The sequence below is a fragment of the Polistes dominula genome, unplaced genomic scaffold, assembly GCF_049000335.1.
Source record: "Polistes dominula isolate Pdom_NZ unplaced genomic scaffold, Pdom_raw_medaka scaffold_35, whole genome shotgun sequence".
NCBI lineage: Eukaryota > Metazoa > Arthropoda > Insecta > Hymenoptera > Vespidae > Polistes > Polistes dominula.
Genome location: NW_028300968.1, coordinates 4,187,649 through 4,259,737, shown reverse-complemented (window position 1 = coordinate 4,259,737; position 72,089 = coordinate 4,187,649). Strand labels below are relative to the sequence as shown.

Here is a 72,089-nt window from a genome sequence, read left to right as displayed (position 1 = left end):
GCTCCATCATGCTACTCTTGTCCTGTCCCCCCGTGTTTTTAGAGAGCAAGCAGCTTACAAGGCCTGAGTGATGGAAAAGGAGAGTTAGCTAGCTCGTTCCTCAATCAGACCCTCAGTACTTAGCCCTCCGCTTATTCCCCCGAGCCTGCCTTCAAGGTCCCTCTTGTAGAGATCCCAGTCAGTGGAACTTGGGTCTCAGTAGGTCCTGACAACGGGCTGTGCTGTCTCTGTCCTGAGCTTGAAGAGGATGCGGCGGTAATCGGAGAGTGAATCCTCATCGTCTACTCGCCACTCCTCAAGCCACCGAGCAACCCTTGGGCTGCCCAGTGTAAAGTCGATCACCTCTTGTCTCCTCGAGGTGACGAAGGTTTGTCTGGATCCCCTGTTAAGGATCTCCAGATTCGACGACGAGAGTTATTGCTGCAAAGCCGTTTCTCTCTTTTTTGTATTTGAGCTGCCCCAGGCGACGTGGTGCGAGTTGGCGTCGCACCCTATCACAAGGTTAAGCTCTTTTCTGCCGCAGTGTTCAACCACGGCCCTTAGTTCCTCTGTAGGCGGATGTTCGGCTGAGTCGTAGCAGAAGTACGCTGAACAGACGATAAGGTCGGTCAGCCCACCTTTTAACCTTAACCTAACCGAGGCTATCGCAAGATCCCTGCTGCATAATCTACTTAGCTTCAGGTCGTGGTGCCTTTTGGATACAATGACACACGCCCTTTTGCTGGGCTCGCATGGGTCACATACAAATGTCCTCAAGCTGCGATCTATCCCTTTATCAAGTCCTCCATAGATCCAGGGTTCCTGTATGAGGGATATGTTTGTCTGCTATATTGCTAGGTACTGGCTGAAAACCGCTGAGGCCGCTATGTAGTGTTGCAGATTGATTTGTGAGAGGACCCCCCCCCCACTGCGCGCTTACTCCTGGACCACTCTTGGTCTTCACAGGAGCTAGTGTTCGCCCACCCGCCTTCGCTCCAGGCACTGCACAGAACGAAGTGAGGGGCTAGTTTTAGCTTTTTCAACTAGCCTAGAAAGACTGCATCCCCGCCTAACACAGCGTGGACCTTGCCCTGGACAGACCTTCGGTCCGGCACCCACCACAAAGAGGCTTTGAATCCCGGGCTCTACCATGGGAGTGTCATGAAGATGGTCGGCATGTCCTGGTCCGTGTCGGGGAACACCGCTGACATCTTTTTCAGCCTCGGGAAGTATTCCCTCTCCAGCACCTGGAGTTTAGCTCTCTTTCAGGGTATAAGACTCAGGACAATGGATTTAAGCCATGCCCTGGCCTGGTTGTCCGAGCAGGTTATCCAGAGAACTTCCTGTCCGTAACAGGACCTCTCGAAGCGTGGGACTACCTGATCCATTGGGATCGAGTCCCGCGCCCCGATGAGTGCCCGGACTAGTAGCACGCCCTGCCCCTGGCCGGGAGCCACTTCGGGGAAATCCACCGGCGCTATTGCCAGCCTCATATAGCCAGTTACAGCATCCGCATAATTAGTTGGACTTGCGGCGACTGTAATCTTTTTAATTACTGCAGATCTTTCCGGCGGAGTGCTGTCCGAAGGTCTGGGCCTTTTAATAGGGCCCTGACCAGATGCTGCCCCCTTCTCCTCATCTTTACGGTGCTACTTAAGGGTTTGGCACTGCAAATTCAATCTGGCTTTGCATGCCCTTCACTCAGCAGCCCCGCTCCTATTTTTCTCATTTTTAGTTACTTTGGGCGATGAGTAAGTGGGTCCAACTTTTCTGATCCCTCTTCCCCAGCGCTCGAGGTCAAATCTTTAACGATTTGAGTGGGTTCTTCATTCGAAGTCCTCACGCTAGCCTGTATTTTTTTTGTACGGGTGTTTTATTGGGTTTTAATGGCCTAAATATGTCAGTCATCAAAATTTTTTAGAAAATGTCTTTTATACTCCTCTACACTCAGGAATTTTCTTGAATTTTTTGAAGTGGTGGAACAATATAAAAAAAAAATTAAAAACTCATTTTTTTCTAAAATCCCAACTTTTAACTAATTTATATTTTTTTTTCAGTTAAAAAAAAATGTGAAAAATTATATTTGTTCTAAAAATATACTTTGCCAGAAATAAACATAAAGATTATTATAAAAAAATTAAGATATATTCCGTCTAACGTAATTAGAAGGGTTATTGATTATTGAAAATACATTTAAAAATAGTACTTATATATTCTTTATACGGTTAGATATTATTCTAAATCTTATGCAACAGAAATAAAAATTATAATAAAAGATGTAACTATATTAGTCTTCATCACTGTCTTCATTCACTACGACACTAATTTTTTCATCGATGAACAGGCGACTCAGGATCTCAGCAGGTCTTACAATTTTCGCCAAATATCAATCGTAAGATAAATAATATATGGTAGCAGTAAAATGTGAGAGCAACATCCAACAGTGGGTCTACCATTCGCACAATCACAACAATATCGAGTTTTTCTGGAAATATCGTTCTTATCTGGCTGATATTCAATAAAACAACGATATGTCTTCGAATTAATATGTCGAGATCTGACTTCGAACTTAATAATATTAGGTGTAATTTTTAAATAATGGAATGTGATTATTCCGTTTTCATCCATCATCTCAGCTAAATACGATACAGCTTGAGACAATTGATATGATCCAGTGAAAAGAATTTTGAGTTCTTGCTCTGATAATTCTGTAAAGTCAGTTAATTGCTCTGAAGTTATTATTGCAAAGCGAACTTTTTTTCTGGCCCAACGATTAGTTTCTATCTCCAAGGCTAAAGTATTCTCTTGATCTTTTTTTGAATTCACGGCAGCAATTATTTTTTCTGTAAGATCAGGATCAGAATCAAATCTTGTTCCAAATTCATTGTGCAGAAAACAAGCGATTCGACAGAAAACACTAGTTTTTAGAAGCAGTTTGTTATCAAGTTTATGATCTAACAGCTTAAACTTCTGTTTAATATTGCCATGTACTGCTTCAACAACCCAACGAATTTTGGTAACGAAACGGGATTTATTCGATTCATCTGTGGTCAACTGATTGCGTTTTCCTTTGAGAGCAGGCATTAGCACTTTGAACCCTAATTCTTCTAGGTATACAATCACATCACGAAAGCCACGATCAACCACAATAATGTCATCTTTTTTCAGCAATTTAATCAGACCATTGGGGTCATTTAAGATCACTCTCATAATTTCAGCATCGTTCATATTAGCTGTATATGGCCCAAGCATATCTATAACGAAACCATTCGTAGTGCATATCGTGAATGATTTACACAAAGGAACCTTTTTTTGACCAGAATATGATTTCCTCTGGTATTCGTTATTTGCACTTTTTTCATGACGAATATATGTTCCATCACAAATGAATATCAACTGGTCATTTTCTACTTGATACAATTTTTTAGCAGTGTTTGACGATTAGTGAGTAATGTCTCCCTACTGATAGAATCAATTCCAAAATACTGAGGTTAAACATCTTTTTTAAACGAAGATATAACTTCATCACAGTAATCAGATACAATTTGTTCCCGAACTAAACCAAAAACGGAAGATATTAATGCATTCGAATTTCTGGTTCGTAATTTGAATAAAAAAATAACAAGAGCTTGAACGATATTACGATTCACTGAGTTTCTCATCGATGTTAACTTTTCACGAAGTTTTATCAATTTTTCCCAGGTAAGACTAGTAAATGCCTCTAACTGTTTTTCTGAAAACGAGTGATCTCCAATTTTATCAATTATGGACGAGTCAGTACCAATAGCGAGCTGCCCCAGTAATTTTTCCAAATCACGAACTTCAAATACAATGATGTTCGAACAAATTCGAAAATTGTTAATGTGAGGACGATGAGGATCGTAGAACCGCTTTTTTATAAGATGGTCTTTACAAAACCGATTTCCTTCGGGAATAAGGAGTTGTCTTTTGAAAAACACTTGTTTGCGTGCTTCAGATGGAACAGATTTGATATTTGATGATAATCCACAAATGCAACAGTATTTGTGAGTAGCAACAATTCGAGGAAAACCCATCTCCACAAATTCTAATTCTTCTTCCATTTTTTCTTCAATAACATATGAAGGATCTTCAGTTGACGATACAGATGAAATAGTAGTGGATGAGGTTTGAGATTAAATTGGCTGACTTTCGATACTTACTTGATCTGGAGATGAATCCTCAGTGTTTTTAAGTATAGGTGGTCATGGTAAAATAACTAGACAATTACCACAAAAGGTATCATTAATAAAGACTCTCTTTCCAATTTTTTCTGTCGCAATATTAGCCTCATCAATTGTCATAATAACTTTTTTATATCCAACTGTTTTTCGCAAATATCTGTTACAAATAATGCATTTTTTATCAAAATCCATTCTAAAATAAAGATTTGAATTATGTATTAAGAGGTTTTCAGACAGAGAAAGAAATATAAAACTGTAGATAACTGACTAAGGACTGACTAAGGACAGATACAGACGGACTAACTAAGGACTGAAGACTGAGGACATTTTCTTACTTCTTTCCACATATCTATATCAGAAATGAGCTAAACCCCTTTGGAGAGGGAAGGGATTATAAATCTTATTGACCAATATCATAAGGATCCACCCCATTGTCCACCGATGGGTACACCCTATAGTTTTTGGTAGTGGAAACAATGCATAAAGAAACTTGATCTGGAACAACGGAATGTTATCTCTTTTATGGTATACCGCATATGCTTACATAGGAATCCGAAATTCTTCAAAGGGTCTAGACACTGCACAAAGGGTTTTTATTGCACCAATATATCCTGATAATTCTTATGTTTGTTTATGGTTTTATGGCCCTTCTAAGCTTTCCCTTCAGTTTCTGAATAGAATCTTCCTTTCCACAAAATAGAATATAACGAAAAGAGCTGAATACTAGATTTTTTCCCTGCAGTATAGGGAATTGAGAAATATACAGACAGATTCAATGAAAAAATTTACTTATTCAAGTGGTTGTAATGCTACAACTTTAAGCAAACAACAAAGCAAAATAAAGAAAACTTTAAAGCGAAACTTTAGAAAAAATGATTGCTGGTTAGTGAAAATTCCGATAAATAGCGTTGAAATGCGTCAGCTCAGAACGTATTAAAAAAAAAATAGTTTTTACGTAATCATTGTGAAACCAAATGATTGAAAATGTTTGATAAGTAATGTTATTGTGTATTTAGAGTAAAAAAATTATTTTTCATATTTTTTTTTTAACTGAAAACAAAAAATATAAATTAGTTAAAACTTGGGATTTTAGAAAAAAAATGAGTTTTTAATTTTTTTCATATTGTTCCACCACTTCAAAAAATTCAAGAGAATTCCTGAGTGTAGAGGAGTATAAAAGACATTTTCTGAAAAATTTTGGTGACTGACATATTTCAAAAAAGCTAAAAAAAAAAAATTTAATTGTCGTCCCACCGCCAAAAATCGGCTTTTCGTTAAAATATTATGATAACATTTTTTTTAATGTTTTAGACGCCTAAGAACTAGAAAAAAATCATCATTGATTAGTTTTGAATCTTACTATAAAAAAAAAAAATAAAATCAAAAAAAACAGGTTTTTTTTAAAAATCTCAAGAACCGTTTGAGTAAAAGAGCTAAAATTTAGGGAGAAATATTTTTATTCGACACCAAATCAATCCCCTAAGTGCGAGTCAAAAAAGCCGAAGGGGGCAGATTTCCCATACTTATCCGGCTATAGCCTTTGTTCTTAATTTTTTTTATATATCTCGAAAAGTAATAGAAATACAATATCTGTGTAAATACCCTTTTTTGTGAGAAATAAAATTGTCTACAAAACATACTATTTAAAAAATCGCTCCTACATGCTTACTTTTTGAGATATTTAAAAAAATGTAAAAAAAGGTGGAAATTATTTTTGTATTTTTGTGACAAATCTCGAAAAGTAAGGGCAATACAATATCTTTGTAAATACCCTTTTTTGTAGCAAATAAAATTTTCTACAAAACATATTATATAAAAAATTGCTCTATCTTGCGTTCATTTTTAAATATTTAAAAATGTAAAAAAAGGTGGGAATTTGTTTTTTATTTTGTTAATATATCTCGAAAAGTAAGGGAAATAAAATATCTTTGTATAAAACTTTTTTTGTAGAAAAGAAAATTGTTTACAAAACATAATATACGTAAAATCGCTCTATCTTGTTTACATTTGAGATATTTAAAAAAATGTAGGAAAGGTGGTATTTTGTTTTTTATTTTTTCGAACAATAGAGGAAATACAACATCTTTGTAAATGACCTTTTTGTAGAAAATAAAAATGTCTACAAAACATAAAATATGTAAAATGGCTCTATGTTGATTACTTTTTTAGATATTTAAAAAAATGTAGGAAAGGTGGAAATTTATTAATTGGTTTTTTTAATATTTCTCGAAAAGTAAGGGAAATACAATATCTTTGTATATAACCTTCTTTGTAGGAAATAAAATTGTCTACAAAACATAATATTTGTAAAAATCGGTCTATCTTGTTTAATGTTTGAGATATTTTAAGAAATGTAGGAAAGGTAGGATTTTGTTTTTTATTATTTCATATATCTCAAAAAGTAAGGGAGAAACAATATCTTTGTATAAAACCTTCTTTGTAGAAAACAAAATTGTCTACAAAACATAATATTTCAAAATCGCTCTATCTTTCTTTGTTTTTGAGATATGTTAAAAAATGTAAAAAAAGGTGGGAATTTTTTTTTTATTTTTTTAATATGTCTCGAAAAGTAAGGGAGATACAATATTTTTGTATATAACCTTCTTTGTAGGAAATAAAATTGTTTACAAAACATAATATACGTAAAATCGCTCTATCTTGTTTACATTTGAGATATTTAAAAAAATGTAGGAAAGGTGGTATTTTGTTTTTTATTTTTTCGAACAATAGAGGAAATACAACATCTTTGTAAATGACCTTTTTGTAGAAAATAAAAATGTCTACAAAACATAAAATATGTAAAATGGCTCTATGTTGATTACTTTTTTAGATATTTAAAAAAATGTAGGAAAGGTGGAAATTTATTAATTGGTTTTTTTAATATTTCTCGAAAAGTAAGGGAAATACAATATCTTTGTATATAACCTTCTTTGTAGGAAATAAAATTGTCTACAAAACATAATATTTGTAAAAATCGGTCTATCTTGTTTAATGTTTGAGATATTTTAAGAAATGTAGGAAAGGTAGGATTTTGTTTTTTATTATTTCATATATCTCAAAAAGTAAGGGAGAAACAATATCTTTGTATAAAACCTTCTTTGTAGAAAACAAAATTGTCTACAAAACATAATATTTCAAAATCGCTCTATCTTTCTTTGTTTTTGAGATATGTTAAAAAATGTAAAAAAAGGTGGGAATTTTTTTTTTATTTTTTTTAATATGTCTCGAAAAGTAAGGGAGATACAATATTTTTGTATATAACCTTCTTTGTAGGAAATAAAATTGTTTACAAAACATAATATACGTAAAATCGCTCTATCTTGTTTACATTTGAGATATTTAAAAAAATGTAGGAAAGGTGGTATTTTGTTTTTTATTTTTTCGAACAATAGAGGAAATACAACATCTTTGTAAATGACCTTTTTGTAGAAAATAAAAATGTCTACAAAACATAAAATATGTAAAATGGCTCTATGTTGATTACTTTTTTAGATATTTAAAAAAATGTAGGAAAGGTGGAAATTTATTAATTGGTTTTTTTAATATTTCTCGAAAAGTAAGGGAAATACAATATCTTTGTATATAACCTTCTTTGTAGGAAATAAAATTGTCTACAAAACATAATATTTGTAAAAATCGGTCTATCTTGTTTAATGTTTGAGATATTTTAAGAAATGTAGGAAAGGTAGGATTTTGTTTTTTATTATTTCATATATCTCAAAAAGTAAGGGAGAAACAATATCTTTGTATAAAACCTTCTTTGTAGAAAACAAAATTGTCTACAAAACATAATATTTCAAAATCGCTCTATCTTTCTTTGTTTTTGAGATATGTTAAAAAATGTAAAAAAAGGTGGGAATTTTTTTTTTATTTTTTTAATATGTCTCGAAAAGTAAGGGAGATACAATATTTTTGTATATAACCTTCTTTGTAGGAAATAAAATTGTGTACAAAACATAATATTTGTAAAATCGCTTTATCCTGCTTTCTTTTTAAGATATTTAAAAAAATGTAAAAAATAGTGGGAATTTGTTTTTTATTTTTAATATATCTCGAAAAGTATTGGAAATACACAATCTTTGTAAAGAATCTTTTTTGTACGAATTAAATTGTCTACAAAACATATTATTTGTAAAATCGCTTTATCTTGCTTAGTTTTTGAGATATTTAAAAAAATGTAAAAAAGGAGGGAATTTGTGTATAATTTTTTTAATATATTTTGAAAAGTAAGGGAAATACAATATCTTTGAATATAACCTTTTTTGTAGTAAATAAAATTGTCTAGAAAACATAATATTTGTAAAATCGCTCTATCTTGCTTAGTTTTTAGGATATTTAAAAAAAATTGAATAAATAGTGGGAATTTGTTTTTAATTTTTTAAAAATATCTCGAAAAGAAACAGGAATGCAATATCTTTGTATATAACCTTCTTTATAGGAAATAAAATTGTCTACAAAACATAATATTTGTAAAATCGCTTTATACTGCTTTCTTTTGAGATATTTTAAAAAATGTAACAAAAGGTTAGAATTTTTTTTTATTTTTTTTTAAATATCTCAAAAAGTTAGGGAGATAAAATATTTTAGTATAAAATCTTCTTTGTAGGAAATAAAATTGTCCACAAAAGACAATAGATATCAATTCGCTCTTTCTTGCTTACTTTTAGAGATATTTAAAAAAATGTAAAAAAAAGGAGGAAATTTGTGTTTAATTTTTTTAATATATCTCGAAAAGTAGGGGAAATTCAATATCTTTATATATAACCTTTTTTGTAGTAAATAAAATTGTCTACAATATTTGTAAAATCGCTCTATCTTGCTTAGTTTTTGAGATATTTTAAAAAATGTAAAAAAAGGTGGGAATTTGTTTTTAATTTTTTAAAAATATCTCGAAAAGAAAGGGGGATGCAATATCTATGTATATAACCTTCTTTATAGGAAATAAAATTGTCTACAAAACATAATATTTGTAAAATCGCTTTATACTGCTTTTTTTTGAGATATTTTAAAAAATGTAACAAAAGGTGGGAATTTTTTTTTATTTTTTTAATAACTTTCGAAAAGTAAGGGAGATACAATATTTTTTTATAGAATCTTTTGTGTCGGAAATAAAATTGACTACAAAAGACAATATATGTAAATTCGCTCTATCTTGCTTACTTTTAGAGATATTTAAAAAAATGTAAAAAAAGGAGGGAATTTGTGTTTAATTTTTTTAATATATATCGAAAAGTAAGGGAAATACAATATCTTTGTAAATAACATTTTTTGTAGTAAATAAAATTGTCTACAAAACATAATATTTGTAAAATCGCTCTATCTTGCTTACTTTTTGAGATATTTAAAAAAATGTAAAAAATAGTGGGAATTTTTTTTTATTTCTAATATATATCTCGAAAAGTATTGGAAATACAGTATCTTTTTTATAGAATCTATTTTGTAGGAATTAAATTGTCTACAAAACTAAATATTTGTAAAATCGCTCCATCTTGCTTAGTTTTTGAGATATTTTAAAAAATGTAAAAAAAGGAGCCCGGGCTCACCGGGCCTCATTTAGATGTCTGGGGGCATGGGTGAGGCCAACCGGGCGCGTCTTCAGGTAGCGGATTGATGGATGTCCTGGGGGAAGTTGGCCTCTCGTGGCGGGGAACGAAGCGTCATTGGCGACCTCGACCCCGAGCATCATGGCTAAAAGAACCCCGGGATAGCGCAGGCTATATAGGACTCGGCTGACGTAAAAATCGGCCTAGGTGACCGAAGGCCATGCAGTGGACCACTCCCCAAGCTAAGGTGGAAACAATCGTGCCGATGGCTGGATGGCACTTGGGTTAAGTGTCGCAAACGATGCCCTTTGGTGTACCGGGCAACTCTCCATTGTATCTTGCCTTATCACCGCAACAGGCTCTGTGGTGACGGACCGCTTATTTCCTGACTACTCGTGGGACTCTTATGGATTCCAACAAAATATTGCAAATAAAAACACAAGCTGGCGTGGGGACTTCGCTAGAAGAACCCACTCCTTTCGCCATAGATTCGATCTTGAGCGCTGAGGACGAGGGATCAGCGAAAGCTGAACCCACGGACTCATCGCCCAAAACAATTGAGAAGAAAAAAAGCAGGAGCGGGGCTGAGAAGAGTAGGGCACGCAAAGCCAGACTGGCTTTGCAGGGCCAAACCCCCAAGCCGCACTGCGAGGATGAGGAGAGAGGGGAAGCCGACGGTCAGGGCCCTACCAAAAGGCTCAGACCTTCGGACAACACCCCGCCGGAAAGGTCTGCGGTAAACAAAAAGTGTAGGATCACTACAAGTCCTACCAACTACGCAGATGCTGTGGCTGGGGTTATGAGGCTGGCAATGGCTCCGGCTGATTACCCCGAAGTGACACTCGGCCAGGAGCAGAGTGTACCACTACTGCGGACACTCATCAGGGCGCTGGACTCGATCCCAATGGATCAGGTAGTCCCGTGCTTTGAGAAGACCCGTTACGGGCAGGGAGTTCTTTGGGTAACCTGCTCGGACGACAAGGCGAAGGCATGGCTTAAAGCCATCGTCCCGGGCTTTAAACCTTGGGAGGGAGCTCAACTCCAGGTGCTGGAGAGGGAATACATCCCGAGGCGGAAGAGGATGACGGCGGTGTTCCCCGACACGGACGAAGACATGCCGACAATCCTCAAGAGACTCCAGAGGCAGAACCCGGGACTCTCAGCCTCCTTGTAGAGGGTGTGGGGCCAAAGGGCTGTCCAGGACAAGGTCCACGCGGTACTAGGTGTAGATATGGCCTCTTTAGGCCAACTGAAGAAACAGAAGCTCGCTCCTTACTTCGGTATAGGCAGGGCCCGTTTTTACGAAGCCCTGGTCGGAACGGAGGCGGGAGGGCGAGCACCTGCTCCTGGGGTAACCAAGAGTGATCCAGGAGCAGACGCGCAGAGGGGGGCCCGGTGGAGTCGACTGCGACTACAGGGACCACCGCTACGCAGGAAGCCGTCCCCAGGCTGGCGCCGAAGAAGCGGGAACCTGCCAACGCGTCACAAGCGCCTACTGACGCAAAGGATGCGGGGGCAAGGGCTCAGTGTGACGGTAATACAGAGGGCGGGGCGAGGGCCAGAGGTAGACCACCCAAGGCCATCACCCTGGTCAAAACAACCCGCGAGGAAACCCGGCGTGGTGTCCAACGGACCATTGCTTGGTCCTTAACGGGGCCGTCCACAACGCCCCAGGGGACCATAGAGGCTCCGAAGGCAGTTGGGAGACAGGGGATCGAGGACGACGGCCGGTAGCGTGACCTGTTGTCCTCTTCCCCTTTCCACACCCCCTCCAGTACCTATCCCCTTCTCCTCTTCCCTTTTTCCCCTTCCCCTTCCCTCTCCCTAAATCATAACAGAAAGAGAAGGACGCACACGTTATCACCTAGGGGGGTAACGTGCCTGCAACTCTCTCAAATTTCCCTGCAACACTGCATAGCGGCGTCGGGTGTTTTTAGCCGGAACCTAGCAGTAGAGCAGACAGACATATCCCTTATACAAGAACCCTAGATCTATGGGGGACTTGTTAAAGGGATCGATCGCAGCATGGGAACATTGGTATATGACCCATGTGAACTCGGCCCAAGGGCGTGTGTCTTTGTTTCCAAAAGGCACCGCGCGCTGAAGCTAAGCAGATTCTGCAGCAGGGACCTTGCGGTGGCCTCGGTTAGGTTGAAGTTGGGAGGTGGGCTGACCGACCTTATCGTCTGCTCAGCATACTTTCCCTACGACTCGGCCGAACATCCGCCTACAGAGGAACTGAGGGCCGTAATGGAACACTGCCGCAGGGAAGGGCTGGACCTTGTGATCAGGTGCGACGCTAACTCGCACCACGTCGCATGGGGCAGCTTAAATACAAATATGAGAGGGACAGCTTTGCTGGAATACCTCTCGTCGTTGAATCTGGAGATCCTCAACAGGGGATCCAGACCTACCTTCGTCACCTCGAAGGGATAAGAGGTGATTGACTTAACACTGGGCACCCCCAGGGTGGCTCGGTGGCTGGAGGAGTGGCGAGTGGACGATGAGGATTCACTCTCATATTACCGTCGCATCCTTTTCAAGCTCAGGACTGAGACGGAACAGCCCGTTATCAGGACCTACCGAGACCCTAGGGCCACTGACTGGGCACTCTACAAGAGGGACCTAGAAGGCAGGCTCAAAGGTATAAACGGAGGGCTAAGAACTGAGGGTCTGTTTGAGGAACGGGTGTGCCTACTCTCCTCTTCCATCACTCAGGCCTTCGAAGCTGCTTGCCCTCTTAGGACACGGGGGGGCAGGACAAGAGTGGCATGGTGGAGCAAGGAGTTGAGCTCACTGCGCTCGACTTCTCGCCGCCTCCTAAATAGAGCCTTAAAATCAAATAGCTCTGAAGATTAGGCTAACTATAGGAACGAGCAGAGGGCCTATAAGAAGCTTATCAAGAAATCCAAAGACGAGGCCTGAAGAAAATTCTGCTCTGAAGTTGAGGCCCTTCCTCTAGTGGCCAAATTTCGCAGAGTCCTCGCCAATGGCCCACAACTAAGCCTCGGTGGACTCTCTCTCCCGAATGGGGAGCAGCTTGAGAAACACGAGGACATCCTTGCCCACCTATTGGAGGTACACTTCCTAAGATCCGGCAAGGTCAAGAATAACTCCCTGATTCAGGGGGAGCTCCGCGCTACGAGACCCGGTGACTAGACCACTGCTGCTGCAGTAGTAACGTATGACAGGATTCGCTGGGCTCTGGACTCGTTCGACGGGTACAAGAGCCCAGGGCCTGACGGGCTCCTTCCCGCTCTTCTTCAAAATGGAGGGGACGGGCTAGTCAAGCATCTGATCCGTGTCTTTATAGCGTGTCTCGCCTTGAGATACGTACCTAAGCCATGGCGGCAGGTCAAAATAGTCTTTATCCCAAAAATGGGAAAAGACAGATATGACCAAGCTAAGGCTTTTAGGCCTATCAGCCTGACGTCTTTCCTGCTGAAAACGCTGGAAAGACTCATTGATAGGTTCATAAGGGATAGAGCGCTGGCGAGGATGCCGGTGCAGCCATCAAAGCACGCTTACCAAGCAGGTAAGTCTGTCGAGACGACTCTTCATGGCCTCGTTCGCGAGATAGAAGGTGCCCTCGACAGAAAAGAAGCCACGTTATGTGTCTTCTTAGACGTCGAGGGAGCGTACGATAACACCTCCTCCGAGGCCATATGCGGAGCAGCGAGGGATTTCCACATCGACGACACTATCGTCCAGTGGATGGACTTCATGCTCCGCTCACGTATTATCACTGCTAGTCTCAGCGGGACGGACATCAGGGCACACGTTAGCAGAGGGTGCCCTCAGGGTGGAGTTACCTCCCCACTGATGTGGCTCATGGTTGTCGATGGGCTCCTGAGCAGGCTCGGGAAGCTAGCGGTTAAAACAGTGGGGTTTGCCGATTACATCTGCATAGAGGTCACCGGCAATCACCCGGCCACGATGTCGAGCAAGATGCAAAGAGCGCTCGACATCGTTCAGGATTGGTGCACGTCGAAGTATTTAAGGGTAGACCCGAATAAGACTGAGATAGTGCTTTTTACGAGGAAGAGGCTTTTCAATATAAGGCCTCCCTCAATATTTGGAACTGAGCTGACGTTCTCCCGGGAAGTTCGCTACCTAGGGGTAACGCTAGATAGCAAGCTCAGTTGGAAATGCCACATCGACAACCAGGCCAAGAAGGCTATTAATACCTTCTGAGACTGCAAGAAGATGTTTGGTAAGACATGGGGGTTAAAACCACGGATGGTTAGGTGGATTTACACCGCCATACTGGTCCCTTAACTGACGTACGCCTCTCTAGTTTGGTGGCCCGGCGTCGAGCGAGTTTAAAACAGGAAAGCGTTAGACAGGGTCTACAGGCTAATAGGGCTGGGAATTACGAAAGAGCCAAAAAGCAGCCTTTAGACTGTTAGTCAGCGGGAGCTGAAGACGGGCCTCCTACGGACACGCATCGATCCTTTCAAGAACGGAAGACTTCGAGGAAGTCAACCGTCTTGGGGGGTGACTGTTGCCTAAAGGAGTACAATTTCCAGTACAACTACGAGGTCTTCTTCCCAGATAGACAGTCATAGGGAGAGGACCTAAATTATTTATTAGCACCCGCAGGGCCCGTTTTGTATACAGACGGGGCTAAAGCGGGTTCAAACGCGGGAGCAGGGGTCTGGTCTGGAGGGCCTAGAACCGAATTGTCCTACACCCTAACCGGTACCGCCTCTGTTCTTTAGACGGAGCTGTTTGCCATTTAGGTCTGCGCCCACAGTATCCTCGAAAGGGGATACTATGGCAAACACATCTACATTTGTAGTGACAGTCACACTGCGCTCAGACTTATACACAGCACCGTGGTAAAGTCAGGGCTGGTGAAGGACTGTGTAGACTTTTTGACACGGCTAGGCAGTGTCAACAGAGTAAGGTTGCTCTGGGTGCCGGGTCATAGTGGCGTTCAGGGCAACGAAAGGGCGCACGAGCTTGCCAGACTTGGAGCTTCACGGCACGATCTGGCAAGCCAATGCCACATCAGCGTGTCAGAGGGGCTCATGCGGTGGAGATCTAAGAAGTGGGCTACGGACCGCTTCAGGGATCTCTGGGTGCAAGGCCCTGGCATGAGGCACACGAAGGCTCTGTTTTCAGGGCCTTCGGAGGAGCTAGGTACCGAGCTGATCAACCTGGACTGAGCTCAATTAAGGCTGGTGGTAGGATTGGTCACCGGGCACTGGCACCTTAAAAAGCACCTTACGCGACTGGGCTTTGCACAAGACTCGGTCTGCGGAAGGTGTGGCGAAGAAGAGGATACCCCCCTCTATCTCATAACTCAATGCGTTGGGCTCGCGGACGTCAGAAATGATGTCCTCGGGACCAGCGACAACAACTTCGACCTAGTTGGCTCAGGGGCGGCCAGACTCCTGCGCTTTGCAAGGGAGTCGGGACTGCCCGCGGGACCGCTATGGTCATAGGTTTTTCCCGCAGGGGGCCCGGGCACAATGGTCCAGAGACTGAGCGCCTGGGTATACAAACCTCAAGATAAAAAAAAAAAATATAATGAATATATATATTAATAAATATTATATTTATATATAATAAATTTAATTAATATTTATAATAATAATTTATTTATTATAATTTTATAATTTAATTCTAATATATTTATAATATATTTAGTATATATTTTAATATATTTTTAATTATATTTTAATAATATTATAATTATATGTAATATATATATAAAATTAGTTTAATTAATATTTATATTAATAATTTGTTTTATTTAATTTTAATATATAAATAAATTATTAATATAATTTATATTTAAATATATTAACAATAATATACTATATAATATTAAACATTGACTATTATATATATATATATATATATACTCTCGTATTATTTTCATTCATAACTGTTACTCAAATAAATTTGATTATAAAACAATTTTCTTTATCTTGAATAAAAATTATTTTAACAATTAATAATTTATCCTTTAGATATACGATAAGGTATTTGAAGATAAGAATGAAAGGATACGAAAGATAAGAAAACTAAACACATACTACACACATATACACACAATCTAATAACATTTTCATTCACTAGAGTATAAACTGTTGGGGGAATGTGATTGCACAACACGATACTCATTTAATTTCTCTCTCTCTCTCTCTCTCACTCTTTCATATTTCATTCTTCACTATGTCATTTGTTCTTCGAGGCTGTTCGTTGGTTAGTATACCTTGTATGTAAGTGCCGACAGCGACTATGGTGTACAAGACCATAGCGAGGGCGTGGTGGACCCTCTTACGTCGCGTTATTAACGTTTCTCTTTCTATACGACTAATACAAACACACACACAAATATACCTATAAGTTAAATCTACTTTTTTTTTTTTTAACCATTTATTATCTTAGGTATACTTTTATTTCCTATGTGTTTTTTATTTTTTTTTTTATATTTCAATCTCATAATAACTCGCCTTCTTTCGTTTTTATGGTTATTTTTCTATACGTTGAATTAATTCAAATATCAACTTGTATAACTATTTATTTTTAAGTTAATAAAGTAAATTTTGAGAGTTAAATTTAAACAATTAATTTTTAAAAGTCAGGGTTGCGTCAAAGTTTCATCAGGGTTTAAGAAGAAATTTAAGTCAGATTTTAGTCGATTCATCTGACCAATAGTATTGATCGTTTGATTTTATTGACTAAAATGAAGAAAATTTTTTTTTTCTTTTTATCCTCACTACTTTTCCCTATTCCTCTCTCTCTCTTTCTCTCTTTCTCTCTCTCACTCACTCTCTCTTTCTCTCTTTCTTTGTGCGTTTCGATGGAGAACGAAATAAAATCATTATTGCGTGACAACATAACGGCGCGAAACGTAAACGCAAACGCGTTGCGAAAGTTATGGAAATATTAAACAGGTGGAAACGAGAATCTGTGAGTTGTGGGGAAATTATAGTCTTGCCTATATCTTTCTTTCACCGTGTCACAACTCCCTCTTTTTTCCCTATTAATTCCCCCCCCCCACACACACACATTTCGCTTCTCGTTCAACGTGTTTGGATTATTGGTTTTTTTTTTTTGTTTTTTTTTAATTTTTGTTGTATTTTTTTTGTGTCAAGTCAAGTATCGATCGCGGACAGATATGAGATCTATATGAGACATAATTATTTGATCCTGTCATGTTCTTTATAATATATATTATCTACGTTAACTTATTATCTTCTCTTATATTCAAAAGGAAATGGACAAAAATTACGATTTTATTAGGCAAAATTATTTCCAATTGATTGTACTACCAATTTATTTATTTCCTTTTTTTTGTTTTTTTTATTTCCTTAATGCAAAGTTAGATAAAGGTAATTAGAGATAAAAAAAAATTTATAAAATATATAATAGATTAATATATAATAAGAAAAGATAATAAATATATAAAATATTTATTAAGAACAATTCTATGGGATAAAAGAAGAGAGTATGATACTTCTTTGACTTGTTTCCTATTTACTTCACTTTTTCCTAGAACCTTGACGTCCTTGGTTCATTGCTCGTACTTTTTTTTTGCTATTTTTTATGTAGTTTTCACTGTCCGGCATGAAGGGACTATTTTTCATCTGTACTTGGGGACAAGATAATAAAAACATTACGTGAACTATACCTAATCGGTTTTAAAAATCAACAAAAAATTCATATATAACGAATAATAATCGAACCCTTTATAAATGAACAAATATTATAACAATTTAAACACAGAAATGTGACTGTAGCACTTACCTGAATATTACGCGATGCAGCAATTTCCTGCCGAAAACTGAAATCGACCGCTCCTGATGTTGCCTTAAACGTCATTATTAAACTCAATCGTATAACCTTGCACCCTTTTAACCTGTTTTTGAATAATTCACATTATTATTTTTTGAGATATATGAGCAGCTGATGCTAGGTGTTGTCCGAAGTTACGTGAACTCCTCCTATATATTAAATATAGTAGTAATATATACTATGTATGGACATATAAATAGATTTCTGTAGAGGGCATCAGCGACAAGTAGACGTCGAATACAGAAATATAAGACAGCTTGGAATACTCTTTCACATTTTGTGAAGATAACTTGGTAGTATCAGTTGTTAACTTGTGTTTACATCGTATAGTAATTTCAAATTAGAAATGACAGTTTATAAGCCAACAATGCGTCATTTGCGGGAGGTGTTACTGTACTATTTTAATAGTAATTCTTACCCTTCTGAGGCTCATCGAATGCTCGTAGACGCTTATGGCAAGGGTATTATATCACAAAAAACATGTGAAGATAACTTTAGGCGCTTCAGAAGCGGTGATTTAAACTTCTACCACACAAGTAAAACCACAAGATAAAGTACGTGTAATTGGAGAATAAGTAAGTTTAAGACTTGAATATCCGAGTATGTCTCAAAGAATGATGGCAGCAAAAGTAGGAAAAAGTCAAAGAACAGTTTTCAGATACTATAGAAGTCAGGAATATCAAAACGAGTTAAAAAAACTACAGCAGGACCAAAGTTCTATACCTTCTGGTAATATATATATATATATAAAATTTTAATATAATACAATATATATATTTTGTCTTCTATTATTTTTTCGGAAAAAAATTGTAATATTTAAGAAATGAAATTTAATTTATGTACAAATATATATATAAATTAGGGTTGGTCGAAAAATCAATTATTTTTTTTTTACAAGACACACTAAAAAATTAGTTGCTAGAAACCTTAAAAAATTCTCACCACATATGAGCTCTTAATTTTAATAGGAAGGTCGTCCGCATCGCAGATTTTTATTTTTTTCTCAGTCCAATAGATTAAAATTCATACCTCATCATTAATTAATTGTACAGAAAAATATTTTGTAAGAATCTTGTGGAAATTTAATGCTCTACAAAAAAGGTGTCTTATAATTTTTCTGTAAATGTCACCATTTGAATGATATTAAAGATTTAAGTTTAATTATAATAAGACAAATTTCATTTTTGTTTATGAATTTTGTATCTCGACAATAAATGACTATTAAAAAGTGCACAATATAAATTTTTGTAAGAAATACATTTTGTAAGAAGCAGAAACTGCTCTATAAAAATGGCTTATTATTTTTTGGCGATTAAGTTAAGCGCCTAAAAAATATTCATCATCCGATTTTCAGCAAAAAATTTTTTAGTATGACTTGTAGAAAAAAAATAATTGATTTTTTTGACCCACTCTAATATATATAGGATATGAAATCCTTAAGTAAATTTTGTGGATAATATAAACGCTACAAGTCGGTTTATTTTAACTTAGAAAGAACTAATTTAAAAAGACAACATAGAGAATTGGAAGAGGAAGAATCACTGAACAGTCTGAATGAAATCCCGCCTATTACTCCAGACGAGATAACAAATATTTATGGAATGAGCATATCTAAAGCTGAAGTATTCCTAAACAGTGTGGAAAGACAAAGCAAATTAAAAGAAAAAGGGCTGAAGCAAAGATGTGATCCTCTTGGTAATATATATATATATATTTAATTTTAATATACCCTAATATATATATTTATATACCCTAATATATATAAATAAACGAGCAATCCATATATAATGTACGATCCAAAAGGATCATACGGTAATTAGCAGTATTCAAAATTCGCGCGCATCCACCTCCATCGATTAAAGGTCTCGATCGATACTTATGGTGAGCATCGATCAACTACTAGTAACTACCGAAGCGCCCCTCTAGTCTCCCCCACCGCTCGCCTCCCCACTTCTTACACCCAGTCCGTACGCCCTGCGGGCCATTACAAAAGGACATTCTTCCAGTCCATTATAGAAAGCCTGTGAATACATATCGAAATCAAAGGAGTTAAGTTAAGTTAGTTAAGGAACGTAAGCGAAGCGAGCGAGAGGTGAGATCTTTCCATTATATACATTTTATATCGACGGTATTTTCCCGCGTGGTAATACCACGTGGTGGACTCTCATTTTTATAATTAAACAGCATCCAGGGTTTTTATGCCGCAAGGCTTTTCCCTGACGAGCCAATAAAAAAAGGCATTGTTTCTTTGTTTGGCTCAATCACGTGTTTTATTTTACACCTTAACCTAATCCATTATTCTCCACTTCATAGCATACAATTAATGATCAGAGGAATTTTCATTGAAGAATCTTTTGGTCAGAACATTTTGGTGCAATCCTGTAAGGTGCGAGTTCCCGACTTCTGATTTACGAAGCAGTGAATAGACTATCACCACGCCGAGCAAACCGATTAGAGAACAACGAAGTCGAGAAAGTCCGCCATCTTGCGAACATCTTCAACGCTCAGCTCAACCATCATCGCGAAGTATCTAGAAACGAGATAAGTAGTTTCAATTATCCGTGTGTGCGCTTATGCATACAAACCTTTATTCATTACCACATATTTCAAATGAAACTGCGCCTTCGAATCCAGTAGAAGTTTGCAATTTCCAATATCATTATTCATTTATTCATCTTTTGTAAGAAATTTCACATTAAGCTTAGAATCGACATATGAATAATTTAATTATTAATATCAACGGTAGAAACGTATAGATTCACGAAATAGTTATTTCTTAATCACGCGAAAATCGCTTTATCCTTGTACAAATAACGATAACATTTTCGGCGGTCCCACCGTCACGCCGTATTTCTTTATTTGAACGATCGACTAGAGAACGAAGACGCCGCGACGTGTAGAGGGTTTCTCTATAGTGAAATAAGATTAGATTAAAACTTTTGCGACTTGCTTCCCTTCATTGAACATTTATCAACGGCTACGTAAACTAATAACTACATCCTGTTAGCGTGATTCCCTAGTCTTCTAGTAACTTTAGAGAGCGCGATCTTCGGTCGTACCGCCATAGTCGTCTCGCCGGTCACTCCATCTATCGGCATACAGCTAGCGACGATCGCATACCCCCTCCATCGGGCTACCACTGACAATAAACGGACACCCCCTCCAACGATTTACGGCAGCAGGACCGTACTCGCGTGATCAAGAACCCAACGCACGGCCATATACTCGGGCAAAGGAAATTTTTATAATATCATAAATTCATTTGAGTAGATTTCGAAGAGTAGAATAGTTAATAACGGTTCGTGATGGCATCGCAAAAACAGCTCAGACAGCTCGAACAAAAACAACTAGTTTTAGAATTGGGTTTAACGCACGTCGAAAATCTAATCAATGAAGGAAATCTAAATAAGCAGGAAATAGGAAGGCGTTACGAACGACTTGCACCACTAGTAGAGAAATACGAAACCTTGTATGAAAAGTGCGTTACTGCTATCAACGAAGCAGGAGGAGTCGATAGTTTAACCCCAATCATAGAGAGATATTGCGCGATCGGAGACAAACTTCATTCAAACGATACCGCTACAGTTAACAACTTGAATAACGCTGACGAAAGCAACGATATCACGAAAACCCGCGATCAACAAATACCATTACGGCGCATTGAGATCCCGCAATTCGACGGGAATATAGGGAAATGGATCCCATTTAAATCCAGCTTTTTAACCCTCGTAGACACGCGTAGTGATATATCGGATTTAGAAAAACACGTATACCTTCGCGACTCCCTTCGCGGCGAAGCCCTTCAAACGATCGAGCATTATCAATTAACTGGGGAAAAATATAAGGACGCGTGGGGAGCTTTACTGAAGGCGTTCGATGTACCACGGATACTATTAGCTCGGGTAATCGACGCGTTAATCGACATATCCCGACCGAAGGCCGGATCAGCAAAGGACGTAACGGCATTCTTGAACGAACTGCGTTCTCACATCTCCACACTCGAGACATTTAATGTAAGTTCGGTGGTCTGGCCAGTACGCCTCGCTGAACGCGCGTTACCCCCCGAGATGCTGCAAGAATGGAATAAACAGATAGATTCCGACGAATATCCGACTATCGAGCAATTCTTTAATTTTTTAACCCGATATGCGCGTGCGTGTGCTCCACTGGAAACGTCATAAACATCCGCGAACCTCGATCCCCACGAGAAACGTGGATATCCCGAGAAGATGAATTTTCGACCGCGAAAACGACAGGACACACGTCCGACACGCACATTTCTTACTCGTACCATGATGAAGTGTATTCTTTGTAGACGAGCTGACCACCCTTTATATTGCTGCCCTCGATACAATAATATGACGAAACAAAATAGACTGACAGTGGTCAAACGTCATAGATTATGTCAGAATTGCTTACGGACGCATCGAGGTCCATGCAACGCTTCCCATTGCCAAATATGTAAACGACCCCATCATACATCACTACATAGGAATACTAGCCAACGGAAGGCCGCGATACAGAAGACCACGACCTCTGCGAAGCAGGAGACCGCGTCAACAGCCCAAACGGAACCCACCCCCACATGACTCACTCCGATCTTTAATAGCAACGCGCGCGGTGTACCGAATCAACTCCTTATGAGCGCGATGTGCCGCGTAAGAAGGGGAGACGGAACTTTCAGACTATGTCGGGCGCTACTAGATACGTGTGCCGCCGCGCACTTCATCACCGAGAAGGTCGCGAGAGACCTACGTTTACCGATCAAACCTGTTACGTCTCGAGAAGAGATTTCACGAGTGGCCGCTGTTACCAGTTCTTACTTGAAAAGTAAGAACAAATTTAGAGATTTCTTAACCGGTCACGACTTTGCAGTCGTTTACTCGGATAAGAGAAAGAAAGTTAATGCCTGTTTTTGGGTCAGCCTGCTTATCCAGTACTTTACCCATGATAGGCCTTATTCGCGGATACCGGAGCGTCGGACGTCAATATGTCAAAGAAAACTCAACCCTGGATGTTAACCAAATCTTTAATTCTTACCTGGTTTCCGGTGCCGGCCAATGGGAGATGCAATCCAAATATGCCGACCGAAATTGGCGTTTGAAGGAAGGGTGCAGTTGTTAAATCACAATCACAATGTAGAATTACAATATAGTATATTTTAAAATTTAAATTCAGATTTAAATTGTTACACAATAAACACCTTGTTGCACACACACAAAATTATTAATGAACAATGTAAACGGAATATTAATTTGGTAATAGATAAAGGACTTAGGCTTGCAAAGATTTATGATAGCAATAATAACTGAGAATAAAATGTTAAAAGTCAATGACTAAGCTCTATTAAACAAGAGAGAGAGAACTTAGTGAGAAAATTTAAATAAACTGATTGTAAATCAACCTAAGTTATAATACCAAGTTAATATTCATAAATCGTCGACAATTGAATCAGATCACACCAGGCAAATTCCGTTCAACTCACGAACACACGATTTAGATACACGCAGTAGTAGGTTAATATAATAATACTTAAAATCAAAACTAAACGAACATTAGACAAATTTAAGAAACGTACTCAATTCAATAATTATATAAGGTAGACTTTATAAGTACACTTGGAGTACTAGAACAAACCTCAAGACAAATTTTTGAGTGATTTCGTCATCTACATGAAATTAAACCCGCTTACCAGGTGTATTTTCTGTCTGGCAGCCTCTTGAATCCAAGGTAGGTTGGGTGGCCCCGGAGTCACCGCTTGAAGGTTCTAGTGCCTCCGTGCGCAACGACTGAAGTTCAATTCAATTGTCCGAATTTTGAGTGGGCCGAGCGTCCTTCCCGCGCCCCAAATGGAGGAGTAGGCTCGTGATTGAGCCCCAAACTGCACCCAACATATGTAAACTCCAACCATGAACTGTGTGGAGGGCGTACCCTCGAAGAACAGAATCTATGATCAATTTCACTACTTTAAAAATAAGCACAATTCCAAGAATAGCAGAACTGACTGTTCCGAATTTCAATAGACCGTTCCAAAGCTTAGAGGTCACACTTTCTGCTAATTCACTAACACCTTTTTCACCAACAAAATCCACAAGATTTAACGTGTCAACTTTCACTTTATGTCCAGCTGCTCCTCTCGCGATAGTGTTCAAAATAGACGGTTGCTCAACAGGGAACATTACATGGTCCCGGAGATCGTCCAAATCCGCCTGTGTATAAATCCCGCTAGTCGCGAGCGATCCCGCATCGATGTATCTCCAGACGACATCCGTGTCTGGCAGTAGAATTTGGGGATCCTTTACGTATGTTGGCTTTGGTAGCAGCTGATACCAGGTTCCCTCGATCAAATATTCCTGTCGCAGTAGTGCGCTGCACGGTACTTCAGTACCTTTTCTAACTAAAATTCTAGACTTTGGTTTTAAATAAACACTTAAATTTTGATATATCACGGGAAGTTCTCTATAACATAATTCCGAATGTCTTATTTTCACTGGGGTAGGGGTGCACTTGACAATATGCGCGACTTCACCGGCCACCACCGCCATGTACCCCGGCCTCTTCATGACCGTGTACGCAAAAACGTCTGGGAGAATGTTCGCAAATGCCAACGCGTTTCGAATAACCTGTTGTTCTAGGTTACACTTCTGTTGTAAGATGTTTATATAGAGAGACTCCAGCTGGTCACGGTGGTGCTTCTCAAAGTATACGAACTTTGAATTTATATAGGCAAACAAATCCATGTTTTCGGGTGTTATTTTTGCCTTTGACGTAAACGTATGACCACTTGTTGTTTCCAATATAAAAAGTTTGGGATGTTCAGTAGTGACCAGAGTATACCCGCAAATGTGGAGCTCGTTTTTACCCATCAACGCGAAGGAAGTGTCTCCCTCCGTCACCGAGTACATTGTTGTAATATGTGAGATAGCGATTGATGACGTCACTTTGGTGGCGGACCCCTCATACAGTGCCGTATATCGTTCAAAATTACACGACGAACCGGGAACAACTGTCCAAAATGCACAACCGTCTTCGTCTGTAAAACACGTTCCCTCTGAAAAAGTGCACGATATATGTCCTCTAAGAGAAATCAAGTTCTCACCACTTTTCACTATTCCCGTGTATATTCTAATGTCTGTGCGCACTACACTTTGAACAACAACACTGTCCCACGTACCGTCGGTATCCGAATATTGGGTGCCTTGACACCTACCGTCGGTGGTAAAGGAACCCGCTAACGTAACACTTCGAAAGTCTGTCGAGTTAACACGTAGTCCACTAATCTGTGTGAATGAGTTCAACGAAAGTGTACCGGTATTTATCATACTTTTACAAACGTTCGAAGACACTTCAAGTAAATAAATGCGGCGACCGTTATGAACCGCTGAGATATGCGAACTCATTCCACAGTAATAAATTGTTCTGTCTATTTCCACTCTGCACTGATATACGCGCACATTATCATAGTCTGTCAGCTGTAACAGCTGCACGTACGTCACCGACTTGTTGGGCGATGACACGGGTAGATTACACTCCCCGGTCTCCAGCAATGATACCGTGCTGATGTTGGCAGAATTTCCACCACAGTCGTAACCCAATAGAGCGAAGGCCGTCGTGACGCAACAAAGGATGACGTAGCAAACCTTGGAATTCATCCTTCCTGGTGATAATGTATTGTCAGTGGCAAAACAAATATATTAGCAAAATATTTTAATATACAAATATTTACGAAAGAAGATTACTTTTTGGACTTCGACAATTTTAGCTTATCTTTATGAACAATTTTACTTTTACCCTTATAACTAATTTTGATGTTATTCCTGGGTAGCACTTCTAGGACTTGGTGGGGACCAGTATATTGGTTTTCCAATTTAGACGTTGGTTGTTTCAGAAGATAGACATCCTGACCAACTTTAAGCTTTTGACCTTTAGCATTTCTGTCATAATAATATTTAGATTTAATTTTAGCTCCCACCCAGTTCTGTCTTGCCGCCTTTTGTGCGGTTCTTATTTTATTAACTAAATCCAAATAATATTCTAAGTAGGTATCTTCTAAATTGATTCCAGTTAAAACATCTACTGATGGCACATTTGCCTGTTTACCAAAAACCAATTCATGAGGGGTGAACCTTGTTCCCTCATGCGTGCTAGTATTGTAGGCGAACATTGCATGAGTGAGCCACTTATCCCACTCGCTTCTTTTATTAATATAGTGTTTCAAATATTCAATAAGGACAATATGAGAACATTCCAAAGATCCGTTCGATTGCGGATGAAATGCAGTGGTTTTAATCTGCTTACAATTATACTGTTTTGTTATTGCCCTTAGTAAAGAACTTGTAAAATTTGTGCCCTGGTCTGTCAAAATTGATCGTGGAGCCCCGAAAATATTACAAAAGTTATGAACTAAACCCTCTGCGATGTCAACGGACGTAACTGATTTTAGAGGTACTGCAATGAAATATTTTGTTAAAGCATCCTGAATAGTGAGTATATATTTATTACCTATCTTTGTCCCCCGTAACGGGCCCACGATGTCCATGGCAATCTTGTCGAATGCCGCTCCTGGCGTATCGGTTAATATCATTGGCTCTTTGGATTTTATTCTAACTAATTTCTTAATTTGACAACTTTCACAAATATTTATAAATTCTTGAATATCTTTCTTCATATTTGGCCAATGATATTTTTGTCGAATACGATTATACGTTTTTGTCACTCCTTTGTGACCACCGATAGGCGAGGAGTGGCATTCCGCCATAATGTCCTCCCTCCTTTCTGTCTCTGGAATAGATACCTCATTATGACAAACAACTATTTTACAGTTTTCATTTTTGAATGTATTTATAATTTTTCTCAAGATTCGTAACCACAAAATTCCGTCCAAACCTTGGGTCCTCGAGATGCTGACTGATGTTAACCCAAGCTCGCGTGTGACAGATAGCAAAGACCCGATAGCCTAAACTAGCGTCTCAAATTTAGTGGCATTTACTGCCCTTTCTTTAATGGGGATCGCGATTAGCTTATATTTGCCGAATTTTACAACTTTAGCGCGTCCCAGCACCAGTTCTTCAAATTTCGGAAGCTTACGTACTTTACTTAAAGTCTTTGCCCCTTCGTCACACTAAGTTCCGACCAGATCTGTAAAAATAACTAAATTATCGTGTCTTAAATTTAGCGAATCCCTTGTGACTCCTACATTGTCTGTCTGCATTCTTAAATGTGTGTTATGTTCGGTCTCAGTCTGCGGGGAGTAAAGTCTGTCATACGCGGATGAGTCATCCGTATCGTCGACGTCAGAGCTTTCATCGTCCGTTACCGTCCCTGTAACTGGATCGACTGTATCAGATGACGATGAAGTAAGACCAGTCACTCTGTCAGCTGTCTCGTTGACGTCACAGTCCCCGTCGTCGTCCGCAGTTTGTCTAATGTCAAATTTAGTAAGACTGTCGTCTGAATCGAACATATTTATTGGGAGAATGTTTTTACTCTCCACCGGATTTCGCGACAACGCATCTGCGTTCGAATTTGCAGTTCCAGATTTGTATACGATTTTGAATGAATATTCCGCCAATTTAAGACCCCACTTAACAAGTCTAGTTGTAGGATCTTTTACTGATTTCAACCATACTAACGGCCTGTGATCGGTTACCAGAACAAACTCTCTGCCGTACAAATATGGCCTAAAATAACTTGTCGCGTAAACTATTGCCAAAAGCTCCCTTTCAATTGTGGAGTAATTTCTTTCAGCCTGATTCAAAATTCGCGAACAGTAGGAAATAGGCAGATCCTTTCCAACAGGACCTTGGCTCAACACGGCACCGATTGCATAGCCGGATGCGTCTGTCGTTACGTTAAAAGGCAACTCAAAATTTGGATACTGCAAGATTGGTTCTTTACACAAAGAATCACGTAACGAGCAAAAAGCGTTTTCCTGGGCATTCTCCCAGCAAAACAAAACATCCTTTTTCAACAAATCCGTTAGTGGTTTGGCGACTTTAGAGAAGGCAGGAATAAACCTTCTATAATAACCGGCGAGTCCTAAAAATTGACGAACTGATTTTGCGTTCCTCGGACGCGGAAATTCACGGACCGCCTCTAATTTCTTTGGGTCCGGTTTAACACCGTCTTCCTCAATAATGTGTCCTAAATAAATTACCTCCCGTCTCAGAAATTCGCATTTGTCGGGCTGTAATTTTAAATTTGCTTGACGAAGTCTGCGAGCGAGCCTACCAAATTTTATCTCATGCTCGTTAAGTGAACTTGCATAAAGAACGACATCGTCCAAGTAAACAAACATTTCTTCGCCTTGTAAACCGGTCAAGACATGATCCATCAACCGTTGAAAGGTTGCTGGTGCGTTTTTCAAGCCAAAAGGCATTCTACAAAATTCGAAATGACCATACGGGGTCGAGAACGCTGTCTTTTCGCGGTCATCCGGATGCATTCTAATTTGGTGAAATCCGGATTTCAAATCGAAAGTAGAAAAATATTTAGCCGCGCCGAGTTTATCCAAAATTTCGGTGATGTTGGGCAAAGGATATGCATCACCTACTGTTTTTTCATTAAGATTCCGGTAATCGATCACCATGCGCCATTGTTTATTACCTTTTGAATCCGCCTTTTTAGGAACAATCCATATAGGAGAATTATATGGAGAGATGGACGGCTTAATTATCCCGTCAACTAACATTTCTGAAGGCCGTTTTCCTAATTTCTTCCTTGTGAACCGGGGGAAATCTATATTGTTTAGTATGCACGGGAACGTTATCAGCTGTTGTTATTTTATGTTCCAAAACATTGGTGCTCCCCAATGGTTCACCTGGCAAATGGAAGATATCGGCGTTTAACTCAATTAATTTTGAAACAGATTTTGCCTCTTCCGTATTCAGATGATCAAGGCGTAAGAGGGATTTCACGGATTCAACCCTGGAGGGTGAGGAAGGTGACTCGGAATTCGAAACATCTGATTTTGGAATTGGATCAGCGGAGTTGGAGGCAAATATTGTATGAATATTGCGTAGGAAACCGGATGGATCAGAGGTATTGGATGCTGAATTCGGAAGAGTACCAATACTATAATCCAATAATTCTACTTTAGGAATTGTCAAACCAACAAATTCAAAAGTCGTATTCGTTACCTTAATGTACGCTTTTCCGTTTACGTTCCTAACTAAAGCCTCTCCTGCAAAAACTCCGGGCTGAAGATTCAAACGAGGGATATATCCCTCTGTAGTTTCGACATTATTAATATGAATACAGCAAATTTTTGACGTACGAGACGGAATATTAATTCTCTCCTCCTCTATAAATGAGATTACATGTTTCCGAAATCTGAGGCATCTATTCTCATAGTCAACTAAAGCTGACCTTGACCTCAAGAATTCATTTCCCAAATACCGTCCGTCTAGACAGGAAAATCATTCCTAACCAAATGAAATTTTACATACTCCCCGAACATGCAAATATTGGTAGATCCAAGGGTCAAATGACCACCGGGGGAAATTCCTACTAAATGTAAAATTTTAGACTTATTTATTTTAATGTCCATTTGTAATTTATTAATCTTAATCAAATTAACTTGTGCGCCAGTGTCAATTAACAACGTCACGGTACCCGTCAGCTGTTTTGAGGTACACGTGACAAGCGGAGCGGAGACCGTTGGTTCATAAATTATTTTCCTGATGTAAACGGTCCTGCTTTTGCCGTCGGACTTGGTGGACGCGGACCTGGAGGGGGAACCCGACGCGCGTCCGTTACCGGCTTCCCTCCCCGTTTCCCGCCATGCGTTTATTTTCGATGTATTTCAATTTCCTACAGTCAGCTTTAAAATGACCAAAATTTTTGCAATAATTACATCGTTTCCGAAATGAACCCTTACTATTCCGGGGAGAATTACTTCTACTCCCACTCGGTCCGCTGCGATCTTTCCCTTTACTGTTCTTTTTCCAACAATAGTTTTCACTATGTCCGCGCCTTCCACAAAAGTTGCATACCACAACCTGTCTAATCACCCTTACTTTTGGGTTACTGTCTTTAGCGACCGACAACTTGTTCCTAGCCGCATCAGCCTGTATCTGTTTATCGATTTTTAAAAGACAAACCAACGCTGAGCTAAAATCGTGATATTTTTCAAAACGCAATGATGTGCGATACTCAGGAGAAAGGCCTCTTATAAAGGCGTCTAAACCCTCCTCCTCTATTTTTCGTTCTACGGAGCGTTCTAATCTACCTAACTGCCTCGATTCTTCGTCAATGATCGACTGCGTTAAATCACGGATTCTACTAAAATAATCAAGGACATGTTCTCCTGGTTTCTTAAATTCGGTTGCCAATTGTCCGCGATAGTAATTTGCGCCGTACGATGGTAAGAACGCGTCTTTCAAACGTTCAATTAACTGTTCTACTGGAGTTACTTTTATATGTTCAATAACGACGTAAGCATGCCCACTTAACTTCGAAATCAACGATCTGGTCAACGAGTTTTCTAATTCGTCAGAATAATTTTCGGGCAACGAATCGAGAGCCCTTTTACATGCTCTCACGAACTAGTTTATGGAAATATTGTGACCATCAAACTTTGGAACCCCTTCTGTAATTTCGCGAATTTTAATGGACGGGCAACCGCTCCGCGGTTTTGGGGGTTAACGGTCGCGAGGAGGCCAATGTACTCCTCAATAACTCGTTCTCTCGCCTAAGGCGATTCATTTCTAAATTATACTTATCCATATCGTCGACGGGCGTTATCGAACGTCTTCGCGCGGGAACTGGGCGAGGCGACCCGCCTCGGGAGACACCGGGCGTCCGGGATACTGTGAGAAATGAATCCACCGGAGTACGCGTCCTTTCAAATCCTCGGAAGTCGCCCGAATATTCATCATCTGATCTTTGATTCTCTCCTCCCCCAATTTCTAATCTGCGCTCTCTTCGCGCTAGTTCCCGCCTTTGTGCTTCAATTTCTGATTCCCTCTTGTCTAGTTCCTCCTGTCTTTTAAATATTTCTAATTGAACTTTGCCTAACTGCTCTTGAATCAGCATTATATCTTCCATCTTTCGTCTGATTTCGCTTTCCTTATCCGAAAATTCCCTACTAGTTCCAATTGGAGATTCTGCTCCAGCGCGTGCACGTTCCGATGCCATTTTAAATTGTAAAAATTTAGTTTAAACAAACAAACAAAAAAAAACAAAATTTATACGAAACAATCCGAAAGTCCAAGTAAGTAAACCGTAGCAAATATCTGACAAACCACGAGTATCGCGAGGTGACAAAACCGTATTGTTGGGCTATCCCACCGCTGTCACCAATTATTTTGTTACTTGTTACGTCTCGAGAAGAGATTTCACGAGTGGCCGTTGTTACCAGTTCTTACTTGAAGAGTAAGAACAAATTTAGAGATTTTTAACCGGTCACGACTTTGCAGTCGTTTACTCGGATAAGAGAAAGAAAGTTAATGCCTGTTTTTGGGTCAGCCTGCTTATCCAGTACTTTACCCGGGATAGGCCTTATTCGCGGATACCGGAGCGTCGGACGTCAATATGTCAAAGAAAACTCAACCCTGGATGTTAACCAAATTTTTAATTCTTACCTGGTTTCCGGTGCCGGCCAATGGGAGATGCAATCCAAATATGCCGACCGAAATTGGCGTTTGAAGGAAGGGTGCAGTTGTTAAATCACAATCACAATGTAGAATTACAATATAGTATATTTTAAAATTTAAATTCAGATTTAAATTGTTACACAATAAACACCTTGTTGCACACACACACAATTATTAATGAACAATGTTAACGGAATATTAATTTGGTAATAGATAAAGGACTTAGGCTTGCAAAGATTTATGATAGCAATAATAACTGAGAATAAAATGTTAAAAGTCAATGACTAAGTTCTATTAAACAAGAGAGAGAGAACTTAGTAAGAAAATTTAAATAAACTGATTGTAAATCAACCTAAGTTATAATACCAAGTTAATATTCATAAATCGTCGACAATTGAATCAGATCACACCAGGCAAATTCCATTCAACTCACGAACATACGATTTAGATACACGCAGTAGTAGGTTAATATAATAATACTTAAAATCAAAACTAAACGAACATTAGACAAATTTAAGAAACGTACTCAATTCAATAATTATATAAGGTAGACTTTATAAGTACACTTGGAGTACTAGAACAAACCTCAAGACAAATTTTCGACACGTACCAAATGATTATATAAGATGAACTTATATATGGACTTAGAAAATTATTACAAAACTTGACAATCTTTAGACTAAGTTTAGACAAGTCTTAGACAAATCTTAGACACGTACTCAATTACGGTATATGGTGGACTTTATAAATGAACTTAGAAAATTAGTACAAAACTAGAAAACTCTTAGAAAAATCTTAGACACGTACTCAATTACGGTATATGGTGGACTGACTTCATGGATGAACGCAGCATCGCAAGAAGCGTCCGTTTCGGAAGAGTGGGAGTACCTCCCACTTACGCAAAAATGCTTCCCCCACTACTGACTTCCACACCGTGAGACCCAAGTCGAGGAGAAGAATTCGCTGACAAAAATATTAGTTACTATCAAGCGCGAATTCTTCGAAGAGAAATAGGTATTACTTACATTGGAATTTTATCAAGCGCGAATTCTTCGAAGAGAAATAGGTATTACTTACATTGGAATTTTATCAAGCGCGAATTCTTCGAAGAGAAATAAGTATTACTTACATTGGAATTTTATCAAGCGCGAATTCTCCGAAGAAAGATAAGTGTCAGTTACATTGTAATGCTATCAAGCGCGAGCTCCTGGGACTGCGCCGTCAGCAAAAATGCACGTGCAGACAGAATATGAGTAACGAATATAATATAATAAAGTATGAATATTTTATGCACATTAAAATAATAATTTAAAAGCAATCATTCCAATATAACGTCGACCGATAAGTCAGTACTGGAAGAACGCAATGTCAGTATTACCAACATTTACTTATCGACTAAACTAGTTACTGACCGACACTGTCGGTAATGCAGATTCCTCTATGAACGACAATGGATTCTCAATACTCTATTTTATCCATTCTACAAAATACAATTTATCGATGGTTGTTCATGAGAAATACAGAATTATCTTTACAAAGAATAGTAACAATAAGGACAAGAAAGTGTAATTACCAAATATTTAAGTATATAGCGTAAAAACAAGGTACATTAGCGCGAACGAAAATTATCCATTATGATTGATCTAATAACTAATGTACATACAAAGTATCGAATTTATATACTAAAACAAACAGTAGGAGATATATGTATGTAGAAAAAAAAATTTATCTCGCAAGGTTTACATAGTACTTATAGAACTATATTCACTCAAAATTATACGCACTAAAGTTTAACAAATTGTTTTTACGCAAAAGTTAAATAGACTAATAATATTCAAATACGACAGAGCTTACCAAATTTAAAACTTTTGGGTGTTGTGCACGAAATTCGAATTTAGACGTCACTGGACGTGACAAACCATATTCGATCCCTATTCACGCTATCAACGACACCACAACTCAAACGACGGGCGTTATCGAGATAAACATTCGATCACTAGATAACGAATATAGTCGAAACCTTTCACTACTTATCGTTCCAAAGATAGCCGATCAGGTACCCAGCGAAATCTTTCCGCGAGAACTCATCAAAATCCCGTCCGATCAAAAACTTGCAGATCCCCAGTTCCATTTACCACGACCGGTCGTTATCTTGATAGGTTCTGGAGTAACACTAGCGCTCATGACAATAGGACAAGTTTCTTTATCACCAGGACGCGGCGATCTGATACTCCAGAAAACACTATTAGGTTGGGTAGTCGCCAGGGGAATCGAATCTAACGATCATAAGAGAAATCATACGTTTTTTGCGACAACCGAATTGAAAGAACAATTAGAAAAATTTTGGTTATTGGAGGAAGCGAATATAACGCGATCGGAGTCGGAAAACGAAATAGACTGCGAAAATCATTACGTCTAAAACACCAAGCGCGATGAATCAGGGCGATATATTGTGCGTTTACCTTTTCGCGAAGAAGGAGACCGCGTCGACATCGCAAATGAACCCACCCTTACGCGACTAACACCGAGTCTCATGTCAATTCGCACGGTGTACTGAATCAATTTCTCCTGAGTATCATGTATCGTGTAAGAAAGGGAGACGGAACTCTCAGACAACGTCGGGCGGTATTAGATACGCGTGCCGCCGCACACTTCATTACTGAGAATTTCGCGAAAGAGTCACGCTTACTGATCAAATCATATTCGAGTTCCATGCACGCTATCAACTATACCAGAATTCGATCGAAAGACGTTATCGAGATAACCATTCGATCATTAGACGATAAATATAGGCGGAACTTTTCGCTACTCATCGTTCCTAAGATAACGCGATCGAATTCAGTAAACAAAATAGAAGGCAAAGTCATTATGTCTAAGTTGCGAAACACTATGAATCGTAAAGATATATCGTGCGTGTTCCTTTCGGCGAAGAAAGCCACGATTACAGTCACCTACGCGGTATAGTCAGTTCCGTAATCTCCGGAATCTTCCGAATCTCGAATATCGAACTCCGGAAGGAATATGAACAGATTACACATAAATACATCGATTTAGGATATATGTCGATCGTCAAAAACGAACCTATAGGAAGTTGCTATCTTCCCCACCACGCGGTTATCAAATCAGCTAGCACGACAACAAAGGTACGGGTCGTATTCGACGCCTCCGCGAAAAATGATAAGAGACTTTCTCTCAACGACACCTTATTAGTCGGACCTACAATACAAGACACATTAGTAGAACATTTATTACGATTCCGGACATATCGGTACGTATTAACAGCGGATATTAAGAAAATGTATCGGCAAATATGGATTCATCCAGACGATCGCCAATATCAACAGATATTTTGGTGACATAACGAACAGATTCGCACGTTCGAACTTAATACGGTAACATTCGGAATAGCGTCAGCACCGTTTCTTGCCATACGAACCAACAAACAACTCGCGAAGGATAAAGGTGCTAATTATCCACTCGGAGCCGAAATACTTAACCGCGATCTATACGTAGACGACCTCATTACGGGAACTAATAATATCGAAACCCTCGGAAGGATACCCGATCAGACTATTGAAATGTTAAAACGAGGCGGTCTTAATATATGACAGTGGGCGTCTAACTTCCGACCGGTACTCGAAAATTTAGACATAAAAAACATCGATGTCGAGCTCTGCTCTGGGGAAAATCCTATTTTAAAGACACTCGGTATTTCATGGAACGCACATCATGATTGTTTAATTTACTCCGTCGCGCCAGTAGATATTCGCGAAAGAATTACCAAGCGACGAATTTTATCCGAAGTCGCAAAGATCTTTGATCCACTCGGACTTCTAGGACCCGTCATTCCAACAGCCAAAATTTTCATCCAAGACTGCTGGAAAACACACATCGACTGGGATGAATCGGTACCCAATACGTTACACACCTCGTGGATAAAGTTCGCAGAACAATTGACATTAATTGACAGTTTAACGATAGAAAGACACATCACACTCGACGACCCGATTGACGTGCAGGTGCATGGTTTTTGCGACGCGAGTCAATCTGGTTACGGCGGCTGCTTATATGTAAGATCGCGAGTTGAATTCGGTAACACATATGTACGTCTACTTTGCGCGAAAGGTCGTGTCGCTCCCCTTAAGGATACCACTATACCACGTTTAGAGCTATGCAGAGCATTAGCACTCGCGCGATTATATAGAGAAGTCCGAACTGCCGGCGGATTGAAACCCGACAAGATAACCTTTTGGTCCGATTCGATGATTGTACTGGGTTGACTGAAAAGAGACTCCAATACGTTAAAATTATACACGGCGAATCGCGTGCGCGAAATACATGATATCTGTGAAAATATCACATGGCGACATGTGCGATCCGAGGAAACCCAGCGGACGCTTTATCTAGGGGACAACTTCCGCGCGATTTTTTGAGGAGCGAGGCATGGTTCCATGGACCACCCCGGCTCGCGCGACCAGAGACTAAGTGGCCCAACCCGACGAAAGGGGAAATTCTCGAATTACCGGACGTAAAGGGATTGTCGGTTTTAACGACGCGAATCGAATCCGGAAATGTATTTCAGCGATTCTCCGATTACGCGCGATTATTGAAAATTGTAGCTCGATGCCGACGATGGCTTAAAACTAACTCGTATAAGGGAGAATTGTCGACGGCGGAAATAACAGAAACGGAACGACGCGTTTTAAAGATCGTACAAGGCGAACAATTTCACGCTGAAAGGGAAAGAGTAGAAACAGCGGGGGGAGTCAAGAGCACAAGACTAGCCGCGTTAGATCCGATCCTCGACGAAGAAGGTTTAATTCGAGTGGGGGGCCGACTTCGAAACGCGAATTTAAGTTTCTATGAGAGATGTCCGATATTATTGCCCTCACATCATCACGTCACTGATCTCCTTATCCGAAAATTCCACGAACAAAATTTTCACGCTGGCATACAGACTACCCTCTATGCTCTTCGACAACGGTTTTTGCTTCTCGACGGCAAGAATCAAGTGCGAAGAATCGTACGTCATTGCGTACGTTGTATTCGATTCCGTGCATCCGGCATCCGGCATCCGATATAAAATGGGGGTGTTACGTCTCGATAAGAGATTTCACGAGTGGCCGCTGTCACCAGTTCTTACTTGAAGATTAAGAACGAATTTAGAGATTTCTCAACCGGTCACGACCTTGCAGTCGTTTACTCGGATAAGAGAAAGAAAGTCAATGCCTGTTTTTTGGGTCAGCCTGCTTATCCAGTACTTTACCCGGGATAGGCTTTACTCGCGGATACCGGAGCGTCGGACGTCAATATGTCAAAGAAAACTCAACCCTGGATGTTAACCAAATCTTCAATGCTTACCTGGTTTCCGGTGCTGGCCAATGAGAGATACAATCCAAATATGTTGACTGAAATTGGCGTTTGAAGGAAGGGTGCAGTTGTTATATCAAAATCACAATGTAGGATAACAGTATAGTATATTTTAAAATTTAAATTTAGATTTAAATTGTTACACAATAAACACCTTGTTGCACACACACACAATTATTAATGAACAATGTTAACGGAATATTAATTTGGTAATAGATAAAGGACTTAGGCTTGCAAAGATTTATGATAGCAATAATAACTGAGAATAAAATGTTAAAAGTCAATAAGTAAGTTCTATTAAACAAGAGAGAGAGAACTTAGTAAGAAAATTTAAATAAACTGATTGTAAATCAACCTAAGTTATAATACCAAGTTAATATTCATAAATCGTCGACAATTGAATCAGATCACACCAGGCAAATTCCGTTCAACTCACGAACACACGATTTAAACACACGCAGTAGTAGGTTAATATGATAATACTTAAGATCAAAACTAAACGAACATTAGACAAATTTAAGAAACGTACTCAATAATTATATAAGGTGAACTTTATAAGTACACTTGGAGTACCAGAACAAAACTTAAGACAAATTTTTGACACGTACCAAATGATTATATAAGATGAACTTATATATGGACTTAGAAAATTATTACAAAACTTGACAATCTTTAGACTAAGTTTAGACAAGTCTTAGACAAATCTTAGACACGTACTCAATAACGGTATATGGTGGACTTTATAAATGAACTTAGAAAATTAGTACAAAACTAGAAAACTCTTAGAAAAATCTTAGACACGTACTCAATTACGGTATATGGTGGACTGACTTCATGGATGAACGCAGCATCGCAAGAAGCGTCCGTTTTGGAAGAGTGGGAGTACCTCCCACTTACGCAAAAATGCTTCCCCCACTACTGACTTCCACACCGTGAGACCCAAGTCAAGGAGAAGAATTCGCCGACAAAAATATTAGTTACTATCAAGCGCGAATTCTTCGAAGAGAAATAGGTATTACTTACATTGGAATTTTATCAAGCGCGAATTCTTCGAAGAGAAATAAGTATTACTTACATTGGAATTTTATCAAGCGCGAATTCTCCGAAGAAAGATAAGTGTCAGTTACATTGGAATGTTATCAAGCGCGAGCTCCTGGGACTGCGCCGTCAGCAAAAATGCACGTGCAGACAGAATATGAGTAACGAATATAATATAATAAAGTATGAATATTTTATGCACATTGAAATAATAATTTAAAAGCAATCATTCCAATATAACGTCGACCGATAAGTCAGTACTGGAAGAACGCAATGTCGGTATTACCGACACTTACTTATCGACTAAACTAGTAACCGACCGACACTGTCGGTAATGCAGATTTCTCTATGAACGACAATGGATTCCCAATACTCTATTTTATCCATTCTACAAAATACAATTTATCGATGGTCGTTCATAAATAATACAGAATTATCTTTACAAAGAATAGTAACAATAAGGAAAAGAAAGTATAATTACTAAATATTTAAGTATATAGCGTGAAAACAAGGTACATTAGCGCGAACGAAAATTATCTATTACTATTTATCTAATAATTAATGTACATACAAAGTATCGAATTTATATACCAGAACAACAGTAGGAGATATATGTATATATAGAAAAAGAAAAATTTATCTCGCAGGGTTTATATAGTACTTATAGAACTATTTTCACGCAAAATTATACGGACTAAAGTTTAACAAATTACTTTTACGCAAAAATTAAACAGACTAATAATATTCAAATACGACAGAGTTTACCAAATTTGAAACCTTTGGGTGTAGTGCACAAAATTCGAATTTAGACGTCACCGGACGTGACACAGAGAGCTGTAACTCGAAGCAACCTGTTGTGCGATGAGTATCGATGAATGAGATCCCAATGATAACTCGGAGAAGATCGTACCGCGTGATGTGCAACACGAGCACGAGCATCTTCTGCACATGAGTCATCAGGAGTTGTATCGATCTGAGCCGGCCATGATGCCACTGATTGAGTGAGCCATGGTGGTCCCGTCCATCATAGAGAGTGCTTTTCCAGCTGATCTGTGGTTATCCCACGCGATGCACAGTCAGCTGGGTTTGATGTGCCAGGCACATACCTCCAATGAGCGTTCCTTGAGAGTTCCTGAATTTTGATCACGCGGTTGCGTACGTAATCTTTCCATCTTGATGGATGAGCTTTGATCCATGTAAAAGTTACCAGAGAGTCTGTCCACAAGGTTGTCTTATTTATGATCATGTTTAGAGTAGCGCAAACATGATTCATGAGCGTGGAGAGTAGCAGCGCTGCTGAGTGTTCTAACCTCGGGATGGTTAGCCGCTTAAGAGGTGAGACCTTCGTTTTTGAGCAAATAAGAGAGACCTTGGCGCTAGTGGACGACGAGTTAACAATGAGATACACAACGGCTGCCATTGCGAATAGCGATGCATCAGAGAAGCCATGTAGTTCAACAGCTGAATTAGAGAGAGTGTTGAACCAACGTGGGATAGAGAGCCTGGCCAGGCTAATAAGATCTTGTCTGATGCTGAGCCATTGTGAGATGAGCAGTTCCGAGAGTGGTTCGTCCCAGTCGAGATTATGCAACCAGAGAGCCTGAAGAAAGATCTTAGCCTTAATTATGACTGGAGATGCGAAGCCTAATGGATCAAAAATTTGTGCTACTTCTGAGAGGACAAGACGTTTCGAGTATCGTTTGGAGGGAGAAGCCGAGATTGTTGAGAAGTCAAACCTGTCCTGTTGAGGTGACCATCGAATACCAAGGATTTTGGTATCGCAGTCGTTGAATGAGATGCCTGAGGTCTCGCCAATCTCAGACGAGACCTCTCTCAACAGTTCCTGAGAAGTAGAGTGCCACTTAGCCAGCGGGAATCCGCCCGCATTGCAGAGCCGTATGAGTTGTTGAGCAGTCTCCACGAGCTGTTCCACTGTGTCGGATCCTCCGAAGATGTCGTCAACATAACGCCCATGAGTGATCGGTTTGACAGCAAGAGGATACTGAGAGCCTTCGTCTTCAGCAAGCTGAAGGAGCGTTCGTACAGCCAGGAACGGTGCTGATTTGGTTCCATACGTGACTGTAGTGAGCTAAAAATGAGATTCCTCCTGCTGTTCATTCACCCACACGATGCGTTGCAGATCCTGGTCATCTGGATGTATCTTGATTTGCCGGTACATCTTAGTGATGTCAGTCGCAAAGAGATACTTGAGTTGACGTATCCAAATGAGCAAGTCAAAGATGTTGAGCATCAGATTAGGACCAGCGTGCATGATATCATTGAGCGAGTTACCAGTGGAGCTGGCACTTGAACCGTTGAAAACAACCCTGAGCTTGGTCGTGGAGCTGTCTGGCTTAAGTACCCCATGATGAGGCAAATAGTAATGTGGCCTTCTACCAACTGAGATGTCATCGAGCTTGAGCATGTGCTGAGATTGTTCATACTCTCGCATGAACTGAGTGTACAATCGGTCGTACTGAGTGTCTCTGCCAAGTCGCCTGAGAATTCGTTGGAGCGATCGATGAGCTGTCTGATAAGAATCTCCCAGGACTGTTGGGGGCGGTTTGAGAGGCATCCTGACGATGTAACGCCCTGTTGAGTCCCTTGAGTGAGTGGTCTTGAAGTGGAGCTCACACTCTTGCTCCTCAGGAGTAAGCGATGAGTTGTCCGATGATGGAGGTTCTTCTTGGACCCAGAACCGTGTCAACAACTCTCGCATGGACGAGTTTGATACCTGAGAGCTGCCGAGATTAGTTGTCCTTGCAAGCGTGACCGGTGCCTGAATTGGGCCTATGAACAACCACCCAAATATTGATAATTGAGCAATGGGAGTTCCTGCTGAGTACCTAATGATATTAGGCCTAATGAGTTGGCCGTAGAAGTCTGCTCCGATTATGACATCTACTGCCCTTGGAACGAGAAATTCTGGATCAGCTAGAGGTAAACCCTTCAGGTGTGGCCATTCGGGTTCCTGTTGAGTCCTTATGGCCGGCAGGATGGTGGTAACTGTCTTTAACACGTGAGCTGAAATTGTCACCATGAGTGGTCTATACCTTGATTGAAGGTTGAGCGTGACAATTCCTCTTGTTTGAGACGTCCGTGTTCCACCGACACCATAAACGTCCAGCCTTGAGTGTCTACGTTATAACTTGAGCTGCTGGGTGAGCTTTTCTGAGATGAATGATATTTCTGATCCAGGGTCGATGAGCAGACGAACTTGAGTTGTTGAAGCGGCTGATACGACTATTGCTGTTGCTGTGGCCAGCAATGTGAGATGACTGAGATGGGCTGAGTTGGACGTTAGATGATCGCAACTCTCAAAGAGCTTCTCTGAGCTTCATGCTTGAGAGGACTTGGATGAGGGAGCGGGTGAGCTAGACACCTCCTGAGTGGTCTGATGGTCATCTCCTGACGGTTCGAAAACGATTGAGAGGTCTGCTCCATGCAACAGGGTATGATGGTAGTTGTTGCATGATTTGCAATGCATTCGGCTATTGCACCTCCTTAAATTATGCCTGCCTAGGCAATTGCAACACAGACTTCTGTCCCTGATCCACCGTACCCGTTGGTTGACCGAATAGCTTCGCATCCTTGGGAAGACTGCGATGTAGTGGTCTTGCCCACAACAGTCACACGGATAAGCAGCTCGTGACTGAGCAGGACGAGAAGTCTGATAAGTAACAGGCCTTGATGAGCTGACTGGGGGCTGCTGAGAGGCCTGATGTGAGCTTTTCCGAGTAGTCTTAGCCCCTTTCGGCACATTGAGTTGAGCAGGCGTGGATGAGGATTCTATGGTCTCCAATGTGCGGGCACGAGCGACCAGAAATTCGGTGAGCTTGCTGAGTGTCGGAAATTCATCTGTAGATGCAAGAGATGTCTCCCACCTCTCGCGAGTGTCCTGATCGAGCAGTCCAGTGAGCAGAGTGACCATGAGGCAATCATTATTGCTCTCCACTGTGAGTGTTCTGAGTGCCTGAGTGGTCTCATTAATGATGTTGACCATCTTAGTCAGCGATGTGGCTTGGCGCCTTTGCATCGGTTTGAGATTGAGCAGTCTTTCCAGGTGTGATTTTATAATGAGGCGTTTGTTCTCAAACCTTGATGTGAGCAAGGTCCAAGCCGAGTCGAACGATGAATTGTTAGGCGTGATGTTGGCAACGATCTCATAGGCCTCACCCTGCATCGCTGATTTTAAATACTGGAACTTTTCCAGATCACTGAGATTTGAGCGGTCTGCTATCACTGAGCTGAACATGGCCTTGAAATCAGGCCATTTCCGGCAGTCTCCACTGAATGTTAGCACTGTCAATTCAGGGAGCCGGGAGCGGGCACGAGCACTATCGTCGGGTGAAGGAGTGGGCTGAGCGTTCTGAGTGAGTCGTTCCTTAATGCGACCAAGCAGTCGTTTTGTCTTGATCATCAATTTTGTCTCACTGATGTTGACCGTCTCCGTGAGGTAAGGATGGCTCATCTGGTTGGGAGGCCAACTACATACCAGTTGAGCGTGCTCTTGGCGGAACGATCCATGGAGCTCATCTAGCTGCTCGAGCAACATGGTCACCTCTGTCAGGGTGATCGACTCGAATGCGTCACTAACCTGACTAAATATATCCTCTATCGACACGAGGATCTCCCTTTGTGCCTGCACCCGTAACGTGAATTCTGTCGTGATTGCCGCAGGCGATTGGCTTCTTGACCGGGTGCCTTGGCCATGAGTGGACGTCGAGGGTACCGTCAGGCTGGTCGCTTGAGCTGTCTGAGAGGTCGTTTGATCATCACCACTGCTTGTGGTCTTGGCCTTTTGGTCTTCATCCCGCACAAGCACCATTGTGATAATTAAATGAGAAGTCCGTAGAGATAGTCACTGTTTATTCGAGATCGTACTGAGAGTCACTGATAATAAGTAGTGCCAATGAGAGAACAATGTCGCAATAGGTAACGGCACTATTTGGTAAACACCGCGAACGAGATGACAATACCCCGCTACTCGGGAGTGAGAGTGGGGGAAGTATTCGCGGGTCGCGCGAAGCGAGTGAGACGACACGTACTCGCAAGAGAGATGGCTATATCCCACCCTACTCGAGAGTGAGAGAGGGGGGGGCGGCTCACGCGTCACACTAACGCGAGCGTGGGACTATTTCTCGTGACGTAAGAGCGGGCGTGAGACGGCACTACGTCACGCGTAGCCACACAACTTGAGATGGCACTATTTCGCGCGAAACAAAGCGACTGAGATGGCACTACTTTTCCGAGTAACAGAGATGGCGTGACACGGCACTACGTCACGCGTAAGAGCACTACTTGAGCTGGCACTACTTTCCTGAACAAAGGAAATGAGATGACGAAATATACCGCACACAATGAACTTTACCGAATTTTTACAAATCTGCGCTGCAAATGCTCGATCCGGCTCGAAGGACCAAATGTTGAGGAATTGAGTGGGTTTAAATGAGTAGAACGCCGAACAATTGCAGTGAGTGGTCAGATTTATTAAAAATACGTACGAGTACACCGCGTGTCGGTTGAGATTTGAACTGAGTGGCCGTTGAGCGGACTACGTTCCGAACTTTCACTGATAATGTTATACTGAGTGGACTTGAGACGGCGTGATTATATTATTCACTTATGAATCGAACGATGCAGATTATATTAATCCCACGGAGCCTGTGACTTTGTGAGAAGACGTAGACAAAGCCGAGAAAACACGTGTGAATGGAACGAGTTGAAAAGAACTAAGATGAGAAGACACGTGTGGTATCTGCGATGACAAAGAGATGACTGCCTGAGAAGCCGGCGTCACGGCGCTTCTTCACCGCCGAGATGAGTTATGGCGAGTCTGCATTTAGCGACAACTGTAGCGAGTTCTGATTGGGCAAATTAATTCCCAAACAGAGGCTATTAGGCTTAAAAATGAGAAATGACACAAAATTGAACAAGCATTTCGAAATATTTGACGAATTAATAAATGAACTATCGGCTGCAGGAGTTACCGTGAGGGAAAATAAGGTAATCTCACTTCTCTTGTCAAGTTTACCCGAGGCGTATAGTACAGTGTCGGTTGTCATCGAAACGATGATGACAGAAACCAACGTTACTCTGGACATTGTGAAAAAGAAACTGCTTGACAGTGAGACAAATATTAATAGCGAGAGAATTGACACCAGTACAAAGGTGTTGCAAGTTGAGACTCCAGTAACAAGAAATACTAAGTGGAATCATTTTAACAACGTAAGGTTCGAAGGAGGCAGACATAGAAGTCAAAATCGGAGAGGGGCAGGCTTTAAGCAGAACAGAAATTCATTTGGTGGGAAGTGTCATTAGTGTGGAAGAAAAGGACATAGAATGAAGGATTGTTTCTACTACAAGAAAAACCAACAATTCAAATGACGCAGAGGAATAAAAATGTGCGTACTGCTCAGACGACAAGAAAGACAACAGATGAGCATATATCTGGATTTGTCTTTATGACTGGGGAGTATCAAGTCACCCGGAAAAAAAACTAGTTTTCATCCTCGATTCTGGTGCGTCGGATCATTTTGTGAACGATGATAGCGTGTTCTCAAGTGCGGCCGAAATACATCCTCCCATTAAAGTTTTGGTGGCGAAGAATGGGGAATTCGTCACGGCCACCAGGAAGGGACAGATACACGTGACGAGTAACATGGGTTCTAGTGGAGTCCTCGAAGACGTATTATACTGCCCGGACGTATTATACAACTTACTGTCCGTAAGGAAAAGGCAGGAGAAAGGGATGAGTATCATCTTAGATAAGAACGACCTTTTAATCGTTAAAAATAGTAAAACGGTGAAGAGTGTTAAGCCTTCAAACAATCTTATATCTATAGAATTAGATGTGGCAAAAAAGGTAAATCTAATTAACACTCAAGTGAGTAACAGTAAAAATGATAGTTATGAATTATGGCACAAGCGTTTAGGGCATATTGGAAAAACAAAATTTTTACAGTTGAAAAATAAGCAAATGTTTCAGGATATGACTCACTTAGAAAAGGTCATCCCGGATAATCAGTTATGTGAAGCTTGTATTTACGGTAAACAAGCACGATTACCATTCAATAAGGAAAAAGATAAGAGTCATAGTACACGACCATTGCTTATGTTTCATACAGACGTTTGTGGTCCAATCACTCCTACTACGGTCAATAACAAAAATTATTCTATAACATTCATTGACGAATATACGCATTATGGCGTAACTTATTTATTAGAGCATAAGTCCGATGTTTACATAGTTTTCAAAGATTACGTTGCAAAGAGTGAGGCTCGGTTTAATTTACAGTTAGTCAATTTGTATTGTGATAATAGTAGAGAATATCTATCAAATGAAATGAAAGATTATTGCGTTCAAAAGGGAATAAGTTACCATTTAACGATTCCGCGTACTCCTCAATTGAATGGCGTTGCAGAACGCATGAATAGAACTATAACCGAAAAAGCACGGGCTATGATAAATAGTGCTAAAAAGCTAAACCTCAATACTTACACTTCAAAAGTATAAGAAAATAATTGATATGATTAATAATTGTTGCAAAATTCTGTTAAAATATAAATTAAAAGTTAAGTAAATGTATAAATTCTTATTAATTAATTTTTGAAATTTTAATAATACGTTCTATGTACCTTTATAAACATACAGGTAAATCGTCAGAAGTAGCATGAGTCATATACAGGGTGAAAACTGGAGACGCCCCTTACCCGACGCGCCGCACCGCGTTTCGCGCTCTCATAACTTGCAGCCCAATTTCTCCCGAATGTCTCCACGTTTTTGTCAGCCATTTTGCTCATAGTTTTCTCTATATATAAACAAGACATACGCAAGTTGTAAGATGTTTCATCCATATGTAAATTTTTAAAAATTTTCGCAACTTTGTCAGGTTTTGACACCCCTATGTCGTCAACTTAAATGTCTGACATTTTTCCCCGTGCTTTCTTTAATGTTTATGGATATCTACGTAAGTTTTCAGACAATTTCTAGTCATTTATTTTATTACCAAAATATACAATTTCGAGGACCTGGCCCCTTTAATTTTAATGAAAACTGTCTGACTATCAGGCTATACTTTTGCCGACACCGTTTCCAAACCTTTTCAGGAAAAAAATTCCCTTTTTAAGAAATTTTCTAAAATCGGTTGCTAGCTCTAGGTCTGTAGGAACCAAACTGAGCCTAATACTCAACTCAATCCACCCAGCGGTTACATGCAGGCGGATTATTGTTAATTAGCGGCGCACGGTGTTCCCAAGCGGGTCACCCATCCAAGTACTAACGTTGCCCAATGCTACTTTTACCTCAATATGATCGAACGAGATCTTGAGTTCTTCGCACGGCTATGGCCGTTAACAATGTAACAATGTAATGTAAATATATAAATATTAATAAGATGTAATGTAAATAATAATAAGAGTTTAGTTTTTCTTTTTATTGTTACGTCTCGAAAAGAGATTTCACGAGTGGCCGCTGTCACCAGTTCTTACTTGAAGAGTAAGAACGAATTTAGAGATTTCTCAACCGGTCACGACTTTGCAGTCGTTTACTCGGATAAGAGAAAGAAAGTCAATGCCTGTTTTTGGGTCAGCCTGCTTATCCAGTACTTTACCCGGGATAGGCTTTACTCGCGGATACCGGAGCGTCGGACGTCAATATGTCATAGAAAACTCAACCCTGGATGTTAACCAAATCTTTAATTCTTACCTGGTTTCCGGTGCTGGCCAATGGGAGATGCAATCCAAATATGCTGACTGAAATTGGCGTTTGAAGGAAGGGTGCAGTTGTTAAATCACAATCACAATGTAGAATAACAATATAGTATATTTTAAAATTAAAATTTAGATTTAAATTGTTACACAATAAACACCTTGTTGCACACACACACAATTATTAATGAACAATGTTGACGGAATATTAATTTGGTAATAAATAAAGGACTTAGGCTTGCAAAGATTTATGATAACAATAATAACTAAGAATAAAATGTTCGAAGAAAATGACTAAGTTCTATTAAACAAGAGAGAGAGAACTTAGTAACAAAATTTAAATGAACTGATTGTAAATCAGGCTAAGTCAAAATACCAAGTTAATATTCATAAACCGTTGATAATAGAACCAGATGACACACGATATTTAACAAACACAAGATTTGGACACACGCAGTAGTAGATTATTATAATAATAATTAAAATCAAAACCAGACGAACATTAGACAAACTTAAGAAACGTACTCAATAATTATATAAGGTGGACTTTATAAGTGAATTTAGAAAATTAGTACAAAACTAGTTAATCTTTAGAAAATTCTTAGACACGTACTCGATTACTGTATATGGTGGACTTATAAATGAACTCAGAAAATTAGTACAAAACTAGACAATCTTTAGACTAAGTTTAGACACGTACTCGACTATAATTTAAGGTGGACTGACTTCATGGACGAACGTAGCATCGCAAGAAGCGTCCGTTTCGGAAGAGTGGGAGTACCTCCCACTTACGCAAAAATGCTTCCTCCACTACTGACTTCCCCACCGTGAGACCCAAGTCAAGGAGAAGAATTCGCTGACAAAAATATTAGTTACTATCAAGCGCGAATTCTTCGAAGAGAAATAGGTATTACTTACATTGGAATTTTATCAAGCGCGAATTCTTCGAAGAGAAATAAGTATTACTTACATTGGAATTTTATCAAGCGCCAATTCTCCGAAGAAAGATAAGTGTCAGTTACATTGGAATGTTATCAAGCGCGAGCTCCTGGGACTGCGCCGTCAGCAAAAATGCACGTGCAGACAGAATATGAGTAACGAATATAATATAATAAAGTATGAATATTTGATGCACATTGAAATAATAATTTAAAAGCAATCATTCCAATATAACGTCGACCGATAAGTCAGTACTGGAAGAACGCAATGTCGGTATTACCGACATTTACTTATCGACTAAACTAGTTACCGACCGACACTGTCGGTAATGCAGATTCCTCTATGAACGACAATGGATTCTTAATACTCTATTTTATCCATTCTACAAAATACAATTTATCGATGGTCGTTCATAAGAAATACAGAATTATCTTTACAAAGAATAATAACAATATGGAAAAGAAAAGCATAATTACCAAATATTTAAGTGAAAATAAGGTACATTAGCGCGAACGAAAATGATCTATTATAATTGATCTAATAACTAATGTACATACAAGGTATCGAATTTATATACTAAAAAAAACAGTATGAGATATATGTATATATATAAAAAGAAAAATTTATCTCGCAGGGTTTACATAGTACTTATAGAACTATTTTCACGCAAAATTATACGAACTAAAGTTTAACAAATTACTTTTACGCAAAAATCAGACAGACTAATAATATTCAAATACGACAGAGTTTACCAAATTTAAAACTTTTGGGTGTAGTGCACGAAATTCGAATTTAGACGTCACTGGACGTGACACCTCCCCCCTTAAGAAGAAGAACCATGGGATTTACTCCCGTGGTCTTCGCAACGAACGAAATTTCTGAGTGATTTCGTCATCCATATGAAATTGAACCCGCTTACCAGGTGTATTTTCTGTCTGGCAGCCTCTCGAATCCAAGGTAGGTTGGGCGGCCCCGGAGTCACCGCTTGAAGATTCTGGTGTCTCCGTGCGCACCGACTGAAGTTCAATTCCATTGTCCGAATTTTGAGTGGGCCGAGCATCCTTCCCGCGCCCCAAATGGAGGAGTAGGCTCGTGATTGAGCCCCAAACTGCACCCAACATATGTAAACTCCAACCATAAACTGTGTGCAGGGCGTACCCTCGAAGAACAGAGTCTATGATCAATTTCACTACTTTAAAAATAAGCACAATTCCAAGAATAGCAGAACTGACCGTTCCGAATTTCAATAGACCGTTCCAAAGTTTAGAGGTCACACTTTCTGCTAATTCACTAACACCTTTTTCACCCACAAAATCCACAAGATTTAACGTGTCAACTTTCACTTTATGTCCAGCTGCTCCTCTCGCGATAGTGTTCAAAATAGACGGTTGCTCAACAGGGAACATTACATGGTCCCGGAGATCGTCCAAATCCGCCTGTGTATAAATCCCACTAGTCGCGAGCGATCCCGCATCGATGTATCTCCAGACCACATCCGTGTCTGGTAGTAGAATTTGAGGATCCTTTACGTATGTTGGCTTTGGTAGCAGCTGATACCAGGTTCCCTCGATCAAATATTCCTGTGGCAGTAGTGCGCTGCACGGTACTTCAGTACCTTTTCTAACCAAAATTCTCGACTTTGGTTTTAAATAAACACTTAAATTTTGATATATCACGGGAAGTTCTCTATAACATAATTCCGAATGTCTTATTTTCACTGGAATAGGGGTGCACTTGACAATATGCGCGACTTAACCGGCCACCACCGCCATGTACCCCGGCCTTTTCATGACCGTGTACGCAAAAACATCTGGGAGAATGTTCGCAAATGCCAACGCGTTTCGAATAACCTGTTGTTCTAGGTTACACTTCTGTTGTAAGATGTTTATATAGAGAGACTCCAGCTGGTCACGGTGGTGCTTCTCAACGTATACGAACTTTGAATTTATATAGGCAAACAAATCCATGTTTTGGGGTGTTATTTTTGCCTTTGACGTAAACGTATGACCACTTGTTGTTTCCAAGATAAAAAGTTTGGGATGTTCAGTAGTGACCAGAGTATACCCGCAAATGTGGAGCTCGTTTTTACCCATCAACGCGAAGGCAGTGTCTCCCTCCGTCACCGAGTACATTGTTGTAATATGTGAGATTGCGATTGATGACGTCACTTTGGTGGCTGACCCCTCATACAGTGCCGTATATCGTTCAAAATTACACGACGAACCGGGAACAACTGTCCAAAAGTCACAACCGTTTTCGTCTGTAAAACACGTTCCCGCTGAAAAGGTGCACGATATATGTCCCTTAAGAGAAATCAAGTTCTCACCACTTTTCACTATTCCCGTGTATATTCTAATGTCTGTGCGCACTACACTTTGAACAACCACACTGTCCCACGTACCGTCGGTATCCGAATATTGGGTGCCTTGACACCTACCGTCGGTGGTAATGGAACCCGCTAACGTAACACTTTGAAAGTCTGTCGAGTTAACACGTAGTCCACTAATCTGTGTGAATGAGTTCAACGAAAGTGTACCGGTATTTATCATACTCTTACAAACGTTCGAAGACACTTCAAGTAAATAAATGCGGCGACCGTTATGAACCGCCGAGATATGCGAACTCATTCCACAGTAATAAATTGTTCTGTCTATTTCCACTCTGCACTGATATACGCGCACATTATCATAGTCTGTCAGCTGTAACAGCTGCACGTACGTCACCGACTTGTTGGGCGATGACACGGGTAGATTACACTCCCCGGTCTCCAGCAATGATACCGTGCTGATGTTGGCAGAATTTCCACCACAGTCGTAACCCAAGAGAGCGAAGGCCGTCGTGACGCAACAAAGGATGACGTAGCAAACCTTGGAATTCATCCTTCCTGGTGATAATGTACAGTCAGTGGCAAAACAAATATGTTAGCAAAATATTTTAATATACAAATATTTACGAAAGAAGACTACCTTTTAGATTTCGACAATTTTAGCTTATCTTTATGAACAATCTTACTTTTACCTTTATAACTAATTTTGATGTTATTTTTGGGTAGCACTTCTAGGACCTGGTGGGGACCAGTATATTGGTTTCCCAATTTAGACGTTGGCTGTTTCAAAAGATAGACATCCTGACCAACTTTAAGCTTTTGACCTCTAGCATTTTTATCATAATAATATTTAGATTTAATTTTAGCTCCCACCAAGTTCTGTCTTGCCGCCTTTTGTGCGGTTCTTATTTTATTAACTAAATCCAAATAATATTCTAAGTAGGTATCTTCTAAATTGATTCCAGTTATAACATCTACTGATGGCACATTTGCCTGTTTACCAAAAACCAATTCATGAGGGGTGAATCTTGTTCCCTCATGCGTGCTAGTATTATAAGCGAACATTGCATGGGTGAGCCACTTATCCCACTCGCTTCTTTTATTAATATAATGTTTTAAATATTCAATAAGGACAATATGAGAACGTTCCAAAGATCCGTTCGATTGCGGATGAAATGCAGTGGTTTTAATCTGCTTACAATTATATTGTTTTGATATTGCCCTTAGTAAAGAACCTGTAAAATTTGTGCCCTGGTCTGTCAAAATTGATCGTGGAGCCCCGAAAATATTACAAAAGTTATGAACTAGACCTTCTGCGATGTCGACGGACGTAATTGATTTTAGAGGCACCGCAATGAAATATTTTGTTAGTGCATCCTGAATAGTGAGTACATATTTATTACCCATCTTTGTCTCCTGTAACGGGCCCACGATGTCCATGGCAATCTTGTCGAATGCCGCTCCCGGCGTATCGGTTAATATCATTGGCTCTTTGGATTTAATTCTAACTAATTTCTTAATCTGGCAACTTTCACAAATATTTATAAATTCTTGAATATCTTTTTTCATATTTGGCCAATGATATTTTTGTCGAATACGATTATACGTTTTTGTCACACCTTTGTGACCACCGATAGGCGAGGAGTGGCATTCCGCTATAATGTCCTCCCTCTTTTCCGTCTCTGGAATAGACACTTCATTATTACAAACAACTATTTTACAGTTTTCATTTTCGAATGTATTAATAATTTTTCTCAAGATTCGTAACCATGAAATTCCGTCCAAACCTTGGGTCCTCGAGATGCTGACTGATGTTAACCCAAGCTCGCGTGTGACGGATAGCAAAGACCCAATAGCTTCAACCAGCGTTTCAAATTTAGTGGCATTTATTGCCCGTTCTTTAATGGGGATCGCGATTAGCTTATATTTGCCGAATTTGACAACTTTAGCGCGTCCCAGCACCAGTTCTTCGAATTTCGGAAGCTTATGTATTTTACTTAAAGTCTTTGCCCCTTCGTCACACGGAGTTCCGACTAGATCTGTAAAAATAACTAAATTATCGTGTCTTAAATTTAGCGAATCTCTTGTGACTCCTACATTGTCTGTTAGCATTCTTAAATGCGTGTTATGTTCGGTCTCAGTCTGCGGGGAGTAAAGTCTGTCATACGCGGATGAGTCATCCGTATCGTCGACGTCAGAGCCTTCATCGTCCGTTACCGTCCCTGTAACTGGATCGACTGTATCAGATGACGATGAAGTAAGACCAGTCACTCTGTCAGCTGTCTCGTTGACGTCACAGTCCCCGTCGTCGTCCGCAGTTTGTCTAATGTCAAATTTAGTAAGACTGTCGTCCAAATCGAACATATTTATTGGGAGAATGTTTTTACTCTCCACCGGATTTCGCGACAACGCATCTGCGTTCGAATTTGCAGTTCCAGATTTGTATACGATTTTAAATGAGTATTCTGCCAATTTAAGACCCCACTTAACAAGCCTAGATGTAGGATCCTTTACTGATTTCAACCATACTAACGGCCTGTGATCGGTTACCAGAACAAACTCTCTGCCGTACAAATATGGCCTAAAATAACTTGTCGCGTAAACTATTGCCAAAAGCTCCCTTTCAATTGTGGAGTAATTTCTTTCAGCCTGATTCAAAATTCGCGAACAGTAGGAAACAGGCAGATCCTTTCCAACAGGACCTTGGCTCAACACGGCACCGATTGCATAGCCGGATGCGTCCGTCGTTACGTTAAAAGGCAACTCAAAATTTGGATACTGCAAGATTGGTTCTTTACACAAAGAATCACGTAACGAGCAAAAAGCGTTTTCCTGGGCATTCTCCCAGCAAAACAAAACATCCTTTTTCAACAAATCCGTTAGCGGTTTGGCGACTTTAGAGAAGGCAGGAATAAACCTTCTATAATAACCGGCGAGTCCCAAAAATTGACGAACTGATTTTGCGTTCCTCGGACGCGGAAATTCACGGACTGCCTCTAATTTCTTTGGGTCCGGTTTTACACCGTCTTCCCCAATAATGTGTCCTAAATAAATTACCTCCCGTCTCAGAAATTCGCATTTGTCGGGCTGTAATTTTAAATTTGCTTGACGAAGTCTGCGAGCGAGCTTACCAAATTTTATCTCATGCTCGTTAAGTGAACTTGCATAAAGAACGACATCGTCCAAGTAAACAAACATTTCTTCGCCTTGTAAACCGGTCAAGACATGATCCATCAACCGTTGAAAGGTTGCTGGCGCGTTTTTCAAGCCAAAAGGCATTCTACAAAATTCGAAATGACCATACGGGGTCGAGAACGCTGTCTTTTCGCGGTCATCCGGATGCATTCTTATTTGGTGAAATCCGGATTTCAGATCAAAAGTAGAAAAATATTTAGCCGCGCCGAGTTGATCCAAAATTTCGGTGATGTTGGGCAAAGGATATGCATCACCTACTGTTTTTTCATTAAGATTCCGGTAATCGATCACCATGCGCCATTGTTTATTACCTTTTGAATCCGCCTTTTTAGGAACAATCCATATAGGAGAATTATATGGAGAGATGGACGGCTTAATTATCCCGTCAACTAACATTTCTGAAGTCTGTTTCCTAATTTCTTTCTTGTGAACCGGGGGAAATCTATATTGTTTAGTATGCACGGGAACGTTATCAGCTGTTGTTATCTTATGTTCCAAAACATTAGTGCTCCCCAATGGTTCACCTGGCAAATGGAAGATATCGGCGTTTAACTCAATTAATTTTGAAACAGATTTTGCCTCTTCCGTATTCAGATGATCAAGGCGTAAGAGGGATTTCACGGATTCAACCCTGGAGGGTGAGGATGGTGACTCGGAATTCGAAACATCTGATTTTGGAATCGGATCAGCGGAGTTGGAGGCAAATATTGTATGAATATTGCGTAGGAAACCGGATGGATCAGAGGTATTGGATGCTGAATTCGGAAGAGTACCAATACTATAATCCTATAATTCTACTTTAGGAATTGTCAAATCAACGGATTCAAAAGTCGTATTCGTTACCTTAATGTACGCCTTTCCGTTTACGTTCCTAACTAAAGCCTCTCCTGCAAAAACTCCGGGCTGAAGATTCAAACGAGGGACATATCCCTCTGTAGTTTCGACATTATTAATATGAATACAGCAAATTTTTGACATACGAGACGGAATATTAATTCTCTGCTCTTCCATAAATGAGATTACCTGTTTCCGAAATCTGAGGCATCTATTCTCATAGTCAACCAGAGCTGACCTTGACCTCAAGAATTTATTTCCCAAAATACCGTCCGTCTCGACAGGAAAATCATTCTTAACCAAATGAAATTTTACATACTCCCCGAACATGCAAATATTAGTAGATCCAAGGGTCAAATGACCACCGGGGGAAATTCCTACTAAATGTAAAATTTCAGACTTATTTATTTTAATGTCTATTTGTAATTTATTAATCTTAATCAAATTTACTTGTGCGCCAGTGTCAATTAACAACGTCACGGTACCCGTCAGCTGTTTTGAGGTACACGTGACAAGCGGAGCGGAGACCGTTGGTTCATAGATTATTTTTCTGATGTCGACGGTCCTGCTTTTGCCGTCGGACTTGGTGGACGCGGACCCGGAGGGGGAACCCGACGCGCGTCCGTTACCGGCTTCCCCTCCCCGTTTCCCGCCACGCGTTTATTTTCGATGTATTTTAATTTCCTACAGTCAGCTTTAAAATGACCAAAATTTTTGCAATAATTACATCGTTTCCGAAATGAACCCCTAACGTTTCGAGGAGAATTACTTCTACTTCCGCTCGGTTCACTGCGATCTTTCCCTTTACTATTCCTTTTCCAACAATAGTTTTCACTATGTCCGCGCTTTCCACAAAAGTTGCATACCACAACCTGTCTAATCACCCTTACTTTTGGGTTACTGTCTTTAACGACCGACAACTTGTTCCTAGCCGCATCAGCCTGTATCTGTTTATCGATTTTTAAAAGACAAACTAACGCTGAGCTAAAATCGTGATATTTTTCAAAACGCAATGATGTGCGATACTCAGGAGAAAGGCCCCTTATAAAGGCGTCTAAACCCTCCTCCTCTATTTTTCGTTCTACAGAGCGTTCCAATCTACCTAACTGCTTCGATTCTTCGTCAATGATCGACTGCGTCAAATCACGGATTCTACTAAAATAATCAAGGACATGTTCTCCTGGTTTCTTAAATTCGGTTGCCAATTGTCCGCGATAGTAATTTGCGCCGTACGATGGTAAGAACGCGTCCTTCAAACGCTCTATTAATTGTTCCACACGAGTCACTTTTATATGTTCAATAACGACGTAAGCATGCCCACTTAACTTCGAAATCAACGATCTTGTTAACGAGTTTTCTAATTCGTCAGAATAGTTTTCGGGCAACGAATCGAGAGCCCTCTTACATGCTCTCGCGAACTGGTTTACTGAAATATTGTGACCGTCAAACTTCGGAACCCCCTCCGTAATTTCACGAATTTTAATCGACGGGCAACCGCTTCGCGGTTGTGGGGTTGGCGGTCGTGAGGAGGCCAATGTACTCCTTAATAACTCGTTCTCTCGCCTTAGGCGATTCATTTCCAAATTATACTTATCCATATCGTCGACGGGCGTTATCGAACGTCTTCGCGCGGGAACCGGGCGAGGCGACCCGCCTCGGGAGACACCGGGCGTCCGGGATACTGTGATAAATGAATCCACCGGAGTACGCGTCCTTTCAAATCCTCGGAAGTCGCCCGAATATTCATCATCTGATCTTTGATTCTCTCCTCCCCCAATTTCTAATCTGCGCTCTCTTCGCGCTAGTTCCCGCCTTTGTGCTTCGATTTCTGATTCCCTCTTGTCTAGTTCCTCCTGTCTTTTAAATATTTCTATTTGAACTTTGCCTAACTGCTCTTGAATCAGCATTATATCTTCCATCTTTCGTCTGATTTCGCTTTCCTTATCTAAAAATTCCCTACTAGTTCCAATTGGAGATTCTGCTCCAGCGCGTGCACGTTCCGATGCCATTTTAAATTGTAAAAATTTAGTTTAAACAAACAAACAAAAAAAAACAAAATTTATACGAAACAATCCGAAAGTCCAAGTAAGCAAACCGTAGAAAATATCCGCCAAACTACGAGTATCGCGAGGTGACAAAACCGTATTGTTGGGCTATCCCACCGCTGTCACCAATTTTTGTTACTTGTTACGTCTCGAAAAGAGATTTCACGAGTGGCCGCTGTCACCAGTTCTTACTTGAAGAGTAAGAACGAATTTAGAGATTTCTCAACCGGTCACGACTTTGCAGTCGTTTACTCGGATAAGAGAAAGAAAGTCAATGCCTGTTTTTGGGTCAGCCTGCTTATCCAGTACTTTACCCGGGATAGGCTTTACTCGCGGATACCGGAGCGTCGGACGTCAATATGTCATAGAAAACTCAACCCTGGATGTTAACCAAATCTTTAATTCTTACCTGGTTTCCGGTGCTGGCCAATGGGAGATGCAATCCAAATATGCTGACTGAAATTGGCGTTTGAAGGAAGGGTGCAGTTGTTAAATCACAATCACAATGTAGAATAACAATATAGTATATTTTAAAATTAAAATTTAGATTTAAATTGTTACACAATAAACACCTTGTTGCACACACACACAATTATTAATGAACAATGTTGACGGAATATTAATTTGGTAATAAATAAAGGACTTAGGCTTGCAAAGATTTATGATAACAATAATAACTAAGAATAAAATGTTCGAAGAAAATGACTAAGTTCTATTAAACAAGAGAGAGAGAACTTAGTAACAAAATTTAAATGAACTGATTGTAAATCAGGCTAAGTCAAAATACCAAGTTAATATTCATAAACCGTTGATAATAGAACCAGATGACACACGATATTTAACAAACACAAGATTTGGACACACGCAGTAGTAGATTATTATAATAATAATTAAAATCAAAACCAGACGAACATTAGACAAACTTAAGAAACGTACTCAATAATTATATAAGGTGGACTTTATAAGTGAATTTAGAAAATTAGTACAAAACTAGTTAATCTTTAGAAAATTCTTAGACACGTACTCGATTACTGTATATGGTGGACTTATAAATGAACTCAGAAAATTAGTACAAAACTAGACAATCTTTAGACTAAGTTTAGACACGTACTCGACTATAATTTAAGGTGGACTGACTTCATGGACGAACGTAGCATCGCAAGAAGCGTCCGTTTCGGAAGAGTGGGAGTACCTCCCACTTACGCAAAAATGCTTCCTCCACTACTGACTTCCCCACCGTGAGACCCAAGTCAAGGAGAAGAATTCGCTGACAAAAATATTAGTTACTATCAAGCGCGAATTCTTCGAAGAGAAATAGGTATTACTTACATTGGAATTTTATCAAGCGCGAATTCTTCGAAGAGAAATAAGTATTACTTACATTGGAATTTTATCAAGCGCGAATTCTCCGAAGAAAGATAAGTGTCAGTTACATTGGAATGTTATCAAGCGCGAGCTCCTGGGACTGCGCCGTCAGCAAAAATGCACGTGCAGACAGAATATGAGTAACGAATATAATATAATAAAGTATGAATATTTGATGCACATTGAAATAATAATTTAAAAGCAATCATTCCAATATAACGTCGACCGATAAGTCAGTACTGGAAGAACGCAATGTCGGTATTACCGACATTTACTTATCGACTAAACTAGTTACCGACCGACACTGTCGGTAATGCAGATTCCTCTATGAACGACAATGGATTCTTAATACTCTATTTTATCCATTCTACAAAATACAATTTATCGATGGTCGTTCATAAGAAATACAGAATTATCTTTACAAAGAATAATAACAATATGGAAAAGAAAAGCATAATTACCAAATATTTAAGTGAAAATAAGGTACATTAGCGCGAACGAAAATGATCTATTATAATTGATCTAATAACTAATGTACATACAAGGTATCGAATTTATATACTAAAAAAAACAGTATGAGATATATGTATATATATAAAAAGAAAAATTTATCTCGCAGGGTTTACATAGTACTTATAGAACTATTTTCACGCAAAATTATACGAACTAAAGTTTAACAAATTACTTTTACGCAAAAATCAGACAGACTAATAATATTCAAATACGACAGAGTTTACCAAATTTAAAACTTTTGGGTGTAGTGCACGAAATTCGAATTTAGACGTCACTGGACGTGACATTATAATAAGGTAAAAAAACATGTGTGCAAATCACACGTGTTACAATTGAAACCTTCAAAAATCTAAGTTTCGAGAGAATGAGATAAATGGACAGTTTTAAGAGGAAGATAATTGTAGGATTTATTTATTATAATATTACTACTATATATAATAAAAGTCACTGGTATAGTCTCTAGGTGGAATAGCTGATAAAAAGTGCACTTTTCACAACTCAAGCAATAAAAACGGAATGCTGAATGCGATAGTTATAAATAATCACCAAAATGGTAGGATGTTTATCAAAGGAAATATAATTCGTCAGAAATTAGATGTTTAAAGTTTGTTCTAGAATTAAAATATAAAGAAAAAGATTTAAAGAGACGCGGATTGAGTAGTCGGAGAACAGTCAGCTGTTAATCAATGAGATTTAAATCAATACGTTTTCGGTTGCTAAGATGTTAGTTGCTAATCAATAAAACGTTAGTTGTTTATGAATGAATTGAGATATTAAGAAAAAAAAAGATCAAAATCAGTTGTTTAGTTGTATTAGATGCAAAACCATTCTTTTCGATATCGGTTGTGAAAAAGTTTTTCTCTACATTAAATAAGAAAAATTGTGTTATTCTTTTTGTGTTTTACTTGTTACCTTTTAAATTAAATTTCGTTGATATTTATTCGCTTTATTTTAAAGATCGTTATCGTACACATTCAAGAAGTTTTTAAGACGAAGATTTTAGAAGTTCGCCAGCTTCATGCAGCGCTGTCAGTCTGTCATCTTCCAAAACGTGTCCTGTGAAACCTGCTTCTTCCAACACCATCTTAGCTGAGGTTTTTGCACCTGAGGAAATCATCTTAGCTGTGATTCTTGCATCTGAGAAAATCATCTTAGCTGTGATTCTTGCATCTGAGGAAATCATTTTAGCTGTGAATTTTGCATCTGAGGAAATCATCTTAGCTGTGATTCTTGCACCTGAGGAAATTATCTTAGCTGTGATTCTTGCATCTAAGGAAATCATCTTAGCTGCGATTCTTGCTTCTGAGGATATCATCTTGATTATAATAACTGAGTCTGAAAAAACCATCTTTGTTGTGACATGTGAGTTTGATCCATAGAATATCAACTATTGGTGACTTCTAGACCAGAAAATCATCGTATTCAAGGTTCGGTTTGAGTTTTCACCTTGCTAGGCTGTCTACATGTTCCCTTGCGGTACATTCTTTAGAAAATCATCGTACCCAAGGGTAGTCAACCCGCCAACTTGTAGGTCACGCCTGCAAGTTTCCTAGAATACATTCTACAAGTTTTCTCTGTTACATCAACTATAAGTGGCTTCTAGACTAGAAAATCATCTTATTCAAGGGTAGTCAACCCGCCATGTTGTAGGTAATGCCTGCAAGCTCCCTTGAATACATTCTAGAAGTCTTCTTCCTCATTAAGTTTCAGAAATAACTACATTTTTGTTTTAGCCTAACGTTTATCCACTGAGTGAGCAGAAATTTTACCTGATCTCAAACGTACTTCATTGGAAATTACGTGTCGATAAGATTAAAATGCTAATAATTAAAATTCTTAAGACTGTACTAATAAGCGCAATAACGTCATTCAATTTACTCATTAAAATATTAATTGGAAATTCATTCTTTACATTTAACTAATTAACATTAGATTAAAATAAATAATCCTTTTCTTGAAACTAGTATAAAATTTTTTTTGTTAGTATGATTTTCTATTTCCCGTTTTCATCTACATTCTTGCGCTATATAACAAACATTTTAGGATAGATGAAATAAAGACGTTACGAAAAACATATGGAAAATACGGCTGGACTGAACGAAGGTTCTAGTAAAAATGCAATGAAAGATCTAATAAAGATATTCTCTAGAAATGTTTTTTCAACTCTATAGCCTGCAACACTTTGATACCCTTATTATATATAACATATCTCGTCTTTATTCTTTGGACCACAAACTTATCTTTCTAAATACTCTCGTCTAAATAAAGATTTGAGAAACGAAAAATTTTAAGGAACGCATTGAATCGTATCGCTCTCTCAGTTTATCGAACTGTGTTGACAACGAGTCTCGAGTTTGGGACCCGTGGTGAACTCCATTAATTCACGCTGGGTTTTCAGCATGTTATAAATATTTTTATTTGATTAAAAAATTAACATAAGTTTCTTTATTACGTAAATATTATAATAATTAATTATAATTATTACGTATTACGTAATAAAAATATAATAATTTTTTTGTATTCCTGGGGCACTATAAGTCTTTGTATATTTTTTGTAAAATCATATAAATATGAAATTCAATAGACTTATTTAGGTCTTAATGAATCGAATATATTCTATGAGAAAGAAAAAAAAATGTAACAGTAATTTACTTGCTTCCTAATGGAGTTTGTCATCTGCTTCTAATGTTTTCTACAGTGTTGTCTTTTTTTCTCTGATGTATTTTGTAATTCTTTAATATACACAGTAAAATATCTTAAAAAAAAAGATTTAGGGAAGTTAGTAGGAATGATGAAAACACGCCCATATTTTTTGCTATACTATAGGCATGAATATTATCGAACCGGTAATGAAGAGTAGGAATATTGATCAACTTTCAACGTACTTTCTCTGTTTTTTATAATTCTGTTCTCATGGAAAGGATCCAACCTTGGGATGTAGGTAGCTGACAAAAACTAACATTTCAAAATTGTACCCATTAAGATAGAACATCGAGGATAATATTAGAAAGGAATCTGAAAGAAATAAGATACGAAGACCGCGAATGGAAGGATTGTGCTCAGGGACGGGAACAATGGCGAGATTTGGTATTTGCGGCAATGAACTTTCGAGTTTCTAACGCTAATTAATAATAATAATAATAACGATAGAATATATCGAATGCGCTAGTCATAAATACAAACCAAAAAATGTAGAATGTTTGTCGGTGGAAAGATACCCTGTCTTAACCTTAGTAAATATAATATATTTTTTTTTTAAACTCAGGTAGATGAATTTTCTCCTTCACACTTTTCACACTTTCTATGTATGTGAAATATCTTTATCATGGGTTAGCATACAAAAGTATTTCTTTTTGTGTTGCAACTTATACCTGTAGATGCTGTAAAAAAAAGGGACAATTCTGGTCATATTTTTTTCGTTTAATCGGGTTTTGAATTACAACAATTTAAATGTCTATTTATCATTTCCGCTGCTTTATTTTATAGTATTAAAATTTTTTTTTCAAATTTATTTACTATTTTTTTTTTCTAAATTTGTAAATGTTTGGGATTTCATCTGCCCAATGAGAACTTGCGACAGTTGTCGCTCCGTGCGGACTCGCCATACCTCATCACGGCGGTTGAAGAATCACCGTGACGCCGGCTTATCTGTCAGTCATCTCTTTGCGGGTACATACGTAACACGTGTTTTCTCATTACATCACAAAAGTCATCTATATAGTTCTCTCACCCTTCGTATACAACACACGTGTCTTCTTGTCTAAAGAAAAAAGTCCTCTCATAAGAAATAAGTGTCGGTGTGATTAATACAATCATCATCGCTCGGTTCGTTACTGATTAATATAATTAGGCCTGCTCCAGTCTTCTCATAGTGTAAATACGAAAAGTTAATTGTTCAACGGCCACTCATTTGAATTCTCGTAACCGACACGCGGTGTACCTATATTTGAATAAATCTGACAAATCCATGAAAATGCTCAGCGTCCATATCTTTTAAGCCTGCTCATTTCCCAAACAGTAAAATAAGTTTTATTATTGTATTTTTATTGAAAATATAAAGTAAATAAGGTTTATTTGTTTTTGTCATGTGTCTAGTTTCTTCTATTAAAAAACTTCTCTATTTTATTGAAAAATTAGTATAAGTTTCTTAAGTGCACAAATATTACAATTATTAATATAATTTTCTTATATGCATGGGTCAGTATATGTCGTTGGATATTTTTCATAAAAACATATAAAAATCAAATTAAGTAGACATATTTTGTCTTTATGCATCAAATATATTTTATAAAAAAGCAAAATAAAAATGTGACAGTAATTTACTTGCTTTTGAATGAATTTGTCAGCTGCTCCTCATTTATTCCACAGTATTCTCTAATTCTTTTTCTCTGATGTATCTGATAATCACTTCATTTTTTTGTAAAATATTGCAGACTATACAATTATTATATTCTATATATTTTTCATAATTGGTAATTATAATACTTGCGACACATAAATAATTTAATATAAATTTTTCAATACAATAGAAACATTTTTAAATAGAAAAGAAAATGACACGTTTGGTAAAAAAAAAACAGACCACGCACCTTCTTTCTTTATTTCGACCGTCGGTTCGTTTGGACCTTATACTCTTGTCTCATACCTACGTGCTTATCTCTGTTTATTCTTCTACCCTTCTTTCGCTCCTACCTACAAATATTTCGAGCATCGAAATAATATGTGTCCACGCCTTGTAGTATGCGGTCGCACACAAACACACACATATTTAACCAAGAGCTATAACTACGAAGCATGGACTAAAGAGGAGACTGAGAATAGGAAAAACTGTATAGCTATATTCCGTCTCATTCTGTCGCGGCTCAATCCTATATGTTGGTTTATTTTTCTCTCGTTATTTAGTTGCGCTATTTCATAGCTCCGTTTCCTGACCGAAGCGTTTATTTACTTTTCAGATCACTCCCCTTCTAAAGAAGTTTTCACCTCAAAAATCTAGTAAGGTTAAATCAGGAAAATGAGCTGACCAAGAAACTAATCCTCTACCTCCTATCCATTTATTTGGGTACAGTTTATTTAGTGCATCTCTAACACTTCGCGCATAATGTGCTGGACATCCAACGTGCTGTAACAACATCATTTGGCGAACGTTTAATAAAGAACGTTCTAATAAAGTGCCTGTTTGATTTCGTATGAAGAATTCATATCGTTCGCCAGTAAGAGTTCCATTGATATAATGCGGTCCGATTATCTGATCACCAACGATTCCACACCACACATTAACTGACCATTGTCGTTGATGCTCAACTTGTCGTAACCAGTGTGAATTATCGATATTCCAATAATGCATATTATGCAAATTGATATTTCCACGAATAGTGAAAGTTGAATCATCGGTGAATAGTATCGAAGGAAAAAAATGTTATATCAATTTGTATTTTTTGTAGAGCTCACTGACAAAATTCGACACGATTCACAAAATCCGTACTATGCAACTCTTGATGAGTAGTAACATGGTATGGATGAAACTGACGCTATGAAAGTATTCGCAATACACTCCTTCTACTGATACTAGACTCACGTTCAATCTGCCGAGAACTAATCTGCGGGTTATGCGCTACAGCTGCAAGAACACTAATTTTATTTTCTTCGTTTGTTGCTCTTTTACGACGATTGCTTTTTCGAACACACAAACTTCCAGTCTCTGTCAATTTTTAGCACAATCTTTGAAATATTCGGTGCGAAAGATGCGTACGATTAGGATATCGTTCAGCATAAAGGGTTTAGGCTCTTATTGAATTCTGCTGCATTTCTCCATAAATGAGGATCATATCTACTTGCTTTTTGAAAATAAATTTCATTTTAATAAACTTGTTCACATAGCCGTCGACCGAGATTTACTAATGATTCATCTCATTGTAACGTCTTGATGAGACGTTTATATTTCCAGCTATACGTGATGTGTATTACCACAACATAAACAATGTTACAAGACCATTTTTTTTATGTATTAATGAAGGTAAATGAAATAATACAGTATGTGCTAGAATAATTTCAAAACGATAAGACAGTAATACGATGATTACAACTTTGTATTGGCGTTAATTGTCACCACTTTGAACATCTTCTGTAATGTGAGGAACTTTATTTTCTACCACATTTGACCTCGCATGACCTTGAATAATAGCTCGTTGAATTCGTCTCAACATTTGCCATTACATTCTATTAAAAAAAAAAAAATAATATTCCCCTAAAAAATGCAGATGACCTTGAAATCTCTTCTATGCTTCCACCCACGCAAAAAACGTTCAAGCCAAAAAATGCCCATCATCATGCCATGTAAGTTGCGAATATAAAATTATTGCTCCACCCTGTATATGCCAGCCGTAGCGAAAAATTTAAAAAACAAATTCTGTTAACATTCTTCAAAGTTTTAAGTCATCATCCAGACCTAGCATTCGAAAATACAAATACTTCAAAAATTTCATACATCAATATCAGTATTACTCAATTTAATGAAAAAATCCTGTGTTATCTGAGAAAATATTTGCTACGTGAAAGAGTAAATACAATAGAAAGTAACCGTTGGAATAGGTCAGAAGGAATAATCTTGAAAATCGAAAGATATATTCTCTTGTTTGATTCATGTACTAATTTGCAAGTTAATATTTGCAATTTTCATTTTTCTGTTGATTCGTATATTTTTGTTTTATTTAATAAGTTTGCAGTTAATATCTTATGAAACCAGTAATAATTATGAAGTCCAAACTTCAAATCTTTAGAACTGAAAATTAATTATTAAATAAAAGTAAAGGTAAATTAGTAAGTAATTAGCTAAATTACAGCTCTTTTAAATCTGTAGACATTTAACGTCTATTATTTATTTACCATCTATACGATCTCTGATTAAGATAATTTGTAAAAAACATCTTATTATTCTAATCCATTGTTTTTTTTTTGGCACTTACACTAAGAACTATCTTACGTGAAATAACTTTCTTTCTATCATTTTTATTATTTATCCTGCCTCATCATTAATCATCGTACTCAAATTTTTTTGAGTCACTACCTTTATAAAGGCTTCTCAGCTTGTGATCTTAAATTGACTAAATATATTACCATCGAACGTAATGTGACGTTCCGCTACGATTCGCCTACCCAAATTTTTCGCAGTGATATAAATCCAGTTAGGCGAGACATTATTCCAGTAGTCCTTACAAATAACAATAGAAACCATTACATAAGTAGTACACATAAGAGATTAATCATTACTTGCATTGCTCGATATTCATTCTTTATATTGAAATGCACTATTGGAAGGATTGTCCCTTGCAAGACACATACGGAAACTATAAATGGTCCTTCGAACACCATCTCCTAAACACCAAAGGGACCACATCCTTTACCTTGCCTTTCGGTATAAGAATCGGGAGGATAGAAGGACACAGAAAAAAAAGAAATAAATTTATAAACCTAAAACTTTCAATAGTCCGCCAATGTTAATCCTATTTTTTCACGTAGGAACAATTGCAACCCCCATAAAACTTTACAAAGCATAGGCGTTGGAACACATTTAACTAAAATAAAACCCTTATTAGAAATTTTCATCATTCACGTAACAATCGGAACCTCCGCCAATGCTTAGCTATATGAACATAACGATAAGACAGAAACCATAATACAGGGAACAGTATTTTTTCCAAAATCTCGGAAAACAACCCTACCGACGTGTAACTGAATAAATATAATAAGTAATAACAATAGGGCCCAGACCATCTATTTCGTTCCTAACCCTTGCAATCGAATGCCTGACAGAGTCACTAGACCTAATGGGAATTTACTCCTTGAATATTCCAGATAAAAGATAATTCTAACAATTATCGCCTTAAGCCAATGAAGCTCGCGAAACTATATGTACGACCAAACGCATGATTAAGTATGTAAATCCTAGATATAACAAAGAGTAATGAATTTGCTGTCTTGATATAGAATTGTATCAGAATCTAATTGATTAAAAGATGATAAAGCGTAATTGACCAAAGAATGATAAAATGTAATTGATTGAAAAATGATAAAATTGAATTAATTAGTAAATGATAAAATGTAATCGACTAAGAGATGTCGAATTGTAATTAGGAATCAATATGGATTCCATCAAATCATCGAATTTATAATAAGTATTAGTAGGATAGAAACTCATTTATGATAGTTAAAATTTCGAAAAGCAACATGCATGTATTGTTAGTCCACAAGGACATAAGAATATTCTAGAACAAAGATGCGTAGGAAGCTTGGGCCAGCTATAGTTAAAAAGTGGGGGGTACTAAAGTTACCCCTTCAACAAAGGACCTTTTGGGGCTATATAACCCAGAGAACATCGCCCCCTCGTCACTTACGATTTATGTACTAATTACTTGTTTCACTTAACTTACTATCTTGTCACAGTTACTTGCTTAGTTATTACTTCTTATAGTTCTATATGTGTTTCTTGTAGTTCTATATGTTCTATAGTTCTATTGAGTGTTAATAGCTCAATGATCACTTGTTCATTACCAGAGTTCTTTTTTTAATACTGCTTGAGTATTAACTAATTACCTATTCAAGTCAACTCAGTTTTGTTAATTAATTCATTAACTGGCTTACAATTGTAATTGTCTTATCGAATCATTGTGTTGCTCAACCTTTGACTGGAACAAAGCAGTCCAATCTTCCTAAGCATCTTAAGACCAAAGTACCATTGTACCACAAGTTGTAATTCACAACCATTTATTTTTTGTCACGTCCAGTGACGTCTAAATTCGAATTTCGTGCACTACACCCAAAAGTTTTAAATTTGGTAAACTCTGTCGTATTTGAATATTATTAGTCTGTTTAATTTTTGCGTAAAAGTAATTTGTTAAACTTAAGTTCGTATAATTTTGCGTGAAAATAGTTCTATAAGTACTATGTAAGCCCTGCGAGATAAATTTTTTCTTTTTCTATATATAGATATATCTCATACTGTTGTTTTAGTATATAAATTCGATACTTTGTATGTATATTAGTTATTAGATCAATCATAATAGATAATTTTCGTTCGCGCTAATGTACCTTGTTTTCACGCTATATACTTAAATATTTGGTAATTACACTTTCTTTTCCTTATTGTTACTATTCTTTGTAAAGATAATTCTGTATTTCTTATGAACGACCATCGATAAATTGTATTTTGTAGAATGGATAAAATAGAGTATTTAGAATACATTGTCGTTCATAGAGGAATCTGCATTACCGACAGTGTCGGTCAGTAACTAGTTTGGTCGATAGGTAAATGTCGGTAATACCGACATTGCGTTCTTCCAGTACTGACTTATCGGTCGACGTTATATTGGAATGATTGCTTTTAAATTATTATTTCAATGTGCATAAAATATTCATACATTATTATATTCGTTACTCATATTCTGTCTGCACGTGCATTTTTGCTGACGGCGCAGTTCAAGAAACTCGCGCTTGATAACATTCCAATGTAATTGACACTAATCTTTCTTCGGAGAATCCGCGCTTGATAAAATTCCAATGTAAGTTATACTTATTTCTCTTCGAAGAATTCACGCTTGATAGTAATTATTATTTTTGTCAGCGAATTCTTCTCCTTAACTTGGGTCACACGGTGTGGGGGTCGGTAGTGGAGGAAGCATTTTGCGTAAGTGGGAGGTACTCCCACTCTTCCAAAACGGACACTTCGTTGGATGCTGCGTTCATCTATGAAGTCAGTCCACCATATACAGTAATTGAGTACGAGTCTAAAATTGTTCTAGTTCATTTTATAGCATTATTAAGTACGTGTCTAAAGATTGTCTAGTTTCTAAGTCCATTTATAAGTCCACCTTATATGATCATTTAGTACGTGTCAAAAATTTGTCTTAAGTTTTGTTCTGGTACTCCAAGTGTACTTATAAAGTCCACCTTATATAATTTTTGAGTACGTGTCTTAAATTTGTCTAATGTTCGTCTGGTTTTAATTTTAAGTATTATTATAGTAATCTACTACTGCGTATATCTAAATCGTGTGTTCGTGAGTTGAACGGCATTTGCCTGGTGTGATCTGATTCGATTATCGACGATTTATGAATATTAACTTGGTATTTTAACTTAGGTTTATTTACAATCAATTTATTTAAATTTTGTTACTAAGTTCTCTCTCTCTCTTGTTTAATAGAACTTAGTCATTGACTTTGAACATTTTATTCTTAGGTATTATTGCTATCATAAATCTTGGCAAGCCTAAGTCCTTTATTTATTACAAAATTAATATTCCGTTAACATTGTCCATTAATAATTGTGTGTGTGTGCAACAAGGTGTTTATTGTGTAACAATTTAAATCTAAATTTAAATTTTAAAATATACTATATTGTTATTCTACATTGTGATTGTGATTTAACAACTGCACCCTTCCTTTAGACGCCAATTTCAGTAGGTATATTTGGATTGCATCTCCCATTGGCCAGCACCGAAAACCAGGTAAGAATTAAAGATTTGGTTAATATCCAGGGTTAAGTTTTCTTTAGCGTGTTGAAGTCCGACGCTCTGGTATCCGCGAGTAAAGCCTATTCCGGGTAAAGTACTGGATAAGCAGGCTGACTCAAAAACAGGCATTAATTTTCTTTCTCTTATCCGAGTAAACGACTGCAAAGTCGTGACCGGTTGAGAAATCTCTAAATTCGTTCTTACTCTTCAAGTAAGAACTGGTGACAGCGGCCACTCGTGAAATCTCTTATCGAGACGTAACACATCACTAAGATGTACCGGCAAATCAAGATACATTCAGATGACCAGGATCTGTAACGCATCGTGTGGGTGAATGAACAGCAGGTGGAATCTCATTTTCAGCTCACTACAGTCACGTATGGAACCAAATCAGCACCGTTCCTGGCTGTACGAACGCTCCTACAGCTTGCTGAAGATGAAGGCTCTTAGTATCCTCTTGCTGTCAAACCGATCACTCATGGGCGTTATGTTGATGACATCTTCGGGGGATCCGACACAGTGAAACAGCTCGTGGAGACTGCTAAACAACTCATACGGCTCTGCCATGCGGGCGGATTCCAGCTGGCTAAGTGGCACTCTACTTCTCAGGAACTGTTGAGAGAGGTCTCGTCTGAGCTTGGCGAGAACTCAGGTATCTCATTCAACGACTGCGATACCAAAATCCTTGGTATTCGATGGTCACCTCAACAGGACAGATTCGACTTCTCAACAATCTCGGCTTCTCCCTCCAAACGATACTCGAAACGTCTTGTCCTCTCAGAAGTAGCACAAATTTTTGATCCATTAGGCTTCGCATCTCCAGTCATAATTAAGGATAAGATCTTTCTGCAGGCTCTCTGGTTGCATAATCTCGACTGGGACGAACCACTCTCGGAACAGCTCATCTCACAATAGCTCAGCATCAGACAAGATCTCATTAGTCTGGCCAGACTCTCCATCCCACGTTGGTTCAACACGCTCTCGGATTCAGCTGTTGAACTACATGGCTTCTCTGATTCATCGCAATTCCTAATGGCAGCCGTTGTGTATCTCATTGTTAACTCGTCGTCCACTGGCGCCAAGGTCTCTCTTATTTGCTCAAAAACGAAGGTCTCACCGCTCAAGCGGCTAACCATCCCGAGGTTAGAACTCTCAGCAGTTCTGCTACTCTCCACGCTCATGAATCATGTTTGCGCTACTCTAAACATGGTCATAAATAAGACAACCTTGTGGACGGACTCTCAGGTAACTCTCACATGGATCAAAGCTTATCCATCAAGATGGAAAGATTACGTACGCAACCGCGTGATCAAAATTCAGGAACTCTCACGGAACGCTCATTGGAGGTATGTGCCTGGCACATCAAACCCAGCTGACTGTGCATCGCGTGGGATAACCACAGATCAGCTGGAAAAGCACACTCTATGGTGGACGGGACCACCATGGCTCACTTAATCAGTGGCATCATGGCCAGCTCAGATCGATACAACTCCTGATGACTCATGTGCAGAAGAAGCTCGTGCTCGTGTTGCACATCACGCGGTACGATCTTCTCTTAGTTATCATTGGATCTCATTCATCGATACTCATCGCTCAACAGGTTGCTCCGAGTTACAGCTCTCTGCAATAGATTTCTCAAGAGGCTCTCAGGAGAGCTTGACTCGACACCAGCAGCCTGTATCTCAGCTAAAAGCATGGAAGACTCACGACTCTTTTTGGGTCAAGGCCACTCAATCGGCGTACTACTCAGAAGAAATCTCAGTGCTCTCAAGACGATCTCAGCTGCCAAGTTCGCATCCACTCTCTAGACTCACCGCATTCATTGATGCCGGCGGTGTGCTCAGGGTGGGCGGTCGCCTCTCAAAGTCCGAACTCATGTACGAGGCAAAACATCCAGCTATTCTCCCTCGTAGCTCCAGGCTCTCAGAACTCATCATCGCCCATGCTCACAAGAAAACGATGCATGGAGGCACTCAGTCGACTCTGGCACTCATCAGACAACTCTACTGGATAATCGGAGGAAGAGCTCCAGTGAAGTCATATGTTCTCAGGTGTGTAGTGTGTGCTCGTTACAGGGGATCTGTGCTCAGCAACTGATGGGCCAACTACCTCTGGCGCGAGTCACTCCATCACGCCCGTTTTCTTACACAGGCATTGACTAAGCTGGACCGCTCATGCTCAAGACCATTTGAATTACTCAGCAATGATCCAGAAGACATCTCAGTGCTTACACCAGGGCACTTTCTCATCAGAACGGCACTCAATGCTGTTCCTGAAGGCTCACTCTTAGACATCTCAGCAAGTCGGCTCTCTAGATGGCAGTTCATCCAGCAACGAGTTCAACATTTCTGGCGCATGTGGTCAACTCAGTATTTACAACAACTACAAGCAATCTCAAAGTGGCATCACGCTCACAACCAGATTAAGGTAGGTTCTCTCATTCTCCTTACTGATGAGCGTTTGCCTCCAGGAAAATGGCCCATAGCTAGGGTGCTCAAATTGCTGCCAGGGGAGGATGGACTCACCAGGGTGGTATTGCTGAAGACGGCTACCACAACACTCACCAGGCCGATCACCAAGCTCGCAGTCCTCCCAGTGGCCGCTCAGAAGGCAGCATAACTCATCATCAACTTCGTTGCTAATGGCGGGCGGAAATGTTTGGGAATTAATCTGCCTAATCAGAACGCTCAACAGTTGTCGCTCAATGCAGACTCGCCATAACTCATCTCGGCGGTGAAGAAGCGCCGTGACGCCGGCTTCTCAGTCAGTCATCTCTTTGTCATCTCATATACAGCACGTGTCTTCTCTTTTAGTTCACGTCGACTCGTTCCATTCACACGTTTTTTCTCGGCTTTGTCTACGTCTTCTCACAAAGCCTTAAGTTCGATGGGATTAATATAATCCTCATCGTCCGGTTCAAAAGTGATTAATATAATCATGCCGTCTTAAGTCCACTCAGTATAATATTCGTTGTGGAAAGTTCGGAACGTAGTCCGCTCAACGGCCACTCAGTTTAAATCTCAACCGACACGCGGTGTACTCGTACGCATTTTAAATAAATCTGACCACTCATTGCAATTGCTCGGCGTTCTACTCATTAAATTTACTCATTTCCTCAACAATAATATATGTAAAATACCTCTATTTTGCCCCACTTTAAGTTATTTTAAAAAATGTAAGAAATGATTGGAATTTGCTTTTAATTTTTTTCATATATCTCGAAATGTAGGGAAAATATAATATCTTTGTAAATGACCTTTTTTGTAGCAAATAAAATTGTCTACAAAACATAATATTTGAAAATCACTCTATCTTGCTTTCTTTTTCAGATATTTAAAAAAAAATGTAAAATAAGGTGGGAATTTTTTTTATTTTTTTTATTATATATCATGAAAAGTAAGGGAAATACAATATCTTTTTATAAAACCATTTTTGTAGAACAAAATATTTTCTACAAGACATAATAATTGTAAAATAACTCTATCTTGCTTAGTTTTTGAGATATTTTAAAAAAAGGTAAAAAAAGGTGGGAATTTGTTTTTCATTTTTTTAATATATTTTGAAAAGTAATGTAAAAACAATATTTTTGTATATAACTTTTTTTGTAGAAAATAAAATTGCTTACAAAACACAATATATGAAAATTCGCTCTATATTGCTTTCTTTTTGAGATAATAAGAAAAAAGTAAAAAAAAAGTGGGAATTCGTCTTTTATTTTTTTATTATATCTCGAAAAGTAAGGGAAATACAATATCTGTATATAGCCTTTTTTGTAGTAAATGAAATTGTCTACAAAACATAAAATTTGTAAAATCGCTCTATCTTGCTTAGTTTTTGAGATATTTTAAAAAATGTAAAAAAAAAAGAAAAATTTGCGTTTAATTTTTTTACTATATCTCGAAAAGTAATGGAAATACAATATCTTTGTATGTTACCTTTTTTGTAGAAAATAAAATTGTTTACAAAACATAATATTTGTAAATATCGCTCTATCTTGCTTAGTTTTTGAGATATTTTAAAAAATGTAAAAAAAGGTGGGGAATTTGTTTTATTTTTTAATATATCTCAAAAAGAAAAGGAAATTCAATATTTTTTTATAAGCCTTTTTTGTAGTAAA

The 72,089-nt window shown here is 38.7% G+C and overlaps 2 protein-coding genes across 2 annotated transcripts; one reads left to right on the top strand and one right to left on the bottom strand.

The window, feature by feature from the left end:
- The first annotated feature begins 35,491 nt into the window (after positions 1-35,491).
- Positions 35,492-36,214, top strand: LOC149032411 (uncharacterized). Its single transcript, XM_089173181.1, has one exon. It carries the CDS (start codon positions 35,492-35,494, stop codon positions 36,212-36,214), a length of 723 nt encoding a protein of 240 aa, XP_089029307.1.
- Positions 36,215-38,615: 2,401 nt separating this feature from the next.
- LOC149032410 (uncharacterized) lies at positions 38,616-40,579 on the bottom strand. Its single transcript, XM_089173180.1, has 3 exons — positions 39,662-40,579; positions 38,850-39,565; positions 38,616-38,754 (listed from the first exon to the last, which is right to left on the bottom strand). The coding sequence occupies exons 1-3, from the start codon at positions 40,577-40,579 to the stop codon at positions 38,616-38,618; spliced, it is 1,773 nt and encodes a 590-aa protein (XP_089029306.1).
- Positions 40,580-72,089: the final 31,510 nt, after the last annotated feature.

Bases quoted from the DNA above. Each gene is read 5' to 3' on its own strand.
- LOC149032410 (XM_089173180.1), bottom strand. From the start codon at position 40,579: ATGGTGACAATTTCAGCTCACGTGTTAAAGACAGTTACCACCATCCTG. The intron at 39,566-39,661 runs GTGAATGAACAG...ACGCTCCTTCAG, and splicing joins ATCTGCAACGCATCGTGTGG to CTTGCTGAAGACGAAGGCTC. The intron at 38,755-38,849 runs GTTAGAACACTC...CCTTGTGGACAG, and splicing joins AAGCGGCTAACCATCCCGAG to ACTCTCTGGTAACTTTTACA.
- LOC149032411 (XM_089173181.1), top strand. From the start codon at position 35,492: ATGGCGACATGTGCGATCCGAGGAAACCCAGCGGACGCTTTATCTAGG.